Source organism: Elaeis guineensis, chromosome 12 (genome assembly GCF_000442705.2).
Source record: "Elaeis guineensis isolate ETL-2024a chromosome 12, EG11, whole genome shotgun sequence".
Classification (NCBI taxonomy): Eukaryota; Viridiplantae; Streptophyta; class Magnoliopsida; order Arecales; family Arecaceae; genus Elaeis; species Elaeis guineensis.
This window is the reverse complement of record NC_026004.2, coordinates 94004826-94070876: the sequence shown is the minus strand read 5'-3', so window position 1 is coordinate 94070876 and position 66051 is coordinate 94004826. Positions and strand designations below refer to the sequence as shown.

At 37.1% G+C, this 66051-nt stretch overlaps 1 protein-coding gene across 2 annotated transcripts; it reads right to left on the bottom strand.

Annotated features, from left to right (window-relative positions):
- Window positions 1–7575: 7575 nt before the first annotated feature.
- Window positions 7576–36418, bottom strand: LOC105032544 (uncharacterized). Of its 2 annotated transcripts, none has more exons than XM_019846326.3 (5): window positions 35808–36411; window positions 33666–33743; window positions 8934–9015; window positions 8166–8293; window positions 7576–8027 (listed from the first exon to the last, which is right to left on the bottom strand). In XM_019846326.3, the coding sequence occupies exons 1-5, from the start codon at window positions 36156–36158 to the stop codon at window positions 7818–7820; spliced, it is 849 nt and encodes a 282-aa protein (XP_019701885.1). In that variant the 5' UTR covers window positions 36159–36411; the 3' UTR covers window positions 7576–7817. The 2 variants fall into 2 exon arrangements, with proteins under 2 accessions (XP_019701885.1, XP_019701886.1); XM_019846327.3 differs by having other exon boundaries at window positions 7846–8049; window positions 35808–36418.
- Between the last annotated feature and the right edge of the window lie 29633 nt (window positions 36419–66051).

The window sequence follows — 66051 nt, the reverse complement described above, 5'->3', positions numbered from 1 at the left end:
AACAATAACCCTAGAAGAAGACCCTCTTCTTCTTCACATTTTTCTCTCTAGACACCCAAACTTGCATCTTTTATATCTCCACGACCCAAAGGTATTTCTCTCTGATTTTTGGATGGCACAAAGGTCTCTCAAATATCTGACTTTATCTAAAATTTTATAAAGAAACTCATCTTATATAGAGAGATATGATAGAGTCCTTGTCTAAGTCAAACACCTAATCAAGGCTTATCCAAACATGGCAAGTTAAGGGACGCCCAACTCTTGAGCACCTCCTTCATATTTTCATACATAGATTACTAGAAAAGGGTGCACAATGTATATCCTAAAATCTATAAAAATTCCAAAAAAAATTTGGATAAATTCGGTGCAAAATTGAAAGAGTTTTGGATTTCTAAAACTCTATCTCATAGAATTCGAAATCCAAACTTATTCCTTTAGATTTGATCCAAACCACCTTCCATGTAAGAAAGAAGAGAGGAGACCTTTTGTGAACGTGGGAGAGATCTGGGAGAGGGCTTTTGTCACACAAAATAAGTGGAGATTGGCGTTGAATAAGAGAGAGGGCGTGGAGAAGGCTTATGTGGCGCAAGGTGGAATCCTAGTCTTACTAGGATTCTGTCTTATAACTTGTTTTAACTTGGTTTCCCAAACCAAATCAAATCAAAATTAGATCAACTCAATTAAAATAGGTCTTAACCCAATTAAGAACCTAATTTAATCAGATTAAATTAGATTTAAATCTGATTTAATTTTCTAATCAAATTAGAAATTAGATTGACCCAAGTCTTAGTTGAACTAGGACTAGTTTTTTCTTGGACTTGGCTTATCCAATAAACCAATTGGACTTGATCCAATCAAGCTCAAATTAAATCTAATTAAATCATATTTAATTAGACTTAATCTCAGTCCATTGGCTTAATCAAATTAAGCCAATCAGCAATCGAATTGCTAATAGATCCTCCTGCAACACTTGCACTGGGTTAAATGTCAATCGTATTGATCATTTAACCCTAAAATGATTCTTAATCGTTGATCAACCATCTGATCAGATCATGAACTCTAATGTGTGTGACCTCATAGGTCCGAACCTAAGCCGGTAGCATAGGAATAAATTCCTATACCAATCAAAGTGACCATCTAGCAATGGTACCCGACGATCGGATAGGTCGAATGTGTAGAACAACATCCTTAGAACCCATGCGGATATAGTTTTCATATAATTCATCCCCTTGACCAAAATGATCATAGGACACCCCAGAGTTCAACTGTCAACTCTGATCAGGTTGTCCATATTGTATTTCAAAATATCAAATCCATCTAATGGATTACCCTGGCCAAGGTTTTGCTAAATTGAAATACAGTGACTCATTCTTCTCCAACTCTTGGAGTGGTCAATCCCATCTCGATCACACTCTGACTTTGAAAGTACTTGACTATGCCCAGAAGCCTTCCGTCCCTGAATTAAAAATTCAGTTAGTCCGATACCAAAGCACAGTGAGTTGCTTGCAAGTCACTGAGGCGATCTCAGGTCCAAGGGACACTTATACCTATATCCCATCAGAGACATTCTCGACAGCAGAATGCTCTGGAGTTGGTCACGTTCAATGATGATGTACCCTTACGTCTCACCTGTATGTCATACCAGTGTCTCCACACTCCTTGATTAAGAGGACAACCAACCCATATGGCCTACAGCGACCTATGCTCGATAGAAGCTGTCGTCCTTATTAACAGCCTATCATTTGGTCATGAACAGTTTTAAGGACTAATCGATAAATCTTCTCTTTATCGAACTTAAATAGTCCTAAGGACTTCATCATAACAACGGAGTTCATTAGAAGATGAAAGCTTATGATGAAGATGCCAAATATATTTTATTTATTAACAAATCAATTATAATACTTGGTTGCTTAACCGTCAACAGCTTGACGATTGGCTTTTTGGGACACATTTCCCAACACTACTAGAAGAAGAACCCCTGGAAGACATCTAGAATCACACGAAGACCACTTACAGAGGTGAAATCCCTAAAAATCGGAAAAAATCACGAACAAAGTCCCGGGGGACTGATGCTCAGAACAAGAGGAAGAAAGATCGAACGGCAAAAGGAAGAGCAAAAAGGGGAAGGAGTTTCGAGACTAACCTAGGCGACTCGGAGAAGTACAAAAGCGCGGAAATGGGGATGGCTCGTGGAATGCCTAAAGCGGGGAAGAGCGCCGAGAAAAATTGAAGTTCTCAGGAAGAAGAAGGGTGCCAGAACGAGACCGTCGAATAGAGCGGGACTCTTGGAGGAGGAGTGCGGGTTTAAATAGGCCCTGAGATCCGGCATGGTGACGATTGCGAATCCCCTCTGGCCGGTCTCTTTTCGCCGCGTGTCCCACTCACCACAACGGGCGGTTAAAAAGTGGCAGACGGTTGATAGCGCCTTTATTGCGTCCCACCTTGGGCACCGTCCTGCTGCAGGTTCCAAAGGAGCCTTTTCGGATCACCTCGATTTGAAAAGACTCCGGCGCACGTACATTAAATGCCAAAATATCTGGGGATGATCACGCACGGGCATCGAGGGAGCAACTTCTACTGTGACAATATTTTTGTACTTCCTTCATTCGAGAATCGAACTCGAAAGTAGGGGGACTGGTGTTGGGTATAAAATACCCCCCAACCGAAGCTCGTGATGGGAGTGACCCTCCGGGGATCCAACTGACTTTCGACCTCCACCACACTCACAAGTTTTGCCGACGGATAGGACCCCGCCAGCGTCGATCAAATTCTTCATGGTGTCCGGACTCCTACGGGAGCCGAACCTCGCCCACGACTTCACCTGCAGACTCCACCTGGGCTCCTACGGGAGCCGGACTCCGCCCACGGTTCCAGCTGCAGGTAAACTTCGTCCAGACTCCTACGGGAGCCGGACTTTGTCCCTGACTCTAAGTGCAGGTAAGCTTCGTCCGGACTCCAACAGGAGGAGCCGAACCTCGCCCATGACTCCAGCTGCGGGCTCCACCCGGGCTCCTACGGGAGCCGGACTCCGCCCACGACTTCACCTGCAGACTCCGCCCGGGCTCCTACGGGAGCCGGACTCCGCCCACGATTCCAGCTGCAGGTAAACTTCGTCCAGACTCCTATGGGAGCCGGACTTTGTCCCTGACTCTAAGTGCAGGTAAGCTTAGTCCGGACTCCTACGGGAGCCGGACTTTGTCCCTAACTCTAAGTGCAGGTAAGCTTCGTCTGGACTCCTACGGAAGCCGAACCTAGCCCACGACTTCTCTAGCAGACTCCGCCCGGGCTCCTACGGGAGCCAGACTCCGCCCACGGTTCCAGCTGCAGGTAAACTTCGTCCGGACTCCTAAGGGAGCCAGACTTTGTCCCTGACTCTAAGTGCAGGTAAGCTTCGTTCGGACTCCTACGGGAGCCGAACCTTGCCCACGACTCCAGCTGCAGGCTCCACCTGGGCTCCTACGAGAGCCGGACTCTGCCCACGACTTCACCTGCAGACTCTGCCTGGGCTCCCACGGGAGCCGGACTCTGCCCACGGTTCTAGCTGCAGGTAAACTTCGTCCAGACTCCTACGAGAGCTGGACTTTGTCCCTGACTCTAAGTGCAGGTAAGCTTCGTCCGGACTCCTACGGGAGCCGGACTTTGTCCCTAACTCTAAGTGCAGGTAAGCTTCGTCTGGACTCCTACGGGAGCCGAACCTAGCCCACGACTTCACCAGCAGACTCCGCCCGGGCTCCTACGGGAGCCGGACTCCGCCCACGGTTCCAGCTGCAGGTAAACTTCGTCCGGACTCCTACGGGAGCCAGACTTTGTCCCTGACTCTAAGTGCAGGTAAGCTTCGTTCGGACTCCTACGGGAGCCGAACCTCGCCCACGACTCCAGCTGCGGGCTCCGCCCGGGCTCCTACGGGAGCCGGACTCCGCCCATGACTTCACCTGCAGACTCTGCCTGGGCTCCCACGGGAGCCAGACTCCGCCCACGGTTCCAGCTGCAGGTAAACTTCGTCCAGACTCCTACGGGAGCCGGACTTTGTCCCTGACTCTAAGTGCAGGTAAGCTTTGTCCGGACTCCTACGGGAGCCGGACTTTGTCCCTAACTCTAAGTGTAGGTAAGCTTCGTCTGGACTCCTACGGGAGCCGAACCTCGTCCACGACTTCACCTGCAGACTCCACCTGGGCTCCTACGGGAGCCAAACTCTGCCCATGGTTCCAGCTATAGGTAAACTTCGTCCAGACTCCTACGGGAGCCGGACTTTGTCCCTGACTCTAAGTGCAGGTAAGCTTCGTCCGGACTCCTACGGGAGCCGAACCTCACCCACGACTCCGGCTGCGGGCTCCACCCGGGCTCCTACGGGAGCCGGACTCCGCCCACGACTTCACCTGCAGACTCCGCCCGGGCTCCTACGGGAGCCGGACTCCGCCCACGGTTCCAGCTGCAGGTAAACTTCGTCCGGACTCCTACGGGAGCCGGACTTTGTCCCTGACTCTAAGTGCAGGTAAGCTTCGTCCGGACTCCTACGGGAGCCGTACTTTGTCCTAACTCTAAGTGCAGGTAAGCTTCGTCCGGACTCCTACGGGAGCCGAACCTCGCCCACGACTTCACCTGCAGACTCCGCCCGGGCTCCTATGGGAGTCGGACTCCGCCCACGATTCCAGCTGCAGGTAAACTTTGTCCGGACTCCTACAGGAGCCAGACTTTGTTACTGACTCTAAGTGCAGGTAAGCTTCGTCCGGACTCCTACGGGAGCCAAACCTCGCCCACGACTCTGGCTGCGGGCTCCGCTCGGGCTCCTACGGGAGCCAGACTCCGCCCATGACTTCACCTGCAGACTCCACCCGGGCTCCTACGGGAGCCGGACTCCGCCCACGGTTTCAGCTGCAGGTAAACTTCGTCCGGACTCCTACGGGAGCCGGACTTTGTCCCTGACTCTAAGTGCAGGTAAGCTTCGTCCGGACTCCTACGGGAGCCGGACTTTGTCCCTAACTCTAAGTGCAGGTAAGCTTCGTCCGGACTCATACGGGAGCCGAACCTCGCCCACGACTTCACCTGCAGACTCCACCCACGGTTCCAGCTGCAGGTAAACTTCGTCTGGACTCCTATGGGAGCCAGACTTTGTCCCTGACTCTAAGTGCAGGTAAGCTTCGTCCGGACTCCAACGGGAGCCGAACCTCGCCCACGACTCCGGCTGCGGGCTCCGCCCGGGCTCCTATGGGAACCGAACTCCGCCCACGACTTCACCTGCAGACTCCGCCCGGGCTCCCACGGGAGCCGGACTCCGCCCACGGTTCCAGCTGCAGGTAAACTTCATCCGGACTCCTACGGGAGCCAAACTTTGTCTCTGACTCTAAGTGCAGGTAAGCTTCGTCTGGACTCCTACGAGAGCCGGACCTCGCCTACGACTTCAGCTACAGGTAAACTTCATCCGGACTCCTACGGGAGCCGGACTTTGTCCCTGACTCTAAGTGCAGGTAAGCTTCATCCGGACTCCTACAGGAGCCGAACCTCACCCGCGACGTCACCTGCAGACTCCGCCCGGGCTCCTACGGGAGCCAGACTCCGACCACGGTTCCAGCTGCAGGTAAACTTCGTCCAGACTCCTACGGGAGCCAGACTTTGTCCCTGACTTTAAGTGCCGGTAAGCTTCGTCCGGACTCCTATGGGAGCCGGACTTCGTCCTTGATTCCAATTGCGGGTGGACTCCATCCGAGTTCCTGTGGGAGCCGGACTTCGCCTCCAACTTCAACTGAAAGAAGACTCCGTTCGGGCTCCTGTGAGAGCCGGACTCCCAGCTCCTCCCAGACAGGTAGCTAGCCACCTCTCTCCGTTAGACACCCCAGTCGAACTCCGACCGATAGGCCATTACCCCCTGGCAGGCCGCAGCAACGGCCACGACTCTGCTCCACTTCCTGCGATGGATCCCGTGCGGCCCCATCACTCTCTGGCAGGCCGTAATGATGGCCACGATCCTGCTCCACTTCCTGTGATGGATACCGCACGATTCTTCCATTCTCTGGCAAGTCGCGACAACGGACGCCGCTCCGCTCCCCGTGGCGGACTCCACGTGGCACGCCCCGGTGATAGCCACGGGTCCACTCCACTACTCTCCGCAACAAACTTTCCCTGACTCTGGGCGGCCCACTGTCAGACGGTTACAGACATCGCTATCAGTTTGTTGCCCCCTCCGCCTATAAAAGAGGGGACCCCAGATATGTTATTCTCTAAGCTCTCATTTTTATCTAGAAACTCTGCTAAAATTTTTGTTCGAGCGCTCCATTCTTGTTGAGGCAGAGAACTGACTTGAGCGTTGGAGGGTCTTGCCGGAGCAACCCCACCTCCGGTTTAGACTTCTTTTGCAGGTCCCGACGGCGACCGCGACTCCAGCTTCTCCGGTGCAAGCAGATTTTTGCACCAACAGAAAGAGAACTACAGGATTTTATTTTTTTACACAAGAAATGTAGTATTCATAAAATTTTCTATTAAGCAATTCATTCTTATACTCTCTATTCGTGAAGCTAAGTATGTAGCAGCATTATCCCTTTTTTCTCATGTTACTTGGCTAAAGAGGCCACTCAAGGAGATTCATGCTCCACAATATGAAGCTACCAAAATTTATACTGATAGCAAGTTTGCTATTGATTTGGCTAAGAATCTAGTATACCATGAAAGGAGCAAGCATATTAGTATTTGCTTCCATTCAATTCGAGAACATATGAAGGAAAAGGAGACTGAAGTTTTATACTTCAAGTCTCATAATCAAGAGGTCGGCATCTTACCAAACTTCTCAATGTAGATCACTTCTACAAACTCAAGACCTTTCTTGAAGTGATCAATAGAAGAAATTCAATTAAGTTAGCTAGGGTTGTTGGATGGTTAAACTTAATTCTATTATGTTACATTTTGAGAAAACCTAATTTTGTTATGTTATATTTTGGGACTCCTATTTGGTAAATATAAATTTGGAATTTGGTGTAGTAGGAGTATCTTGGGAGTCCCACTAAATATAATAAATGCATGGATTTTTTTTTAAGTGGCGCGAGTAAGTCAAGAAGTCATGCCATTGATTATTTGACCCTTAGGTGCTATATATTATCATATTTTGTGAAGGGAATAGTCTAAAAGCAATCGTTAAGTCAATATTTAAAGCCATGATCTACAAATTCTATTTATTGGAGGCATATTTTAGATAAAGTTGTTGAGTGTCTCTTAGAGTTCCAAGCAGCCATTTCGTTTAGGTTTTCACATAGTGACATTTAGAGTCTTATATTGTATCTCTTGGGTCATAGGGATGTATTTACATAAAGGGTATTTAAAGGATCATATCGTTAGTATAAACCTTTATACTCGGTCATTTTAGGTGTGGCCAAAAATTGAATAAAAAATATTAGTGAGTGTGATCTCCTTTAACCTCTCCTACATTCCACCTCAAATATTAAAAAAGACTGACTGAGTATTCTATTTTGCTTCCATTACCACCAATACTAATTCTTATCCAGAACTTGTAGGCCATATGTTTCAGTTTGTTCTTTTGTTCATATTTATGATTTGCGAGGCACATGCACAAATTTTGCTGCATGAAACTGCAATCATAAAAGCATTATTTTTATCATTTTAAATATGTATCGGAAGAGCTATATATACCACCAAAAGAGTTACATCTGAAGCACACAAAGCTGGTTGAAATATGCCAATCTTATGTTGCAGCTTTGCCTTTTTGTGAAGCCATGCTCGGTTCCTTACTAATGCACATAACTTCCTATTTCAAGAGGAATTATTGGTTGGAACCGGTCCGCAAGCTCAGCGGTGGATCAGGCATCTTCATTTCATTTGGAGACGTGAAGCTTTGACAGAAGATAAAGGCAACTTGAAGAAAGGAGGATAGAAGCAGCAAAGCAGAAAAGGTCGTTGGGGGTAGATATTGTCACTTTCTTGCTCTTATCAAACAACCCAACCAATAGGGCCATCACTATGACATGCCCCACCTTTGTCTTCAACTCATTGACAGATTGTATTTCTAGCCACTTCGGTCGTTCCTGCCAATACAAAATCACTGAACTGGTTCACATGTATGCCAAAAAAACATACATGTTTAGACTAACATGTTTGTCAAATAAAGTTAAATGATTGATCATACAAATGTTTCGACTAAAATTTGACAATAAGAGACAAACCTGAAGTTTGAACAAGCCAAGGAGGTTTGATCCGTAGGATGTTGTTTTTGCAACGTCGAAATTGCTGATGAACAGCTCATAGAGACCCATTCCAAAGACAAGCATTACTGTTCCTATAAGATAGGTATCTGGAAGTGAAACAAAAGCATTGAGCTATTGGTCAGTTCTATGGTCTATATAAAAACACCATTCTACATTTGGAAACTCATATCAGCTAATGTGTCATCAGTTGTTTTCCTAGACAAACAAAGCCGTTTGCCATGCTTTACGAGGTCTAGTATAGGATTCTCGATAAATGAGGTCCAAACCATGGATTTCTTTTCACAATGTATGACCGTATATAATATATTATATTTTAATTTTATCCAACCGTGGTCATGAATACATGCAACAACATAGTCAAATAATGTGATCTGGTGAGATTATGAACCCTTCAGGCTGCATCAAATTTCCAGCCACACACAGGCAACTCAAAGAGCCAGGAAAATCTGTTGTGCAAGACTTGCACATTTAAGTTTTGTTCTTCATAGTTTTAGAACATTGGCACCCATCGCAAATATACATCATAGAAAAATCACAACTCATAGGACAATAAAATCACACTATCTTCATTCAAGCAGCTTGATAAGTTATAAACACTGCCATATGAGATATCCATAGATATCTACGGCAGCGAAGCTAGTCCACTTCAATTTGTTTATGATATGTGAATGGAGAAAATTCTCATCTGGCTTAGAATTCATTTGCCTTTGAATGAAATCAGCTTACCAATAGCTTCAACTAGCATGAAAATAGCTCTCCCACCACTTATGAAATAGTCTGCAAAGGAATTTATCACGTATACACAACCCTGCACAAATCAGTGGTTGTAATATAATGCTCATTAACTTACATCCTTCGCTTTGATTGCAATGACTACTATTTTATGCAAGAATATAGAAAGAAGGAAATACATAAAAGTGAGTCAATTGAGCAAAAATATCATGGCTTGTGCATACAACTTAAGGGACCTGATAATTTTAGCTGCAGCGCTTTAGAACAAGCACCAATATTAAGCTTTGCGCAATGATCCCATCTTTGAGATATTAACTTAAAAGAAACTTATCTAATTATCTAAATCAGAAAGACATATGCATCTCTAAATGATTGCTTTCATGTCTTTAGTGCAAATACATGAGTATCAATAACAATACCAAATGCCCCACTGTAGTTATTGTATACATACATATTGCATCAAGGCTATGGGGCGAGCTGATGCAGTGATGAGAGCACATCGGTTGGGATGTCGGGGTGTCACAAGGTGACCTGCAAAAGAAGTCCACCATGCCGGAGAGAGATGCTTCAGTGGGGGATCCTCTGATGTCTAAGTCAGCCAGAGCTTGAACATAGTAGAAGAGAGAGAGAGTAATGTTAAGTATGCTTTTGGCTTTTTGTGAGCATACCTTTTGGAGGTCCCCTTATTTCTTTTTTTATAAAGAGGTGCCGGAGTTTGCTCTGCCGAGATCTACAGGCTATTAGGATAGAGAGTCCACCCACTAACTAGGTTGTTAGTCGTGGGTATCTGATGTAGCCACATTTCAAAAGTTTGTTGGAAGATTTCAACTAATTGCTCACATAGCATAATAGGTCATTTGACCAAGTTCAGGCAGTGGCTAGGGAGTTGTTCCAAAAAGATCTACATCTAAGCAAATTTGACGAACCTTGTCTATAGTGGTTGATGAGATACCGACCCAGAGATCAGTGGGAGATCGGATTGGCGTTGGTTGCAGGATTTCATTCCCATTGTCAGTGATATATTGACCTAGGGGTCGGCGGTGCTCCAAGCTAGGGATCAAATGGAAGCCAATAAGATGGTCCCATTCTAATACTTCATGATGGATTTGATGGAGCTCGTTGTCGTCGCCCACATTGGCACTTTCTGTCAGTCTAGGATTTTTAAGGATGAGACCTAAGGACATCAGTTGAGATGGTATGACCCCATAAAACTTGCCCCATACTTTCGAGTTTGAAATGATCCCTTTGGGTGAAGGGAGTGGTCCTTAAAGCTTGTCTGAGTTGGCGAATCTATAGTATTGGGTCTCTAGAAGAATTGTTGCATCACTTCATGGGATCCAGTCTAGATTTGACGAGTTGCTTTGCATATTGTGCTTTAATCATTTTGAAGAGATTTGGCACTTCATGAATCCTAGAGCATTTATGAGGGATTGATGGCTTGAAGCAGGTTATTATTTTAGTTTTGAGGGGCTAAGAATCATCGGTCACTGCTTGATTTCTCAGAGATGATTAAATGCCCTGTGTTGTTTCCAAGGGAGTTAATCATTGGGAGCCACCCTTGAGCCTATTGTAATTCACCATATGGCAGGTTGTGAGCAATTTCAAGGCATCCTTTGAGGGCTGCCCACGGGATCAAAGGGGCATGAACACCATCGCTCTAGAGATGAATGCATGGCATGCCCCAACTACTTGAGGGTCACATCTGCACTATTCTGAGTTTGTGTAAGTGGAAAATTTATTTGATGGAATTCTACCTTCTTTTCTTCTTTTCGATGGCCATGGAACCATCAACATGGTGAGAGAAGCAGGTGTAAAGAAGAAGATGGCTACATTCCACAGGGAGCCTTCATCCAAAAGGGCGAGAAGTATTGAACTAAGAAGTTTTCCTACTGCTATCTTGGGGTTGTCTCATGTTCCTTCACCAAGTCAAAATCCAACCTCTTCTAGGGCCTAGGGTGAGTCCTTTGTCTAGCAACAGTGGCAGGACTTTTGACTCTTCTTTATGGATTTCTGGTGTGGTCCAGGACCACTGTAGCAAGAAATTCAAGGCCTTGGTGGATTATGAGGAGGTGATTGCTGATCTCGCCGCTATCGCTTTTATCCAAAGCTTTGAGGATTGCAAAGCTTGTGGGAAGTAGATGGTCCTAAAGTTGGACCTGCAGTGTCTCCTTCCCAGCAACAGTGATGAGGAAGTAATGGCTATTTTTTTGGATGAGGATTAGATCCTCATCCATTTTGTATTTGCTTTTCTAATGCCTGGGCACCTCTCTGTAAAAACATATTAAGGTAATGAAAAGTAAATTATATTTACTTTACCTAAGTGTTCGTGTGCTTGATGTTTGGTTTGCTAGAGTCTGTCTTCAAGGTTTTTGTCCAGTAATTGGTTGACATTTGACCTTGTGGCTTGTCGTCGGATCATTTTTGAGAGATTCAATTATAGAGATCCTAACTTAGGCCAGGATATCTCTCTATAGTCGATGTGGATCCCTGAAGTTTATCCTAACTTGGTTGAGTGGGACCTGCTATATCCTCAGATCAATTTCGAGGATCTCATTTGTTGAACTGCTTAACTGATGTTTGAAGGTCTCAGCCTAAGCCAACATATATCTATTTGTATTTTTTTAAAGTTTCATCAGGCATCGAACTTCCTAGATTCCCAATATAAACCTTTAATGCTGACTTGCCGATGTAGATTCATTGATGTCTCTTTTAGCATCAGGCAGATTCACTCGAGTCGAAGACTTTGATTGTTTCTTCAAAATAATTCTAAAGATCTCATTCATAGAGGTCCTAACTTGGGTCAGAATATCTCCCTATTATCATTGGATTGTTGTTGACTAATATTTGAAGATCTTAGCTTTTGCTAAGATATCTTTGAGGTTCATTTGTGGAGATCCTAACTTGGGTTAGGACATCCCCTTATCATCGATGCATTGCTAACTGGTATTTTGGAGGTCTTAGCATAAGCCAAGATATCTTCGAGGATCGATTTACTGATCCAATTGTCAAAGTTCAATCTGAGGTCTAAATATCCCCTGATTTGCTGTCGTCATATTTGCTGAGACTAAGATATCTCTAAAAACTTGTGCATCGAAGGGTTGCATTCCCTAAACATTTAATGTTTGTCACTTTCCTAGACATTTATTGTTGGTCACTTTCCAATAGTGATGGCCTATTGAAAAGGATAGCTGAAGCTTTGATTCTCAAGAGGTGTGGTCTTCTAGGCCTTTCACATGACGACACCCATCGCATATTCAAAAAGGGTGGTTGGAGGTGCTCGGGCTTAGTTCCCCTATAAATGGGACTCCACCATGAGGCTAGAACCACTCTGGTTGTCTCCCTTATCACTGCCTTGCTGGCATTTGTGAGATTGTTGCCGCATGCTTCTGACCAAAGAAGTCTTTCTATATCTCCATCCAGGCATAGTATGCTTCAAAGAAACATGCTATTGGGTGATCTCACTTGGCATGGGAGGTATTGAAAAACTTCGTCACTCAACCACCTATGCTGCAGTGATGGGCGTCAAGGATTGCTTCTACATTAGGCCCCATGAAAGGGTCTTGGACCTTTCTAGAGGACGGTTTTGGCCCCCCAATGAGCATGGCCTTCTGACTCTCCCTGGAGATGCATCGTGAAGGCAAACAGGCTTCCGAAGATGATAGGGACCATATCATCATGTCCTATATCTTTTATTGAAAACTGCACCATTTAGCTGTTTGGCTCATGTTCTAAACTTGTGTCCTTTTCTTTCTCCTTTCACTATAATAGACTTCATCTGATTGATGTCACTTTTGCAACAAGCTTGCACAAGACTTGAATAAAATATCTTTTGGTCTTGCTAGTCCAATGTCAGCTTTAAAATGCTGCTACTTTTTGTTCCAAGAGATCTTCTATGTGACATTTTTTGGAGTGGAGCGAGGTGGTCGAGTGGGGTTCTTGGAGGGTTATCTCCTCTTGTTGTCATCTTCGATCAATTTCGATGATTGATCTTAGTTAAACCCTCTCATAAGCCATTTTAACAAGGAACTTATATGGAATTTGAAGAGGCATAAATTTATTGACAAGGACAAAATGATTACACTTCTTACTGATAGTACATCCCAAGATTTTTGGAGTTCCACGTTCGAGGGATCTGAGTGCCATTGAGGGTCTCTAGCCTATATGCTCTAGGTTGGATGATTTAGTTATCCAATATGGTCTTTCTTAATTCGGAGCTAACTTGCCTTATTTCGTGGGCCTGGACACTTTAGCTCGTCTCACAACAAGATCCCTAAGTCGAAAGGTTTTTGCTTTAACTCAGGCTTTATAGTAATAAGCTACCCATTGTTGGTATGATGCCATCCTAATCCGAGCTTTTTCTCTCTTATTTCTTCAAGCAAATCTAATCTTGTTTGAAGTCAGTTGGAATTCTCTTGCTCATTGTAGAGCTTGAGTCTAGTCGACGGTATCACTATCTTGATAGATATGACAACTTTAGCCTTAAAGGCGAGGTTAAAAGGAGTTTCTCTAGTTGCCATCAAGGCATAGCTCAGTAGGTCCACAGGATGCTGTAGAGTTTATCCATCCAAAGTCCTTTTGCCTGACCAAGTCTGATTCTTAATCCTTGCAAAATGGTGTGATTCTTCATCTCGACTTTTTTATTAGATTGTGGATATCTTATCTAGGTAAGCCTATGGTCGATGTAAAAATCTATGTAGGAGTCTTTAAATTTTTAATTGTCGAATTGGCATCCATTGTCAGTGATGATGACTCGAGGAAGTCTGAATTGGCAAATGATCAACTTCTATACAAAGTCGTAAAATTTTACCTAATCTATGCCAAGGGCTCGACTTCGACCCACTTGGTGAAGTAGTTGATTGCCACGTTGAAAAATTTCCTCTATCTGATCGCTTGTGAGAAGGATCCAAAGATGTTGATTCCTCGCATGGCGAATGGGCAAGAGATGATGATCGATATGAGCTCAATCGTAGGCCTTCTCTAGATGTTGGCATACTTTTGGCACTACTCACATTGTTTCACAAGCTCGATGGCTTCCTTTTATAGGATCGACCAGTAGTACCTCCAGTAGATGAGCTTGCAAGGAAGTGACCTACCCCACAAGTGATTGCTATAGATGCCCTCATGGACTTTTTGAAGGGCATAGTCTGCTTTAAAGGGTCATAGGCATTGGAGTAGAGGTAGGAAGAAAGATTTTTTATAGAGTCTTCCATCGAGGATCACATACCATGATACTTTTCATTTGATCACGCGAGCCTAGATGGGATCAGAAGATAGTTCTCTCTTATCCAAATAATTGATGATTGGATCTATCCAGCTCAGCTCATGTTCAATCTGAAGCACCACGGGCTCCTTAATACTCTAAATCTATGTATGTTTGATGAAGACTTACTTATTATGGTCAGTCAGCCCTAAGGTGGCAAGATAGGAGAGGGCATCAACTCGAGTATTTTTTGATCTTAGAATCTATTGAATCTCAAAAGTTCAGAAGGCTACTAATGTCTTCTTAAGTTTTTAGAAATATTTTGCCATTGTTGAACCTCAGGCTTCATATTTACCTCAGACTTGTCCAACAATGAGCTATGAATCGGTGAAGACTTTGATGTCCTTCACCCCTAGCTCTTTTATTAGATGAAATCCAACTATTAGAGCTTCATACTCAGCCTCATTATTGGGGGCTTTGAAGTCAAACCGAAGAATGTACTCTATTACAACTCCATCCAAATTAGCAAGAATCAGCCCCACTCTACATCCCTGCATGTTCGAGGCTATATCAACGTGTAGGATCTATTATGAACATATTTTGATTTCCTCAGATCTTATTAAGGATAATTTTTCCATGTTCTCAGATTATCAAGGATAGTTCCTCATCTAGAATGGTGCATTCTATGAAAAAATCAGCCAGAACTTGGATCTTTATTGTCGGTCAGGGTTGGAAGGTGATGACAAATTCTCCAAGCTCTATCCCCCATTTCATTATGCATTTAAAGGTGTCAGTCCTTCGAAAGATTACCTTCAAAGACTGATTAGTCAGGATGACCACCGAATGGACTTAAAAGTAGGATTGGAGATGCCATGTAGAAGTGATAAGTGCATAGATCATCTTCTCAATCTTGGAGTATCTAGTCTTCATCTCCCAAAGAATCTTTCTTTTGTATTATACTGGCTTTTGGATTCCTACATCCTCTCAAACTAGAACCAAACCAATAGCACTAGATGAAATATTTAGTTATAATGATAGCTACTCACCTCCCTCTAGCTTGGAGAGGAGTGGAGGGGATCCAAGAGATCCTTAAAAGTAGTTTGGCACTTGTCCATCCACTTAAAAGTCATTATCTTCTTGACCATCTTGAAGAAGGGAAGGCACTTCTTAATGGATCTGAAGATGAATTGACTGAGAGTTGCAATCAAAATGGCTAAGCTTTGGATCTCCCACTTGGTGGTCGGATGCTTCAAATTGAGAAGAGCTTGGATTTTCTTCGAGTTGGCCTCTATGCTTTGTCGAGTTACGAGAGAGCCAAGAAATCTCCCCAATATGACCCCAAAGATGCACTTGTTCAAGTTTAGTATCATTTGATGTCATTGTAACTCACTGAAAGCTTCCTAAAGGTCGGCAATATGTCAATCTGCTTCCATACTCTTGATGAGTATATCATCAATGTAGAACTCTATATTGTAGCCTATCAGATGTTGACTACCTTGTTGATGAGGCACTGATACGTTGCATCTATATTTTTCAAACTAAAAGATATCATTTTATAGCAATACAAATCTTTATCGATTATGAATGAGGTCTTCTCCTTATCTTCAAATGCCATGTGAATGTGGTTGTAGCCTAAGAAAGTATCCATGAAACTTAAGAGTTGATAACCTGAGATGGTATCAATGAGTTGGTCAATCCTTTGAAGTGAGAAGCTATCTTTTGGACAAACTTTATTGAGATCAGCATAGTCGATGTAGATCCTCTACTTATCATTGACCTTTTTGATCATGACGACATTGGAGATCTATTTCAGATATTATACTTTTTGAATAAGTCTCACCATCAACAGCTTGTTGACCTCCTCGTCGATGGCCCACATTGCTTTGGGGCGAAGCTTCTTTTCTTTTGTGGCATCGATCTATGACCTAGACTCACATATCCGATGCCGACTAGGAGAAGACATCCATGTTGGCCTGAAGGAAGGTCATCAACCGATCCTATTATTGGTTGTTAGCTGGAAATCGATCCAAATTGTTCTAATCTAAACATCCCCAAAGGGGATGGTGATGAGCTCATCAGCTGGTTCTCTTTGAGACTCGTTGGTCTTTTTTTTATCTTCTTCAATCATCAAAGCCTCCATTGGTCTCTTGCCTTTGATCGTAGTGAGGAAGCATTGACGAGCAAGTATTTGATCTCCTTGATTTCATTAACTCCTTATTGAGTTGAAAATTTGACCATCAAGTGGTATGTGAAGACAATTGCTCAGAATGCATTGAGTTCAGATCATCCTAAAATTACATTACAAGTAGAAGGCACTTAGATGATAAGAAAGATCAACTACTTAGTTCACTTTCGAGGTTTCATTCTAATGGTTACGGATAGGATGATTTCTCCTTTCACTGCTTCAGAATCTTCTAAGAATCTATCTAAGGGAGTGTTCACTCATCTTAATCGATCAATCGATAGTTTCATTTGTTGGAAGGCATTATGAAATAAGTTGTTTGCAGAGTTTTCATTATCAATAAGAACAATCTTTTTATATCATAATTTGCCATTATCATTGAAATAATGATGGCATCATCATGAGAAGTTTGAATTTCTCAAACATCATCATCAAAAAAAGAAATCAAGTTGCCAATTCTCTCTCTTTGGACTTCCGACTTAATTGCCTACCATCTCGGTACCTTCGAGACTTAAGATCACGTTGATGATACCAACCATTGGTCAGTTATTATTGTCCTCATTGGACTATGTTGAGGTGTCTCCTCAGGTGCTCGATCATGGTGGTCCCCGATGTATCTATTGAGATAGTCTTGATGGATGCGATTTTTTATCTCAGCCTTCAGTTGAAGGCATTCCTCGGTATCGTGATCATGATCATGATGAAAGTGATAGTACTTTCACTTGTTCCATCAAGTTGATGAGATCTTCAATGATTGAGGTCAGTGGAGGTACTCCTTACCCTCGATCTCCATGAAGATTTGAGCTCGAGGGACAGTCAAAGAGGTGTAATTGTTATAGCACTGAGGTGGACTCCTCGGGTATGGAGCTTTCACCAGTTGGAAGGATTCAACCTGAGCTTGGCTTGGGTGCATACTCTCCTACGCATGCTTTTTCTTGTTGGAGGTCTAACCTTCCTCTTATCGATGCATGATTCGGTCCTCTTCAGAAGGTGAGCATAGTTCCTTGGATATGTTTTGTTGAGGGAGGAGATGAGGAACTTGTTGTGGGGGTTTTGCTTCAAAGCCAACATGGTGAGGACTTCATCCAGATTGCACACTTCCAACATGGCTGCATTAAATCATGCCATATAGTCACATAAAGAATCATCCTCTTCTTGGTGGAGGGAGAAAGATTGTCTGAAGTCCTCAGACTTGATTATTTTTGAAATGAGCAACGAACTGAGTCCAAGTTGCTCGAAGGACGTAATGGGCTCTGATTGAAGTATGGAGTACCAAGTTCATGCTGCCTTCTTCAGAGTTACAAAGAAGGTGAGGTAGAGAAGGAAGTCTAAAGTATCTTAGAGCATCATGAGGACTTTGAAATCCTCCAAGTGATCCAATAGATCCATGTAGCCATCGTAGGACCCCATCATCGGTATCCTGAATTGAGCCAAGATCGATTCCTGAAGAATAGAGCGGGTGAAGGGTGGTTGGGAACTAAAGCTAAGACTTCATCATTCCCTCTGCCATCCAACTAGACCTCTACCAACCTATGCTCAATATGATGAATCTTCTACTCATAGTTCTCCTCCCTATGAGATCATTTGGGCTGAGGGGAATAGCTTGGCATCAAGCCTCTGTTAGAAAAAATAGGGGATGATCAATATTGCCTGCCATGGGTGGATCCACAGTGGGATAGTGGTCGTCAATCAGGGAAAGCTGATCAGTGCATTCCTCGAGGGGGATTCTTCGAGACTGAGGAATGGTCCCGATGGTTGTGTCGAGATGGCACCACCTAAAGAGTGAGGTGAGGTGGTTGCCATTGCTCGATGGTTTACTATAGGTGCTAGATAGCATTCATCAACACCTAGACTTGGCGGATCAAATCACCAAATTCTTGGGGGTCTACTATCATAAGCAGTTGCTTTAGCTTTATAGGCTCATGAGTGGTGGACAGCTGGGTGGGCCTACCTCGATCTCTATGAGTAGATTGCCAGTGAGAAGCGGTAGAGCTTTTATGGTGAGGGCATTCTCTCTCCAGTTGAGTTGTTGGGCCCTTCCTCTAATAGCAAATTGTTGTATTAAGGCTCTAAGATGAGTTGATGCGGTGGTGAGAGTACGTCGGTCGAGATGTTCGGGCACCATCAAGTGACCTGCAAAAGAAGTCTGCCACATCGGAGGAGGGGCACTCCGACAGGAGACCCTCCGATGCCTAAGTCTGCCAAAGCTTGAGCACAATTGGAGAGAGAGAGTGACGCTAAGTATGCTTTTGTTCTTTCACGAGCATATCTTTCAGAGGTGCCCTTATTATCTTTATATAGAGAGGTGCTGGAGTTTGTTATGCCTAGATCCCTAGGCTGTTAGGATAGGATGTCCACCCACTAACTAGGTTGTCAGTCATGGGTGTCTTACATAGCCACATTTTGAGAGTTTTTTGAAAGATTCCAATTGATTGCCTATGTGGCATAATAGGTCATTTGATTGAGTTTAGTTTATGGCCAAAGAGTCATTCTAAATCATTTGGATAGATCGAGGAACCTGATCTTTTATGATCGGCAAGATATTGACCCAGAGGTCGGTTGGAGTCCTAATCGATGTTGGTTGAAGGATTTTGTTCCCATCATCAATGATATGTAGATCTGGGGATTGGTGGCACTCTGAGCTAGGGATCAGATAGAAGCTGATGAGATGGCCTCATTCTAGTAGGTCATGATGGATTTGATGGACCTCATCATCGTCGCCCACATCGGTGCTTTTATCAGTCTAGGATTTTCAAGGATAAGTCTCAAGGACATTGGTTGAGGTAGTATGACCCTATAGCAATATATATGCTATGCTTATGCTGATGGGCATGATACTATTCTCAAAAAGAGGGCTCCTCTCCCATGTAGAAAGGAGTAATGAGGGGGCATAATACATGGAAAGAGGACATAGAAGAGGCTAGATAGAGTTCATATGATTGCAAATCTTAGGTTTAAGTAGCCTTTCTTTTGCCTTTGGTAATTCAACTTGGATTATGAAATGACCAAAAAGGGAATAAGTAACTGATCTTCCTGCAAATCTTTGAGGTAGAGGGAGATAGAATTCCAAAGATTCCTTCAAACTTTCCACACTTACTGGCACACTTACTATGTTCACTTGGTCAACTTGGGCACATTTGTCATGGATTGATTTATGGAATTTGATAGAATCCTAAAGATTGATCTATGAGATTTGTTTGGCTAGACTTATAATTATGAAGACTTATTGAATTGATTTTATAAACATAGGGAATTTGTATACATTATGTATATATATACCTTTTCACTATGCTAAATAAAATTAGGCCATTCTAATCATTTTTTCTTCATGATGTCAGAGCTTAGAGATTCCTATATCTGCACATCTCTCTATATATTTTCCTTGCTTTTGTTATCATATCTTCAAAACATATTTACTTTCTATCCTACTATATGGTCTCACTTATGTCAAACAATGAAAACTCTACCTCTTGTCTATACTATCTAAACCCAACTGATAATCTAGCTGCAGCTTTACTGTCTTATTTTTTATGGGTGATAATTATTTCATCTGGAAAAGAGCCATAAGAAATGCCCTCCTTGCCCAAAAAAATATACTTTTTTAATGATCATTGTCAAAACCTAGAAAAAAATGTAATTTCATGGTTGTTTCAGAAATTTTCAATTCTTTATCAAAAAATATCCATAATAATATTGTCTATTTAATATAGTTAAAAAAATGTAGAATGATCTTGAAGATTGATTCTCTCAAGGAAATGATATCTAGATTATCAACTTCGTCATGACATTATCTTGCATGAACAAAGGCAACAATCTGTCATGACAACTTTATCAGTCGTAAAGGTTATTAGGATGAGCTGAAAACTTACACAGCTATCCTGACATATAAAGTTGGAGCATCAAAGGAGCTTGTCACTATAATTGAGCATGAAAAAGTTCATTAATTTTTGATGGTCTTAAATGATAACTTTGTCACCATTCATACACAAATATTAGCAATGGATTCTTTTTCAAATATCAACAATGCCTATTCATTAGTTTGTCAAGAAAAAAAGCAACAAGCAATGGCCTCCTTTAACATGCCTCATGTTAAAGCAATGGCTCTCACTGCTAAAGGAGGCCAATCCAATGATGAAAAAATATGAGTAAAGATAAAAAGCAGCTTTCTTGTACTCATTATGGACTATCTGATCACATTAAAAAAACTGACTGCAATCTTGTTGTCTATCCTCCAAATTGAATAGCACGAAACTATAATTCAAATAAAGTTGGATAGCACAGTAAGCACCAATGAAATAGGCCCACAACCTAAGTGTTTTATCTTTGTGCTGCTATTGCCACTAATGTATTTCTTGTATTTACTGAGGATGCCATAGTCTCTCTTATGTCTGGATTAACTACTAGCCAATATAAACAACTTATAAGTCTCCTCAATCAAGGCAAAAAATCACCTAAGCGATATTGCAATCACTCTTCTTGAATCTGATTATTGGGTTATGGATAGTAAGGTTTTGGAGCATATGACACTTAATCTCGGTAATATGATAAATGTTATTAAGTGCCTTGACACCAAACCTATTAAACTATCTAGTAATACTTATAACCCAATCTCTCATACTGGCATGGTCTGTTTACCACCTAATATACCTCTATATGATGTTGTGTGCATCCCAAATTTTTGCTTCAACTTATTATCAATGATCAAACTAACCAATGCCTTGAATTGTGCCTATTGTGTAAATCAGGACCTTATCTCAATTAAGATGGAAGACATGCATGATGGTGCATATTACTTTGTTCAACCACCTGCATGAAAAGCATCATCGATAGTATATGGTCCTTCTTCTTCATTTGGGCATTTACGTCTTGATCACCCTTCATCAATCTGTTTATGTTCTCTTTCTGATAGTCTTTCTAATATTCCATTTGATTGCAATTTCTATTGTAAGACTTGTCATTTGACATGAAAAATTTGAAATTCATTTCCATCAAGCAATAATAGAGGTGAATATTGCTTTACTTTAATTCATTATGATATTTAGGGTGGATATCCCATACCCTCACATATTGATGCATATTATTTCTTTACTATTATTGATGTCTATTCTAAATGTACCTATGTTTATTTGATGAAACACAAATCCAAAATTTCTACCTTTTTCGAGATGTTTTGTGCTATAGTACAAACTCAATTTAATTATTCTATTAAGGTCATTGGAAATGATAATGGTTAGGAGTTCACATCCATGCATGTTATTTTTATGCAAATGGTATCATTCATCAATTAACATATATAGACATATCCCAACAAATTGGGAGTAGCTAAATGCAAACCCTATCACCTTCTTGAAGTGGCTCATGCTTTGCTTTCTAGGTCATTTACTATTATCTTTCTAGGATGCGTACATTCTTACTGTGACATATTTGATTAATTGACTCCCTACACCTATTCTTTTTAGGAAGATATTTTACGAAGTGTTGTTGAAAAGCACACCAGACTATCACCAATTATGTCTTTTTGTTTGTGATGCACATAATCGTACCAACAATTGACATAAATTTGCACCATGGGCTATTAAATGAATTTTTGTATGATATCCTTTTGGTCAAAATGGGCACCAGATTTATGATCTTGAAATTATCAATTTTTTATTCCTTATGATTCTAAATTTTATTAAACAATAATTCTCTTTAAACACAAACCTAATATGCATTCAGGTCCTATAGTTCGCCTATCCACCCCTAATTATGAAGATGTCTATGTTGTAACCACACACCCTACTTCAACTAGTGGTCACAACTAATCTATTAAACAAACCTAGACTCCAAATAGTATCTAGCTTCATTCCAATGGAACTCAAACTCATCCTTCATACCTTTGGGATTTTGTCTGCACCGTCTCTCATGATCATCATACATCTCTTAATAATCTACAATAGATCTAGGTATAGCTGATCCCATCTCCTCTTATATATCTTATTCTCATTTTTTTCTCTCATGTTTTACTTTCCTCTCGACCATCTCCTTTAATGATAAGCCTACTAGTTATTCATAGATAATTAAAGGACTCATATTGGAGAAAAGCATAACATCTAAACTAGAAGCACCAGAAAAGAATAATACATAGTCTTTGATGTCTCTTCCTCCAAGCAAAGTTTCCATGGGGTGAAAATAGACTTATAGAATCAAATAGACATTCAACAGCACTATTGAGTGATATAAAGCTCATATCATCGATAAAATATTCACATCGATTCTCAAAGTATTTATAGTTATGCTACCATCTTACTGTTGCATCGATACATGGTAGACCTTATACCAACTTGATGTCAATAATGTATTTCTTTATAGATATTTATATGAAGATGTGTATATGCTTTTACTATCAGATTTATCACAACAAAGAGAGTATCATGTTTGTAAATTATACAAGTCTATCCATAGTCTGAAATAAGCCTCATAAAACTGCTTTGAGAAGTTTACCCTCTATCATTAAAGTAGCAGACTACAAGCAATCCAATATAAATTACTCATTTTTTATACTCAATACCGATTCAAGTTCCAAAGTAGTCCTCATGTATGTTGATGATATTATCATGACTGATAGTAATTTTTAACAAATTATTACACTCAAGCAGTTCTTATATACTCACTTTTACTAAAGGATCATGTGGGGTATTGGATCGGTTTGGATCAAAGGCAACGGAATTCAAAAATTTTTGATCCAATCCGGCATACGAAATACAGATCTAAATCAGATAAATAAAATATTTATATTAGCATATAAATATAAAATAATATTTAAATGATAGGATGATCACATCACCTGGCATAAGTAGAAGAATATGGCAATCTAATGATTAAAGTATTCGAGATTCGCTATTAAGCTGCACATGTATCCGACCTCTACAGATATTCACTTAGATCTAGTCTGAGATGCTCTCTTCTTATTCAATCCATCTACTCTTAGAGGGATCAGCAAATTCCTCGATCAAATCCAAATCTGATCTCTGACAAGGCTCCAATCAAAGCTAGATAGCAACCTTGTCATTCCTTGTGCAGATTTGATGGCCTTCGACACTTTGTACCCATCAAACAGCATGTCCAACACCCTTTTATGTAGAAGTACTTTAGATATCAAAAATAGAAGAGGGAGAAGGCATGGAAAGGTGGAGAGGAGGCATGAAAAAAGTTTTATCAGCTATAACCTCTTTGGTAGATCAAAAAGAATCCCTTTTTATAAGAATCTGATCAGATTATGTGCCTTAAAATAAAAGGACTCTTCTAGGTCTGCCCCACTCTGATTTCTTCCTTATTTTATCGTGCAAAATCAATGAAAAATTCAGATTGGTATGGAGATAGGATAAGATTGTTGTCATCTCATTCCAATCCTCCTCCTATTCGAATTCAAATAGTTTAAATTTAAAATTGAATTCAAATTTGAATTTGAATTCAAAAGAGACCAAATCTCTTATCCTCATCTCCTAATGGATAAGGCTTATCCCTCTTGCTCTCTCTTATCTAAATTTGGATGACTCACATGGATCAAATCCATGTGGGCATGAGCCCTCATCATGATCGAACAATATTGGGTGGCGCCAACATTTGACATCCCATAAACCCAATCTAATTAGGTCAAAATTGAACCTTGGTGAATCAAAATTTAGAACCCAATTTGAGCTTGCTTTAATTAGATTACATCCTATCTAATAGAATATTCAAATCAAGTAGAAGAAAATGGGTTTAACTATATGCTAGTATGGCTTCCTTAAATCCAAAGTTAAGACTCAGTTTATCCTAACCCAATTAGACTACACTTAGCCCAATGTACAATCGAAGACCAAAATCCTTATTTATATGACCTCATAGATCTAATTCTATCTGATAGTGAGAGATGTTGTGATCTCTATCAACAACATCATCGAAACTCTTTTCGATAGATTAAAACTCTTTTTAATTTAGCCAATTAGAATTATCGATCATCAAAATAATTTTAATTAATCTCACAATCCACTAATGACACCTAGTAGCATATAGTGACAATCCAATAAAATTGAAAGATGAATCTCTAGATGCAGTTACAATATAATTTGATTTTTTTATCGAAAATCCCAATAGAACTAAGGTCAAGATAACTCGTCAAACATCATATCTATCATATGATAGAATCACTTGATTCAAATTCAATGTAAAATCCAATAAAAATTCTTTTCTATCTTTCACACTGCCATAGCCATGGACTTTTGGACTCAATCTCATAATTTACATAGGACTGCTCCTCCTCTATTGTGGTCGATAGATCTCATGTTGATACAAGCTAATTTCTATAATGAATATACTATAGCCAACATACACCTTAAGACTCTATATGACTAGAAAATCGAATTATGGTATAGTCAAACTACAGCACCCTCAAGATGAACTGTCAATGCACCTTAAGTTAGAGAGCTAGACACATAACTGTAGCTATGAACATGTCACTGATGAGAAGATAGATATTCTTATGACTGTTCATAAATAGTCATGCTCCGTACCCTTAGCTTAACAAGCACCTGTGTTTTCACTTCGATATCTCCACACCATAGATTCAAGACTCATGTATCCAAAGAAAGCGATCGTATACCAATCTTCTAGATATATCATCATCTCCATGATGATCCTATAACTGAAAGTAATTTATGAGTTAACTAAGATTAGCATATGTCTCAAATTCTCAACTCTTAAAAATATATGTTATTTTATCTATTAACCTAATAAACGATTCATAGATATTATTAAACATAATGTAAATAGAAATAATCTAATTTTATTAATATCAAAATCAAATTATAAACTATGTCCTAAAAGTATTTTATAAGTGTCAACCAATCTGACTTCTAGGGCATATATCTAACAAACTCCCACTTGACCTAAAGTCAATTGGCTACAAATCCTAGTCCCATCTTCTCAAAGTGTGCTTCAATCTTTTGCTAGCTTAATAGCTTCGATAATAGATCAACCATATTATCAGCAGTGTTGACTCTCTTCACCTTAATGTATCCTTTCTTAAGGTAATTATGGATGAGGTGGAACTGCCGCTCAATATATTTAGATTTCTGATGAGACCTCAGCTCCTTAGCTAGAGCTATAGTGCCATTATCATTATTGTAGAGAGGGATGGTATCTGATGGCATCACTTTAAGTTCTGCAACAAATTTTTTGAACCTGAATGCCTCCTTTGCAGCCTTCGATGCATCAATCGATGTGTTCTGCTTTCATGATGGAGTCTGCAATCACAATCTATTTGGAACTCTTTTAGCTGATAGCATCATCATTGCACAAGAAAATGCTTTTCGATGTCGACTTTTGATCATCGATATTAGATATGAAGTCTGAATCAGCATACCTTTGCACTTTTAGTTCTCCATTCTCAAAGATCAAAAATATATTCTTGGTCCTTCTTAAGTACTTAAGGATATACTTCGTAGAAGTCTAGTATTCTTTTTCTGGATTCGACTGATATCTACTTGTGACACTCATAGCATAAGCGATATCAGGTCGTGTATAAAACATGACATACATGAGGCTCCCTATAGCTGAAGCATAAAGGATCTTGCTCATACGTTCAATCTTTTCTGGTGTATTGGGGCACATCTTTTTAGAGAGATATATGCCATATCTTCAGTATACATCTTCTATGAAAGTCCCAGCATCCTCTTAGATCTATCTATGTAGACCTTTATCCCCAAAATGAAGGATGCCTCTCTTAAGTCTTTCATAGAAAACTCTTTAGATAATCAAACCTTGACCGAGGTCAACATAAAAATATCATTCCCAATCAGAAAAATATCATTCACGTATAACACAAAAAAAATGACAACACTCCCACTAATCTTTTTAAATATACACGACTCCTCTTCATTCTTAATGAAACCAAACTATTTGATTATATCATTGAATCAAACATTTCAGCTTTGAGATACTTACTTTAGTTTATAAATGGATCTTTATAGTTTATAAACCTTATGATCACCATCACTGTAAGTAAAACTAAACGATTGTTCCATATAGATATCTTTCTCAAAATATCTATTCAGAAAAGCTATTTTCACATCCATTTGCTATATTTTGTAATCGAAATATACTGCAACAGTAAGCAATATATGGATAGATTTAAGTATGGCTACAGATGAGAATATTTTTTGATAATCAATGCCTTCGTGTTGATTATACTCTTTTGTCACGAGCCTAGTCTTAAATATCTCTATCTTTTTATCTGTACCTATATTTCTCTTGAAGATCCATTTATATCTGTTAGGATTTGATGCATTAAGATTCAATCCATATTGAGCCACAGCGAGGTTCGTGATAAAAAATAGAGTCCAACGAGATTAAGATCACTCAAAATAGAGCTTGGACGGAGGAGATACGAGCTTTTGAAGTTGACACGAAAATTGAGATGGCGGAGGATGACTGGCGATCCAGGCGGGCGGGCGGCCCAGCCCACGTGCGGGCGCGCGCGATGCACGACCTGGGCCCAGGCACCCGACGCAGGCACGGCCCAGGCCCACTCGTGTGGGCCGGCCCAGGCCCAAGCATCGCTTGGTCTGATTTTCCCTGGTCCACCATGGATCTGGCAGTCCACAGTCGGGTCTGTGGATCACAGACCCATTTTCCTGTCATTTCGCACGGTCCACGGCACTATTCCATAGACCGATCATGATTGGATGGCCCAAGGATGTCTCGATCATGATCCGACGGTTAGGGAAGGATTTTGGGCCTGTTTAGGAGATCTAAACCTAATCTAATTAGGTTTAAGCCCTCTAAAAGGGTCTGTATAGTGCTCAAAGGGGTTGTGTGTCATTTTGGCTTAGTTTTCTCACAAAAAATGAGGCGCTATGTCTCGTCGCACGAAAACCAGAGGTCGTAAAGCCGAGAAGAGAGAGAGAGGTGTGAGGTCGCTGAGAGAGGAGCAGGGCTCTTGGATAGCAGACGCCAGGCATTTCAGGGGTTCAGGGGGGTCTTCCAAGAGAGAGAGCTTTTGTGAGGGAGAACTTTCTGTGAGGAAGAATTGGGTGTATAAGGGTTGAGGGAGAGATCTCGTCTTGTAAAATTTTTTTTTCATAGTGAAGTTTGCATGTCCCATGGAGGCGAGCCCTTTTGTGACTGATCCACGTATTTTGATTATTTTTATTTTATTTCTTCTTTCTTTCTGCTGCATCACATGGTACTGAAAAGGTCCTGAAAGGTGGTGTCCTGGCCAGACATCCACCCAGACATCGCATGGTACTGAAAGGGTCTAGACTTAGTTTAAGTGTATTGACTCAGTTTCTAACTTCATTGTCTCTAACCACTTCTCGGAGTCGATGTCCGATATCATCTCATTATAGGTCTTGAGGTCGTCTTTATGTATCTTATTTTTTATGAAGAATATTTTCTCTATATCCTCTGAGATAATATCTAAGTATCTCTCAGGAGGATGAAAAATCCTACTAGACTTATGAGATGGAGAAAGAAGTGAGTGGATCGGCTTGACGAATAGGTTCCTTAGGTTCCAAGGCTCACTACTCTTCGAAGATTTTTTGAGCCTAATCCATCTTTCCATACCTCCATCTTGAATAAACTATTTTTCAAAAAAGACAGCATGTCGACTCATAATCATATTGTAGTCTTCCGAAAGATAGAAATAATATCCGAATGATTCTTTGGGATATCCAATAAAATAAGCTCTAAGCAACCTAGTTTCTAACTTATCTGTCTGTGGTCGTTTGATATAGACCGAACAACTCCAAATCTTGAGATGACTCAGACTCGACTTCTTATCGTATTATATCTCATATGGTGTGATAGAAATAATTTTAGATGAAACTCTATTCAGTATATATATGGCAGTTAAAATACAATATCCCTAAAGAAAATCAAGAAGGTCTATGAAACTCATTATGGGATGGACCATATCTAATAAGATTTGATTTCTCCATTTTGAAATTTCATTGAGTTGAGGCATTCTAAATGGAGTCCACTGTGAAATAATTTCATGTTCCTTGAGATAATTCAAAAATTCTTCACTAAGATAATTACCTTCTCGATTTGATCGAAAAGCCTTAACGAGCTTTTTGTTTTATTTTGTCTACTTTATGTCTAAATTCTTTGAACTTTTCAAAAGTCTCAAACTTATGATGCATAAGGTACACATACCATACTATGAAAAATCATCAATAAAGATAATAAAGTAAACAAACTTTCTCGGACTGACAAATCGAATAGGCCGCAAATATCAGAATGCACCAAAGCAAGTAACTCTATAATCCTTTTCCTATATCCCACAAAGGATAGCTTGATTATTTTATCTTGAAAGCATGATTCACAGACTGGATATGACTTGAAAGTCAACGGACTTAATAATCCAATTTTCTCCAATCTATTAATCTTATCTTCTGCAATGTGACCTAGTCTTAAATACCATAAGTACTTTTCATTTACATTATCTCTAAGATATTTGGAACCTATAGCATTCAAATTTTGTTCGACATAATGAACAAAAACATCAATATATAATTGAAAAAGATCATTGATAAGGAAACTATTTTCAACTTTATTATTTTTTAAATAAATAGTGTAATGGTCCTTAAAGAAACTAATTACATAGTTTTTCTGTGTTAAATAAGATACAGAAATCAAATTTCTGCTCGCAGCAGGTACAAAGTAATAGTTTTTAAAAATCAAAATATTCTTTGATGGTAATCGCAGAGAATATATTTTCACGACCATAGTAGTAACTTTTGCTCTGTTTCTAACATGTAGGATCATTTCTTGATCTCTTAGCCTCCTATCCTCAAGATCCTACAAAAAAATGCATAAATGAGTACTAGATCTAGAGTCAAGCATCCAACTGGATGCAAAAGAAACTATCAGATTTATTTCTATGATGAGCATATCTCCAGAAGGTCCATCTTTCTTCTTTATGGGATGTAAACACATGGTACCTCTATACATTATAAGAGAATCCATCGATTGGATAAGAGAGAGAGATTAATCTCTGCTTCCTCTTATGATCAGACGATCTGGTGATAAACCCATTTCAAGTACTTGGTTACTCAGATAATAAACTAGATCTATGCATATATCATATATATCAATAAGATCTAGTCTACCACATGCTAAATTTTAATCTAAAATAATTTTAGATCTAACTAAACATGCAATATTTAGATCTAATATAAATATTTTTGGATTTGACCATAACTTCATATCACATCTGAATAAGATCCAATCCAATTTAGATCTATGATTCAAATAACCTAACTCTGATATCAGTTAAAGGATCCTATGGCACACTCGATCGATTCGGATCAGAGGCAGCAAAATTTAAAATTTTTTGATCCGATGTTGCATGCTAGATATAGATCTAAATCAGATAAATAAAATATTTATATCAGCATATAAATATAAACCATCATGCAAATGATAGGATGATCACATCACCTTACATAGATAGAAAAACACCGTAGTCTGATGATCAGAGTATCCGAGGTTCGCTATTGAGCCACGCACATGCGCAGTCTCTATAGGTATCCACTTGGGCCTAGTCTGAGATGCTCTCTCCTTCTTCAATTCATCTACTCCTAGATGGATTAGCAAGCTCCTCGATCAAATTCGAATCTGATCTTCGATAGGGCTTCGATCGAAGCTAGATCACAGTCTTCTCATTCCTTGTGCAGATTTGATGGCCTTAGACACTTCGAACCCATGAAACGGCATGTCCAGCATCCTTAGATGTAGAAGTGCTTTAGATATCAGAGATAAAAGAGAGAGGAGGTATGGAAAAGAGGAAAGGAGGTATGAAAAAAGTTCTATCAACTGTAACCCCTTTGGTTGATAAAAAAGAATCCATTTTTATAGGAATCTGATCAGATCAGGTATCTTAAAACAATAGAAAGACTCTCCTAAGTCCATCCAACTCTGATATTTCCCTTGTTTTGTCACACAAAACTAACAAAAAATTTAGATTGGTGTAGAGATAGGATAAGATTCCTGTCATCTCATTCCAATCCACCTCCAATTCAAATTCAAACGGTTTAAATTCAAAGTTGAATTTAAATCTGAATTTGAATTCAAAGAAGATCAAATCTTTTATCCTCTTCTACTAATGGATGAGGCTTATCCCTCTGCCTCTCCCTTATCTAAATTTGGGTGACTCATATGGATCAAATCCATGTGGGTGTGAGCCCTCATCATGACCAAACAACATTGGGTGGTGCCAACATTTGACACCCTATAAAACCTAATATGATTAGGTCAAAATTAAATCTTGGTGAACCAACATTTATAACCCAATTTGAGCTTACTTTAATTAGGTTAAATCCTATCTAATAGAAAATTCAAATTAAGTAGGAGAAAATGGGTTTAACCATGTGCTAGCATAGCTTCCTTAAATTCAAAGCTAGGACTCAATTGATCCTAACCTAATAAGACTACACTTAGTTTAATTATGTAATTCAAAATCAAAATCCTTATTTGTGTGACCCCATAGATTTAATTTTATCTGGTAGTGACATATATTGTGATCTCTATCAATAATATCATCAAAATACTTTTTGATGGATCAAAACTCTTTTCAATTCAGTCAATTAAAATTATCGATCATCAAAATAATTTTAATTGATCTCACAATCTATCAGTGACATCAAGCAGTATGTAGTGAGAATCCAGCAAAATAAAAAAATAAATCTCTGCGTATAGTTATCATATAATTCGATTTTTCTATCGTGAGTTTCAATAGATCTGAAATCAAAATAAACTCGTCAAACCTCATATCTATCATATGATAGAATCACTTGATTCAAGTTCGATATAAAATTCAATAGAAACTATTTTCTATCTTTTACATTGCCATGACCATTAGCTTTTGGACTCGATCTCATGATTTACATAGGACTGTTCCTCTTCTACCAAGGTTGATAGATCTCATCTTGATATAATTCAATTCCTATAATAAATATACTACAGCCAACATACATATCAAGACTCCATATGACTAGGTGACCAAGTGATGGTGTAGTCAAACTACAATACCCTCAAGATATACTATCGATGCATCTCAGATCAGAAAACTAGACATGCAACTGTAGCTATAAACATATCACTGACGAGAAGGTAGATATTCTTATGACTATTTGTAAATGATCATGCTCAGTACCTTTGTTCTTAACAAGTATCTATATTTCACTCCGATGTCTCCACTCCGTAGATTCAAGACTCATGTACCCGAAGAAAGTGATTGTACACCAATCTTCTAGATCGATCACTATCTCTATGATGATTCTATGATTGAAAGTAATTTATGAGTTAACTAAGATTAATGCATATCTCAAATTCTCAACTCTTGAGAATATATGTTATCTTACTCATTAACTCAATGGATAATTCACAGATACTATTAAACATAATATGAATGAAAATAATTCAATTTTATTAATATCAAAGTCAAAGTATAAATTATGTCCTAAAAGTATTTTATGAGTGTCAGCCAATCTGACTTTTAGGATATACGTCTAATATTTACATCAAGGATCTCGACTCTATCAAATATTTTCTTGGTATTGAAGAGGCATGCTCTTCCAAAGACGTTTTTCACAATCAACACAAGTATACAATGGACATTCTTTCTGAAACCTAGAGTTGTTAGGTGCCAAAGCATGCAATTTTCTCATGAAATTAGTGGTGAAAGTGATGTGGATATTATCCATATGGATCCCTTGTTATATCCGAATCAATTTGAATATAGATAAAAATTAAGGATTTTAATATCCATATCCATATCCATATCCATCAAAGAAAAAATAAATATGGATATGAAAATGGATATTTGAATATCCAAATCTACATATAATCCTATATACTTTTATATAGTATTTATTAATTTTTTTAAAAAAATATATAATTATATAAACATGTTATTAACTTGATTTATTATCTATTTAATAATATCTTTGATTTTATGGTTATAATGTTTAATTATCTTGGTTATACCTGTAATTATATCTATATTCTTGGTATCCAAATTATCTCCATATCCATTTAAAATAAATAAGGATATAGATTTTTGCATTCAAATAACATCTGTATCTATATTTGTATTCATCAAATAAAATAAATATTGATATGGATATACTAGTATCTGATTTATATCTAATCCGATTTCAACCCTGCATAGAATAGAAGTTGAGATGTACTGACGATTAAATGGTTGGTTGGTCACTTAATTTATTTGACAATTACAAGATCAGAAATTATTTATTCAATTCACATTCTCAATCAATTTATATAAAATCCAAAGAAGTCAAGCTATGATGCTACTATTTATGTATTATACTATTTAAAATTATCTCCTAGGAAAGGATTACTTCTCCCATTCCTTAGTGATCTCACTTTATGTACTTGTGCAATTCAGATTGGGCTATTTGTCTTATGACTCGATGATCTACTATAGGCTACTTCAGCCTCTTAGGATCTTTTTGTACCATAGAAGACAAAGAAACAATCCACAATCTCCTATTTTTCTACTGAGGCTGAATATAAATTTGTCGCAGCTACCATATGCGAAGTGTTATGGCTTAAGTTTCTATTATCAAGCTAGATGTTGTATATACCCAATCTATGAAGCTCTACTATGATAATCAAGCGGCATTCACATTATTACTAATTTAATATTTCATGAACACACTAAATATATCAAAATTGATTGTCACATAATTCATCAATGTATTTAAATGTGTGATATCTCCATTGCATATGTTTTTAGTGATCATCAAATAGTTGATATGATCACCAAGGCACTAGGATGTGATCAGTTGCTTCTTCTTAGTGGCAAATTGGGTGTAACAAATCTCCACACTCCAACTTAAGGGCAAGTGACAGAATTCCAAAGATTCCTTCAAACTTTCCACTGATGGAATCCCAAAGATTTCTTCAAACTTTTCAGATTTACTTACATACTTACCATATTTTCTTGGTCAATTTGGGCAGCTCTATCATGGATTGATTTATGGGATTTGATAGAATCCTAAAGATCTCTTCAAATTTTCCACACTTATCAGTACACTTACCATGGACTTGGGCAACTTTCTCATGGATTGATTTACTAGATTTGAGAGAATCTAGATTGATTGATGGAATTTGTCAAGTGTGACTTATGATTTTTTCACTTATGCTAAATTGATTTTGTACATATGCTAACTTTGTACACATGATGCATATATATATATACTTATTCACTATGCTCAATAAAATCAAGCCATTCTAATTATCTTTTCTTCACAGGATAACAGAGAAGTAATATCCCTCATTAAAAACCCGGTAATACCTTGAGGAAGCAGAGGATGGATCCCATCAAAGAACCAGCTATGCCAAGAAATGTCATGAACCGGCACCGATAAATCACCTTCATGAAAGGCCCAAATTAATGTCATGTGTCCATATGTAAATATATGTGCATGTGTGTACACATGCATGATAAATGCATACACACATATATATGGAGATTTTTTTTTTGATATCAAAGAAAACTATTATACTGTAGCCCAATAGCCAACCAAATTTATTAAGAAGAAGAAGAGTACAAAAAAAAAAAAAAGAAGAGGAACCCCACCAAACCTGCACACACACACACACATATATATATATATATCGCGCGCGCACGCGCGTGCGCATGTGCATGTATAAAGAAACAAATGGGTCATCTTAACCAATTCCACATAGTGGCATTGCCAAGAAGAGTGATATCATAATTTCGAATGATGTGTTAACATATGATCTGAGGTGATTGATCACTAAAATGGGGTTGACCAATCTAATGTGTCAATTTATCAAGCTAATTATGTCCTCGTCAATTTGGGGCCTAAACAATCTATGTAAAGTATGGGTAAGCGCGGTGTATTTTTCTATCTCCATGAAATGCCCTTTCTGACTAAGTATCTCCAAGGCTCCCAGTTATGGCAAACTGTGTGGCAAGATGTATAACTTGTGAATTGCTAATGAGATATAGTTTCAACATTCAACATATCAACTGCGGTAGATGTTTCTCCACCATGGAATCTATATCAAATAGACTACTAGATTGTCCCCATTTAGAGGAGACGTGGGGTGGGTTTGCAAGACTGATGTTACCTTTTATTGGCATACATTGGATGATCTACTAGCAGCCTTTGATACGGATAAAGCAGTTGATTGGATTGTGGGCCGAGCTATATCCATGAATCATGATTTCTCTTTGGATTAGTGACTATCATTGAACTTCGAGAGGATGGTTGTACAAGTCCTTCTATTCCAAGAAAAACTTAGTTTTCTCTTCCATACCCAAAAGAGAAAGGCTTGGCTGTTGGATCAAGCGACTTGGAATCGAAACTAGCTTTCATCAAGGTTTGATGGGGTTAAGGGATGTTTGGAGAGGGCCACCCTCAGGGTGCAGCTCTTTGCCTATCGGTCCTTCCATCGCACGTACATAAACAAAAAAGAAAAGAAAAAAGTGTTTTCTATAGCTTATAACTTCTAAGTGTAAACTAGTAATAATTTTGTTTTTCCAATATTAAAAATTTAATCTTGTTGCATATGTGTCCTTTAAATACTCAAATTATGTGAATATCCTTACAATTTTCTTATCTATATATACGGCCTTGTTGATCATTCTTTTTATATCTATACCCTTATAAATATCTACAAAAACAAAAAAGTGCATACTCTCACAAATTCACTACTTGCGTGTATGTCTTTATAAATTATTTATTTTGTGTGTACATGCTTATAAATTATTTCTTTTTGTACATATGCCCTTAACTCAATAAACATAGGTATGCAAAAAAGAAATAATTTATAGAGATATATACACATAAAGGAAACTTTTTAGACTATGTATATATACAAAAAATAATTTAAGGATATATATATATATATATATATATATATATATATATATATATATATATAGCAAATTTGCAAGCGTATAAATGTAATTTCAGATATTTATAGTGTTAAGAATAATTAACAAGGATGTACAAGTAAAGAGTCAATTTGTGAGAGTAAACAAGCAATTTGCAGATATTTATAAAGGTGCATATGGAGGGGAAAAAAAAAAAAATCAAATGTATCGTGCATACTATTCTAAAATAAATCTTCTAGAAATTTAGAATAGGAACAACAAAAGGAAAAAACTACAATATATGGAAGGCTTGGTGATTAATTAAGGGAGAGATTTTAGGAAATTATGAAAAAAGAATTGGAAACATGATTGATCAGATTTAACTACAAAGTAATAACTAATAAAAATCCTTGACGCCGTTACTGATGATAAACCAGGGCAATCATCGTCACCATTATTCTAAAGCAATTGAACCAAGACCACTAATTACTTTATCGATTGATTGCAGCAAGCGAGAGACTTTGTTGTTATATTAATATTGTTATTACATCAGATGATATGCAAGGGGGAGGGAGTCCGGCAGGCACCCACCTTCTCGATTTCCTCCTCCAAACCATTTGCATCCACAGCAGCAGCAGAGCGGTCGGCCGACGAGTCGGCTTGGGGGTCCGGCGTCGCAGCTGACGCAGGAGGAGGAGGATCTCCATGATCACAATCACGATGACTGGTGGTCGAGGAAGAGAGAGTAGAGGCTGCCTCCTTAGGATGGCCAGCGATAGAGTTCGGCATGGATGCCGCCACTGGGAACGGCTGCGTCCTCAGGAGGGCCGTCCCCAGCAGCTTCCCGGGCGTCTTGCTCCTCCTGATCGGGTTGCTCCCGGACGGCGTCCATCCCCCGAGCTCCGAGTTGGACTGAGGAAGGATTAGGCGGAGAGACTTCATGGACCTTTTTTAACTTTCAGGAAGAACTTAGCTGATCTGGGGAGAGATGGATATATCACGGACCGGAGCCGGCGTCTGCACTGCAAATCTGCCTGCAACTGGCTGGCCAGAGAGAGAGAGAGAGAGAGAAATGGATGATGATGATGGTGGGGAGTTCAGGGTGCAGTGTAAGTGGAAGACGTTGAGTCGAGGAGAAGGAGAGTTGGGCATCGGACTCTCGAATCGAACAAGCGATAGAAAAGTAATCAGGCCTGGCAACTAGTCGGACTTGGATGAGGTCGCCTTCCTAATCTGATCAACTACCATGGAATACCCACCTCATAAAATAAAATAAAATAAAATAAAACAAAACTGCCCACCCTTCACTTGTTTCAGGTGGCCTCTCCCACCATCCTTGAATGCTAAATCGACCTCCGCAGCTCCCCAATTCTCTACCATCCCTCCATAGGTAAAACAAAATTGATTTTTGTGTCTCCTTAATTTTTGAAAAGTCTTTGCTTTTTTTTTTTTTTGATCATTTTGGTTGATTCTATATCAATCTGCAGATCAATTGCATTTAGCAAGAGAAAATCGAATTTTATTTTGCACAATTTTGGTGCTTAACTTCTCTGATTTTTTTTAATGTTATGCACAACCCAATCATTACTTGAAAAGAATGTTCTTCCTAATTGTTATGTGACAAGAATTCCTCCCCACTTTATGATAAGAAGTGTTTAGTTATGCAAACTTAATGTAAAGATGCTCGCCGTTCCTATACATTACAACTTAAATAATCCAACCACGCACATGCTTTCTATCCTCTTGGACATAGTTAAATAAAGTTGCGCACACTTATTGACTACTATACCATTCACACAATTGCTAATTTATGAATATTGTTAGTGCAACTGCATAGATACTTTCCCACCAATCGCACATAAATAATAAAACCTTGTGCGCACACTCTTCATTTATTTTATGCAATTAAGCTAGCGTCTCCACAAATTAAAAATATTTTATTTTTTTATTATATTCATGTTTGGTGAATGACTAACACATCCTCCAACTATTTTGTTCTTATGTATAATTTTTTATACAAATCCAAAATTAAATATTTCTATAAATTTGTTCTTACAATTTTTATGTGAATATTATTTATGATGCAGATACATATTAGGTCAAAAATTGTAAATTCAAGTAATAGCTCAATAAAAAAATTATCTATCAGTTCCTAATCTGACTCAAAATTATTTTTAAGTCCCTCAAGTTTTCAGTTAAAATAAAACATCTCTGAACTGCTAACGACTTATTTTTGGATCCCTACCGTCTACTATTGCAACCTGCTGCCGTTTAAGCCCATTTAAATAACTGAAATAATCTTAATGGTTTTGGAGAAAAAGATTAACCTTGCAGAGAATCTATCATTAGAAAGATTAACTCCTTCTCATGCTTCGGCAACATCAACGATGACCTCGACAGTACCGACATCTGGCCACCCAGGCACATGTGGCTGCCACCCTCCCTTTTTCCTCCATCTCCACTAGCAGCGGATGACGAAAATTTTTTGGTATGCCCTCCCTTTTTTCTGTTCTCCTTTCTCTTTTTTTTCTTTTTCCTCTGATCTCTCCCTCTGGTGGTCTAGACCGACGATGATGATAACTGTTTCAGTTTTTCTCCCTCATCCTAAGCTTCACTTTGCTCGATTTATCCTTATTTTGTAGTATATGTAATCATTATGGTAAAATATATAACCAAAATTTTGAATTGTGTACTGATTTATTATCATTATGTTTATTTAGTTATTTGATATATTTATTTTGTGATAGAAAATGGCTGTATGTACTCGAAATACTGCTAGAAGAAGGAGATCCAAGGAGAAAAAAGAGAAGAGTAGCGACGTAATATATTAGATTGAATTACCTATATATTTAATAGGGAAGTTATATGGGTTGCTGATTTAGTTATGTAAGTATTTATTTGGTTACACATATATTGGTTATAGTTATCTATATTTATACTTTGATTACAGAATTCACTTGTTAAGTTTGGTTGCATAAAGTCCTAATTATATATATATATTCTAATATTTACTTTTAAATTAACTTTGGTTACATAATTGATGTTATCTCTTTGCAGATTTAATAAGTTTTTATGTTTAAGATTTTTGTTTTATGTAGGTTATAAATAAGTTGGAGTTAAAGGATGACATCAGTGAGGATAAGGAAGAGAAAGAAGTTGAGAGAGGTGAAGGCAACGATAAGGGAGAGGAGAGAAGTGATAAGGGCCCTCTAATTAATTATCGCTGTTATATTACATCATATCACCTCTTCATGTTGAAAGTTAAAAAAAAAAATGAGCCAACACCACTTCAGCCGTATGGGCATAACTCTATTTCATACGTTACTTGATGTACTCTCTATCAAACAAAAGAGAGTAGTTATTGATGATTTACTTGCATTGTATGATATAGATTTTGGTTGTTTTAAAATAGATAGTCACTTGTTGAGATGGAGTGCGAGGAATACTGACTTGGTTTTGAATCCCCCGATATATGGTGTCCATATCAGTTTCAAAATGGATGCTTAGAAAAGATTGATATAATTAAGAAATACTTTGACCAGAGAATACATGGCAATGAGGCATTTAAGCAAAAAAGATTGGAGGACCTTATACTATTCTTGGTAGAGAGAGAAGGGATGGAAGATTTTGAAGATTTTATCCGCCTCATGTGTTTATACATCATGAAGATATTTTTATTTTTAATAAATAACATGAAAGTTGCTAGATGGATCTTTAGGTAGATATTCTAATTTTTATAATTTTGATTTATTTATAAACTGATATATTAGAAATACTTACAGTCTTGTTTATTTTATAGATATGTGGAGGATTCCTCTTCACTTTCTAACTTTGCATGGAGTCATACTGTATATGATTTCATGCATAGCATTATCAAAGAGAAAGCCTTATTGGTACAAAAATAAAATACTGGCGAGAAGGTAAATGTTGAATACTTAAGGGGTTTTGTAACCTCTCTTAGTGTAAGTGCCCATCACCTTTATGATGCTTTTTATAATTTTACATATATTTTACTGCAATGTAGTTTTTATTTTTTATATGATACAGGTATGGTTATGTGAGGTTACGGATTTGGTTGATCGCACCCACTATGAATTTTTTTTCCATATCTTGAACTATAATATAAAGAGATTTTCAATTCAAGAGAAGCTGCAATCTAGGATTGCTAAAGTGTCTCCCAAGAATATAAGTATTTTCAAGTTTGAAAATATCTTTCTTTTTAGAATAAAAGATTTGTGCTTTCATTTGATAGGATTGCTGGAATCCATATATTTTTAATCTTAAATTTATGTGCAATGGATTATTTACTCTAATATTTAATTTTGCAGATACAACTCTTTGTAGAGGAAGAGGAAGAGAAGTGGCTCTTCCTCCAATCAAGTGAAAGACAGTGCTCAGACATCCATGCTATTGTCAAGATGAGAATTGGACTGTCCAAGAAGATAAAATCTGACAAGAAGATGAGAAAAAAAAAATAAAAGAGAAGAGAGTGGATAGGAGTGGATTAAGGGAAATGAAAGAGATCATCTCACACTACAAGAAAAAGCATCGAAAGTTGAGATAGATAATTTATAAATTAAAAAAAAAATAAAACTCTAAAGCACAGAATTGTTGAGCTTGAAGGAAGCTTTGTGCCTCCAAAGAATGAGGAAGAAGTTGAGGTTGGAGATGATGGAGCTCCATCCAAATTTTTTAGTGATTATTTTGATCTTTCTCTAGCAGGTGCTAAAATTATGGAGAAAGAGGAATATGAACAGAAAGAAGAGGGTAATACTAGAAAGAGGAGGGGTATAAGCAGGTTAATAAAAAAATAAAGTTCAATAGTTAGGATAGTGAAGAGTAGGGACAATAGAGAGAAATCTGTAAAGATAAAAAGTCCTTATGCAATCCTACATACCCGCCGATCAAGAAAAAATAAAATAGTTGAAGAAGCCCATAAGCCAGACACTCCCCCTCACCATTACATCTATCATTGATGTAGATAGAGTTACTACTCAATTCCGTCTGGTATGCAAATAACTAGACTCTTATTTTTTAAGATAAAAATAATACTATGATACTCATAAGCTTAATTTTACTTTTGATAATATTCAGGTGTACCATAAGAAATAACTGGATTATCCAGGGTCAAAATATATTATAGAAGAAGAGAGGGAGATAATAGCAAGATTCCTCCCACTGATAGTGGACCGATAATATATTTTTAGTTATACTAAAAATGTCATCAGTTATATATTTTTGCCTTTAGTTACACTTCTTCAATATTGATTACACAGTGCTAAACTATGGTTACATGAGTTTTCTATGTGGTTATAGGATGGTAGTTTGGTCCAATGAAAGTAGCCTTATTTCACGAATGTAAGTTCGTAAGCTACTATTTGATCAGATGTTGGAAGATGATATAAATTGATATATAAAAAATTATTTTGGATAAAAATAATTAACTAACATTTTTAAATTCATTGAATTATTATGCAGGTTATCGATGCATTCATGGCACTCTTTCGGGACTGTTAGAAATCTGAACCAAATAAGCATCTTTCTTGTATATTCATCAGGCTGTGGCTGTTGATGAATTTTTGGTTAGAATTTTTTTACTTTGAAATCATCATGTATGTTATTATTGATCTTCTATTTTTGATATTTCCTATAGCAACATGCACAACAGAGGCTCTAAGAATTTTCGAATAATGTTCTCAGAGATTTTGAATTTGAAATTAATGCGGCAAAATTGATCTTTATACCCTTGTGTACAAAGTGCCACTAGCACCTACTAGTGATGGATATGGAGGAGAAATACTTCAAGCATTACTCCTCTCTCTTGTTGGAGTTTTTATGGTTTCATGCACGCATGATTTTTCAAAACAAGTATGCAGCAAAATTTAAAAATTTTTCAAATTAAATCCAATGTAACCTAAGCATGCATAAGATTAAATCTTTAAACCATAATAGGATCATCATATGTGAGATAAGATTCAGATACAGAAATCAAATAGAAAAAAATAAATATAAAATATACCTAGACATGGATCAATCTTCAATACGAACAGATAATCATTGATGTCTTTTCAAGGTTTCTTTTAGCCACACAAGTGTCTGGCCTCTATGGATATTCACATGAGACTCTGATCTAATTAGAAACTTTTTGATCTCACTGGGGTGCTATCTCCTTTGCAGAAATTGTATCTTTATGGCTGAATTTTTTTTTTCTCTCAAGATACTCTTAGAGAAGAAGAAGATGTAGGTGGATCTTGATCTCTATGCTAGAGATCATGAGAAAAATTATTTCTTCTCTTTTCTTCCTAAAATCTATGTACCAAATCTCTACAATAAAGATGTAAAAATTTTATCCAACTTTTAGACAAAAAGAAAAGGAGACATCCATATCCAAACATGGACAAAAAGGAGAGAAGGTGATGTCCAAACAACCAACAATTGGTTGTTGCAAGAAAGAAAGGATGTAGAGTAGCAAAATACCTCATGCCCATGGCCCTTTTCACCATGACTTCTCCCCTTAAATTTCTTCATGCACGTCCTCTAATTTGGGTGTCAAAAACTTGATGCAAATCTGGTATCCAATGTCCCATATGCTGGGTTTAAATAAGCCAATAGGGAGTCATACTTTGGATAGGATTCAAGAGTCCATAATGCCTAAGACTCTAGAATTTTTATCACCACCCACAATCAAGTTTACATGGTAAAGAAGGGAGATATTTCTTCTTTCTTACATGCTAAAAAGATGAGGAATTTGGCATCAAAAATTTGGTAGGGTGTGGACTTATTTAGGCACACAAAACTAGTTCAACATGGAGTCCTTTTGGTGCATGGAATCAAGGTATTTCATGATCATGGAACTCTTGTTTAAAGTAGCTATTTTAAGTCAAATAAAATATCAATTAATCTTAATTATATTAGGATCAGATTAGACCCAAATAGATAGAAATTCAAATCTAATTTGGAGCTCAATCTATTTAGATTTTATATCACCTAATTGGAGGAAGAATCCTTAGTCCTTTTGGATTCTTTCTTGGTACTTGAGTCAAACTCAATTTTAATCCTAATCCAATTAGGATTTGGTGTGCCCATGAAAATAAGAATTCTTAATCCAAATAAAAATTTATACATCTTAGTCTAATTAAGAATTAGATCAAACTCAAATCTTAATTCAACTGGGACTAATCCTTCGATCCTTTTGGGTTATCTCATAATCCTATTAGGGTTGATCAAATCAATCCCATATCAAGTCAAATTAAATCTAATTTAATTAGACTTGATACAAGCTTCATTGCTTAATCAAATTAAGTCAATTAGCAATCTTATTGTTAATTAATCCTTCTATAACTCACTAACTCTTTAGTGAGTTATATAATGTAATATTTGCATTGGATCAATTATCAATCAAATTAATAATCAAATTCTGTTACAATTCATAATCATAATTCAACCATCTGATCCATCAAAAATCTCTTTTATGTGTGATCCCGTAGGTTCTATTCTATCTAGTAGTGAGATATATTATGATCTCTATCACAATATCATTGAAACTCTTTTCAATGGGTTAGAACAATTCCAACTCTGCCCACCAAGGATCATTGATCATCAAGATGATCCTCATAAGTCTCACAATCCATTAATGACACCTAGCAGTATGTAGTGGCTACCCAATAGAATAAAAGATGAACCTCTAGGTGCAGTTAGCACATGATACAGTCTCTTTATCTTAAGTCCCTATCAGATGGCAAGTCATGAATAAATCATCAAACCTTAACATTGGTCATATGATAGATTCAATCAGCTCGAGTCCATATGTGACTCTATGAAATTTTTTTTTCATCAATCACAATACTATGGTTATAGACTTAAGGACTCAACCTCTTAAATCTCATAGGACTACTTCCTTCTACTAGGATCGATAGATCCCATCTTGATGCATATCCTACTCCTATAATGGATCAACTGTAGCCAATGTCTACTACAAGGGCTCATTGAGATCCATGTTGATATGCTAGTCAAATTCCAGCAGCCTCACTGCGAACAGTAGTGCCATCTCTGGTCAAAAGATCAGTCATACAACTGCAGTATCAAGAAAGTCACTAATAAGTGAGCAGATATCTATGTGACTTCTAGTGTTGGTCATGCTCAGTACTAGTTTCTCTCTAACAACCACCTCCACTCTCGCTCTAGTGTCACTACATTGCAGACTTGAGACTCATCTATCCGAAGGAAGCGATCCATGCACTGGTCTATCCGGATCAATCACCATCTCCATGATGATCCTATGATTAGGAGCAATTTAGGAATTAACCACTGATGACACATGTCTCAAATTCGTAACTCTTTGAGAATATATGTCATCATCTTGTTAATCCCTTAGATGATTCATAGGCACATAAATATGAATGGTAATATAAATATCCAATAAATATAAAACTATATCCTAGAGATATAATATGTGCCAGCTAAGATTGACTTGTAGGACGTATATCCAACAATCTCTCACTTGCACTAAAGCCAATCTGCTATATACCAAGCCTATCTTCACAAGATAGGTTTTAGTCTTAGGCTGACTAAGTGACTTACCAGTAGGTCAACCATATCACATGTGGAGTTTAGTCTCTGCACCTTTATATATATTTCTACTCGAGATAGTCGCATATTCTGCTGCTCTATGTGCTTGGATATCTGATGAGACTTAGGCTTTTTAGCAAGGACTATGGTGCATTATCTTTGCAGTATAGTGTCACAGTATTTGATAGTATGACAACTAGTTCTACAACTAACATTAGAACTAGAATGCATCCTACACATCTATAGTATACTCAGCTTTCATCAATAGATTATTTGGAATTCTTCCAAGATATCGATATAAGAACACATCCCATGATATAGACATTCTACCATCAACCTCAGACATGAAATTTGAATTGGTATATCCTCCCACTCCTAGCTTTAATTCTTCTCCAAATTAAGAACATGTTCTTAGTTCTTCTTAAGAGCTTAAGGATATGTTCACAGCAATCCAGTACTCATAGCTTGGATATAACTGATATCTACTCGTGACAATCAAAGTAATAATTATATTAGTTCAAGTACGTTACTTGGCATATATCTATGTCCAAGAGGATAGAAGATCACTCTTCGAGATTTCTATGCTGAACTCTTTCAGCATCAACTCTCTATACTTTATCTGTGAAAACACAAGCATCCAATTGCATCTATCTCCATAGATCTTTAGGATGCTTGCTTTATATCTTCATGGAGAAATCTATGTACAACCATATTTTAACCGATGTCAGTATTGGACACTCCCACTGATCTTTTTGAAATTCATAATTCTTCATATCTGATTAAATAATTTGATCATATCATCGAAATGACTGTTCCAACTTTAAGATTATTACAGACTTTGTGATCTCTTATCATAAGAAATGAAATTCATAGGTTTTTCATATAGAAATCTTCAAAAGATCTCTACTCAAGAAAGTTATTTCACATTCTTTTTTTGGAGTCGATGTCTCACATCGTCTCGTTGTAGGTTTTAGGTCATCTCTATGTTCTCTATCTCCCATGAGAAATAACTTTCTCTACATCCTCTATTAAGCATACCCAAGTACCTTTCGAAAGGATTGAAGATCCTACTATGTATACGAGATAGAGGAGGAATATACATCTACTAGCTCATAGTGAATATGTTCTTAAGATCCTGTGGCTCATTGCTCTTTAGAGACACTCTCTCAGAGCTTAACTTTTTTCTCACTGCTTCATCCTGATTAAATAATTTTCTAAGAATGTAGCATGTCGGGTCACAATCATATTATGATCCTTTCAAAAAGTAATATCCCAAACTCTTTTAGGATGAACTTTATAGATGTATCCTCTAACATATCCACCTACTGTCCTAGATATAGGCTAGATATCCTTGAATCTTAGAATAATCAAGATTCAGTTCTCACCATGCCATATCTCATTTGGTGTAGTAGGAACAGGCTTAAAGAGAACCCAATTCCATAGAAATAAAGCATGTTCTTAAAGAAACAAAAATAAATCAGTGAAGTTCATTATGGATCAGACCATATCTCATATAGTCCCATGACTCTTCTTATCTCATTGAGCTGAGATGTACTAAGATCAGTCCAATATAAAACTATACCATTTCATGAGATAATTGAAAATTTTTTTTCATTGGTATTGCATCTTCGATTCCATCGAAGTATCTTTAAAAATTTTTTGATTTGTTTCTCTTCTTTATATCTAAATTATTTGAACCTTTCAAAAAATTTTTGATTTATATCTCATCAATATACCCATACCATGACTAATCATCGATAAAGATAACAAAGTAGAGACAACTTCTTGATTAGCACATCATATGGGCTACACACATCAAATGTGTACAAGGATAAGTATCTTAGTGGTCTTTTTCTCTTATCCCACAAGAGTAGCTTGGTCATATTTTTTCAAAAAGATGATACACAGACTAGATATGACTCAATAGTCAATGAGCCCAAAGATCCAAAATTCTCCAGTTTGTTAATCATTTCTTCTCCAATATGACTTAACCTAAGGTTCCACATATACTTTAAATTTTATCTCAATTCTGGATCTCTCAGATCCAATGGCATTCATTGTTTGCTCAATTAAGTTTACATATGCATCACCATACAAATAATAAAGACTATCTCTAAGAACTAAATCCAAATGATGATCGCAAAGGATAGATACTCATGATTACAGCAACAACTGTTGCTCTATAGCTAATTTCAAGGGTTACTTCCTCAACCCTCTATCTTTCCATCGACTCTACACTAGAGTCTAAAGCTCAACTAGAAAAAAAAAAATTATAAGGATAATATTGGGCAATTTGACATACCTACTCTAGGTATGTCTTTGTTTCTTTAGGCTTTCCAAGTGTTTATCTCTGAACTCTTTCAAGGTTCCTTTGTTAGCAATACTTTGACCAATTTAGATAAGATGCCATGATGATCTTTTATATGGTAGTTTATCATAAACTATCCATATAAACTAATCAGAGATTGTAGGATCAAATTCATAAGTAATTTCTTATGCATGATCATATTGAGCTTTTCAAGCTCCTTAATATCTTTAATCATTATCAAATAACGATTATAGACTGACTGCCCATCATGCATCAGATACATTGTGTGACTCTAATTATCTCATAACACTTGTAGATGAATCAATATGTCATTGGCAGTGAACACGTGCTCATGCATAGCACCTATCTTTATTGTCATTATCCATCCACTCATCAAGTGTAGCTTGTTAACTATGGATTGGACAGATTGTTAATATTAGAATAATCTGATAGAGAATATTGCTTAATTTTTTAAAATTAAAAATAATTTTTAAATTTATGAGTCAGTCTATGTACTCGATTTTAATTAATCGATTGATATCTAAGATTTAAGCTAGAGGGTTGGAAGCTGACACAATGAAAAATAAAGAGCAAAGATTCTAATTGAATGTTTATACTTATTTCATAATTTGTTCTAGAAACTTTTAGATGCAAAAAGAGACTTGATATAATCAGATCTCCTACTATTTTATCAGATCTTCCATACTCTCTGGATGGAGAAACAAAAATTCTAATGCGATAATTGGGTTTCTAGTGGGTGCTATAGTCTCATCGATGCCGTGCACCTCACCTATCAATTATTGGTAATACAAATAAACACTGATGTATGGATAACTCTTTGTTCAGATGCTTCTCTAAGCATGTTGTTGCCACTTGATCTCTAAGTCATGTAAGCTCACCTAACAGTTATTGTCCATACTTCTTAATTAAACCAGACCTACCATTCACAAGTAGGTGTAAAGCCGTCATTGGATCCCTCACCTAATAGTTATTGGGTCCAACCCCATCTCAACCCCATAGCAACTCTTTGCTAATAGAGTGGTTGCATGTTTTTGATGTAACTGAACCACTATGACCAGCCGAGAACAATCAATATCGGTAGCATGCCCGCACATTTACAATAATGGAAGATCTTGGATTTAATATTTATGGAGAGATTTGAGTTTAGATCTCATCTAATTAGTCATCATATGACTGATGTAATTGGTATGGACTAAATCAAACCACCAAGCAACCATATTTGAGACTCAATCTTTCAAATTGGCCAGGTAAGTAGAGATTGATAGGGATCCCTCCATTACTTTTCTTAGATATCAATAAATTGATCAAGTCAGTGAATGGAATCAATTAAATAACCATCTTTCAATTACTTGTCTTAGACACCAATTGGACAATTGATCTGAACAGGTCAGCTTAGGTGAATCAGACTCGAGCCACAAAGTCAAATTAGGTCTTTAGGTTAATTGATTCTACATATAGGTGTTAATCGATTCGATCAAAAATAATTATATGATCTTAGGCTCTATTGACCTCATCCTAATCAACACTTGATTCGATTTGATCAACTGCTAAATCGATTTAGACCCAGCATGATCAAATCAAAAATCTTTTAATGTAATCAAATTAGAAGATCTAACTTGATCTATCCATGACCAATCTCTCATGTACAAACATTAATTTTTAGATCTTAATTCTTTGCATAAAGAGTAAATTTTGATCTCGAAATAATTTCAGATCATACATACAAATATGTATCATATACATAAAATAAGTTCAGATCATAGAAACAAATTTCAGTTCTAAACATACTGTCATATATCATATATATGAATCAAAATAGATCTTGAAACTCTTTTCAGATCTAAATAATAAAACATATATCACCTATATGATGAAAAAAATTAAATCTAAAAATTAAATCTAATTAAAAATTTTAACATTATTCTAGGACAACCATTCAGCATAACAAGTTATACCAGGATAACCTTTTATCAGAACGATATCAAAATCTTTTAGATCTAAAATTTTTCTCTGTAGATTTTAAATTTAAATCTTAATCTCATATATATGATATGGCTCTGATACCACTGTTAAAGTTTTTATAATTTTATGCATATATGATTTTTCATAATAAGTATGCAGTGAAATTTAAAAATTTTTTAGATTAAATTTAATTTAATCTAAGCATGGATAAGATTAAATCTTCAAACCATAATAGGATCATCATATGTAAGATAATATTCAGATACAGAAATCAAATAGAAAAAAATAAATATAAAATATATCTGGATATGGATCAATCTTCAACGCAAATAGATGATCATAGATATCTTTCCAAGATCTTTTTTAGCCACACAAGCATCCAACCTCTATGGATATCCACATGAGACTCTGATCTGATCAGAAGTCTTTTGATCTCACTGAGGTACTAGCTCTCTTGTAGAGATCGTATCTTGATGGTTGAAATTTTTTTTCTCTCAAGACACTCTTAGAGAAGAAGATGTAGAAGGATCTTGATCTCTACGCTAGAGATCATGAGAAGAATCTTTTCTTCTCTTTTCTTTCTAAAATCTATACACCAAATCTCTATAATAGAGATATAAAAATTTTATCTAATTTTTGGATAAAAAGAGAAGAAGACATCCATGTCCAAATATAGACAAAAGGGAGACAAGATGATATCCAAACAACCAACAATTGGTTGTTGCAAGAAAGAAAGGATGTGGAGTAGCAAAATACCTCACACCCATGGCCCTTTTCACCATGACTTCTCCCCTTAAAATTCTCCACACATGTCCTCTAATTTGGGCATCAAAAACTTGATTTAAATCTGGTATCCAACATCCCATATGCTGGGTTTAAATAGGTCAATAGAGTGTCATACTTTGGATAGGATTCAAGAGTCCATAATGCCTAGGACTCTAGAACTTTTATCACTGCCCACAACCTAAGTTTACATGATAAAGAAGGGAGATATTTCTTCTTTCTTACACACTAAAAAGAGGAGGAATTTGGCATCAAAAATCTGGTAGGGCATGGACTTATTTAGGTGCACAAAATTAGTTCAACATGGAGTCCTTTTGGCACATAAAATCAAGGTATTTCATGATCATGGGACTCTTATTTAAGGTGGCTGTTTTAAGTCAAATAAAACATCAATTAATCCTAATTATATTAAAACCAAATTAGATCTAAATAGATAGAAATCTAAATCTAATTTGAAGTTCAATCTATTTAGATTTTATGTCACCTAATTGATGAAGGAATTCTTAATCCTTTTGGACTCTTTCTTGGTACTTGAGTTAAACTCGATTTTAATCATAATCCAATTAAGATTTGATACACCTATGAAAATGAGGATTTTTAATTTAAATAAGAATTCATATATCTTAGTCTAATTAAAAATTAGGTCAAATCCAAATCTTAATTCAACTGGGACTAATCCTCCGATCCTTTTGGATTATCTCAAAATTCTATTGAGATTGATCAAATCAATTCCATATCAAGTCAAATTAAATTTAATTTAATTAGACTTGATGCAAATCCCATTGCTCAATCAAATTGAGTTAATTAATAATCTTATTACTAATTAATCTTCCTATAACTCAGTAATTCTTTAGCGAATTATATAATGCAACATTTGTATTGGATCAATTATCAATCAAATTGATAATCAAATCCTGTTATGATTCATAATCATAATTCAACCATCTGATCAATCAAAAATCTCTTTTGTGTGTGATTTCATAGATTTTATCCTATGTGGTAGTGAGATATATCGTGATCTCTATCACAATATCATTGAAACTCTTTTCAATAGATTGAAACAATTTCAACTTTATCCATCAAGGATCATTGATTAGATGATCCTTATGAGTCTCACAATCCACTAGTGACATCTAGCAGTATGTAGTGACAATCCAACAGAATAAAAGATGAACCTCTAGATGCAGTTAGCATATGATACAGTCCCTCTATCGGAGTCTCAACCAGATGGCAAGTCATGGATAAATCGTCAAACCTCAACATCAATCATATGATAGATTCAATCAGCTCGAATCCATATGTGACTCTATAGAAACTCTTTTTCATCAATCATAATGCTATGGTTATAAACTTAAGGACTTAGTCTCTTAAATCTTATAGGACTACTTCCTTCTACTAGGATCGATAGATCCCATCTTGATGCACACCCTACTCCTACAGTGGACCAACTGTCACCAACATCTACTACAAGGGCTCATTGAGACTCAGGTTGCTGTGTCAGTCAAACTCCAGCAATCTTACTACGAGCAGTAGTGCCATCTCAGGTTAAAAGATCAGTCATACAACTGCAGCATTGAGAAAGTCACTAACGAGCGAGCAGACATCCATGTGACTTCTCGTGTTGGTTACACTTAGTGTTAGTTGTTCTCTAATAACCACCTGCACTCTCGCTCTAGTGTCACTATATTACAGATAAAAAATTCATCTATCTGAAGAAAGCGATCCATGCACTGATCTATCCAGATTAATCACCATCCCCATGATGATCCTATGATCAGGAGCAATTTAAAAATTAACTATTAATGATACATATCTTAAATTCTTAACTCTTTGAGAATATGTATCATCATCTTGTTAATCATTTGGATGATTCATAGATACATAAACATGAATGATAATATAAATATCTAATAAGTATAAAATATATCCTAGAGATATAATATGTGCCAGCCAAGATTAGCTTCTAAGGCGTACATCCAATATCTCTTTCCATCCACCTATTATCCTGATATACTTAATTTGATATGCTATACATATTGCCATTGTATAAATCACTGATAAATTACTGATTAATTATAAAAAAAAATTAGATTTCTCAATATTTAGCTAAGTATCATAATCTGCCCCAAGCTTCAGAATGGTCGCTCTGATAAATTGATGATTGTCCTCAACAGGATCCTATGTGGATATCAGTTTAATATTAAACAAGCTCATATGTAATTGTTATAAATTTTAATTTTATGTTCGGTCACTATTTTAATTTTAGGAGCGTTAATTGCAGAATTTTTGTAATACGCTATATGAAACTATTGGAATGTGGGATATAATTGGACATAGAACTGAGTGATATTATAAGGCTATAAGCTGAATATAGTGCACTCCTTATTCACAAAGGTTCAAAAAGAGATAGTATCTGTGAGGAAACAATAGATGGAGGGCATGCAGCCAAAAGTGATACTGAAATACAGTTTTTAAGTGACAGTAAGTATGCTTATCTGATTCATGTGTTTAGTTATCCATTTTTTTGGTCTGATTATATCTTTTTATTGTTCAGTTATATGATTGTGTTTATGTATATATTGTATATTTTTAGTGGAGGAAAAGCCTGTCAATGATGAAGAATGGCTCGAGAAGTCTGCTACAGAAGAAGTGGGGAAAGACCGTGAAGCTGCTAATTAGCATGGAGAGGGTGAGGAGACTTAACTAACATGATAGGGCTAGTACAATGGAGGATCAATTATAATTTTTACTTGTAGATGGGCAATCTTAATATAACTTTTACTTGTAGATGAACAATTGAGATATAATTATGTAACTAATATTTATTTTTAATTATAGATTACTTTTAAAAAAAATTATTGAAAGCTGTTCAGGTTACAAAGATTTATATTAAGATAGTTTTTATGGTTATGTAAATTTGATAATTGGTTATGCAGGTCTATGTACAGGTTACATGGATTTGTACTAAAGTTACACAAGTTTACATTCAGGTTACACAGGTTATACAGATCCCTCTTTAGGTTACATAGGTTTATGATCAGGTTATGTACCAGGCCAACTATTCAACTGCTCTTCGTGCCAATCGGTTGTCTGGTTATGTGCTGGGCCAACTGTTGAGCTACAGCTTATGTACCAGTCGGTTGTCTGGTTATCCAATTTTAATTTTTGATTACACAAATTTATGTTAAGACAGTTTTTATGGTTAGTTAAGTTGGTTACTTATGTCCATGTTCAGGTTACCCAAGTAATATTCAGGTTACATAGTATCCTGTTTAGGTTATACAAGCCTATATTTTAGTTATCCAATTTTTATTCCTGGTTATCTATTTTTGATGTTTAGTTATCCCTTTTTTTTCTTGTTATACAGATTGCACAGGTTTATGCTCAGGTTATGTGCTGGACCAACATGCCAGAGTTGGTGGTCTGGTTATCCAGTTTTCATTCTGATTATCTAGTTTTGATGTCTAGTTATCCAGTTTTATTTTCTGGTTAGACGAATCCACTTCACATGTCCATGTTCAGTTTTCATATTTTCTTTCTGGTTGCATAGTAGCTGACTACTATTCAAACTATTTATATGTACAATCTACCTAGTTCACCTGCAGGTTACACAAGTTTGTATTATAGATATATAAGTTTGTATTCAAATTATATGCCGGGCCATATTTAGGTTACATAGGTTTATGCTCAGGTTATGTGCTGGGCCAACGTGCCAGTTCATCTTCATGCCAGAGTTGGTGGATTGGTTATCTAATTTTCATTCTGATTATCCAGTTTTGATGTTTGGTTATCTAATTTTAATGTCTGGTTATCTAGTTTTATTTTCTGATTATACAAACTCACTTCGCATGTCCATATTCAGTTTTCATATTTTCTTCTCTGATTGCGTAGTAGCTGACTACTATTCAAGCTATTTACATGTACAATCTATCTAATTCACCTGCAGGTTGCACAAATTTGTGTTATAGATATACAAGTTTATATTCAGATTATATGTTGGGCCATGTTTAGGTTACACAGGTTTATGCTCAGATTATGTGTCAGACTAACGTGCCAATTGCTCTTCGTACTATAGTTGGTGGTCTGGTTATCTAGCTTTTACTCTGGTTATCCAGTTTTGATATTTGATTATCTAGTTTTGATGTCTGATTATCCAATCTTATTTTCTGATTATACGAACCCACTTCGCATGTCCATATTCAGTTTTCAGATTTTCTTCTTTGGTTGCATAGTAGCTGATACGATTGCGATGTTGTCGTTAGGACACTGTGATTATCAATTAAATTTTGATCTCAATAAAAATTAAAAATATATAGAAAGTAGTGAGTCGGGTCGAATCCACAGAGAAGGTAGGATTTTGATTTGAAATCTTTGATTTTACAAAAAAAAATAAAATTTTGGAGCAAGCAATTTAAGTCAAAAAATAAAAATTAAAAGTACAAAAAATAAATCGGATACTAAGATCTACTAACTAGATCCTAGCATCTACTTGTAATAAAAATAAATAATAAAAATTTAAAAAGTATAAAATAAATCGGATACTAAGATCTACTAACTAGATCCTAGCATCTACATGCAAAAAAATAAAAGACAGAAATTTAAAGTACAAAAAAAATAAATTTTGCATTAATTAAAATTAAAATTTAAGTATAAAAAATTTAAAAAAAATAATAAAATAAAAATAAAACTTTAACAAGAATCTGAAGTTAATCAGTCCAGCCTCGTCAGAAAGATGGTTGATGACCTTTTCATCTTCCGTCGTACTCCGTAGAGTGAACCGACTTTTTTTCTTCTTTTTCTTGGATCTCTAAAGCTATATAATATTTTTTTCTATTTTTTTTATATTTTTTACTCAATTTTTTTGCTTCCAAAGCTTATTTTCAGACCTCCTATTTATAGATAAATTTTTCATAATTTTTTGATAGAAAAAAGAGTCCTAAAACTCTTAGAAATCATATTAATCCCCTTAGGAATATTCCTGACCGTCGGATGGAGCTTGAACCACCCATATCTGTCCAAAATCCATAGTTTTAATCCTTATCAAAGTCAGATCGAACCACAGCCATCCGATCATGTCTGGGATTAGTTCTGGACCATCGGATTGTGCTGATAATCTCTTATTCTCAGTCGGGAGCATCCTCAACCGTCGAATCTCATGATGGATTCATTTTCAACCTCTGATCATGCAAAAAATCTTCTTATAAACCGACAATGAATAGCAGCCAGTGGATCGATCTTCAGATTAAATCTCAGCCGTTGGATGGCGCAAAATAGCTTTTGATGCCCGTAGACTGTACCTGTGGACCGCATAGCATTTTTGGTGGACCGCGCCCTGGCTCTGTGGACCGAGCGGTCGGTCCACCATACACCGAAGGCTATTTTCTTTATTTTTTAGGGTATTTTAGCTCTGTTTTCACTCCGATTTTTACCTGAAAAATTTAAAAAATATATGCATTAAATTTTTCAAAATTTTTTTTTCATTTTGGTACTTAAATTGCTCAATTAAATTAACATCTATTTTTTTATAAATATATCTAATTTTATATTTTATTTAAATTACTTATTTTTTAAAAAAATTAAATAAATTCATAAAATTAGAATTTTTAAGAAGATATTACGTCATAAATTATCAAAAATATCTTCAATAAATGTAAAAATATACCACTTATCACACTCCTCAATTTGAACTTTGCTCGTCCTCGAGTAAAGAAAGAATTTAGAATCAAGTACCGTTTAACTTAAAGTTTCGAATTTCACCAAATAATTTTCAAAAGACCATTGATATTCAGTAGAGTATAAATGAGGTATGTCATTGGGATATTAATACTAGTTAATATGAGAGTTAAACTAAGAATACTAAATTTTTTTTAAACTTTTTCAGATTATCGCTACCTTTATCTCTAAATCATTCACCTTCACATGGACAAGTATATTGTTACTTTCGTTATTCATTTATTGATTATTATTTTTTTTTAAATATTGTACTGCTATTGAGTGTTTTAACCCCTTAAGCTTTTTGTTTGACCCATGTAGTGAGTTTTCAGTCAATGACTCTCAAATCAGATGACTTTAGGGTACTAGATATAAAATATCCCTCGAACCTACTTATTTGAATCAAACAGGCTACGAGTTAAAATTAGCTTTACAACAAAGCTTCTTTGCCCTTCATATCTTTTGATGCGAAACTCAATACTTGCTTAAGCAAAGAGGTCCAGTTACTCAGCATGAAGTACTTGAAAACTTTTTTTTGAATATATGAAGAAATGTATAGTTCCTTTACACAAGCCCATAAGAAGTTATCTCTTCTTTAATGCTGGTTGAAAAATTTAGAAATGCTAAAAAAAAACTTTTTAAGTTCTAAGCTTAACTCTTTATTGAGTTTTCTTAATACTTGATTCTTCAATATCTCACAAACTCTCTGGTCTGTGCATCAATTTTCTTTTAAAATGTTTAGTTTAACTCGATTCTTAAGTATAATCAGATGCTTAAATACTAAATACTAACTTACTTGAGGACTTAAAAAAAAATTTATTCTCTCCCCCAACTTAATCAACATTGTCCTCAATGGAGTAGGAAAAATGAACGGTGCGTGTACAGAGAAAGAAAAGGAGAGATATCACCTGATCCATAAGTCTTTTCAAAATTGATTCTCCCTCCAACTTAGCCAAGATTATTTTCAGATCCCTACAAAAGATACAAAGTAAGACTCGATTATCCTAAACAAAATACAAAAGAAAGTAAAGGCAAAAGCAAAAATTAAAAACTTGAAAACTGGATTGCCTCCTAGGAAGTGTTAAGTTTACCGTTGTTCCTCCTAGATTGATTTTGATGACTACAAAACAGTTTGAAGGGATACAAATATTTTTTATTTGAAAAAGACCTTATGCTCTACAGGGGCAAAATCATAATTTTATCAAAACTCTGATTTGATAGCATCATCGTGTAGAACAAATGATATGTAATCTATTGGTGAAAGTTTCATGATTTTTGGACTTATATTTTTGGAGTTATGAAGGTTTGAAGTTCATGAGTCGACTCATGAGTCAACTCATGAAACTATGAGCTGATTGGCATGCAAAGATTAGCCATGGCACGCTGATTTTCTGGCTTGGCACGACCTGTGAGTCGACTCATGAGTCGACCCACAAGGCATGAGTCGACTCATGAGTCGACTTCTGCTGTTTTGGGCCAAGAAAATCCAGAAACCAAATCTCTGGACTTTGCAATAGAGGTCGACTCATGAGTCGACCCCTGAGGCATGAGTCGACTCATGAGTCGACTCATATGACGGGATTTGCCTGTAACGGCTAGTTTTTGGCCAGATTTGGTTGCTTTTTAATGCTGCTTTTTGTGCTCTAACGGCTCTTTTTCTGCCTAGTTTGTTTTTCCTTGTCTCTTAAGGCTATAAAAGGTTTCAAAAGGTAGAAAACAAAAAGGAGAGAGATCCAAATATCCAAGAGGCATTCAAGTGATTTGAAAAGAGAAAATCAAGAGCATTCAAGAGGGCATTCAAGTACATTCAAGAGAAGGTTTTTCAAGCCAACTACTCAACATCATACAAGAGCTCATTTAAAAGCCTTCAAGAAGCCATCAATCAAGCTCACCAACTCCTCAAGCATTTACTTCATCTCTCATCCACTTTGAGGAAATCCAAGAGGGGCTTCTTCATTTGAGTAAAGCGTATTTATTGTTATATTCGCTCACTTAAGGAGCTATTCTTGTACTTATTTGTGCTCTAAACTGATTTTATCTTGTGAGTAATTGCTTTTATTTTGGAGGGTTTCCAAAACAAGGAAAGGTTGATCCGAACCTGAAATCGGAGTGTATTGGGTTGGCTTGTACCCGGGAAACAAGTGGACTAGCTTGGGATAGTTAGTGTCCTCTTAATATATAATTTTTACAAGTAATTAGTTAAGCCTAAAATTTTTAAAACCCAATTCACCCCCCCTCTTGGGTTGCATAGCTGGGCAACAAGTGGTATCAGAGCCCGGTGCTCTAGCCCTTCTTTGATCTAACAATCAAAGAGCCAAAGATCTATGGCAACCCACGTCGGCACTTCTCTAGCCGAGGGGCAATCTACCAACCGACCTCCACTTTTCAATGGGTCTAATTACACCTATTGGAAAGCTCGGATGAAGATTTTCATACAAGCACTAGACTATGATATGTGGAGTATCATAATGAACGGTCCACACACACCCACCAAGATAATAGATGGTGAGGAGTCAACCAAACCCGAAAGAGAATGGGATGAGGTTGATAAGAAATTGACACAGTTAAATGCTAAAGCTATGAATGTTCTTTATTGTTCACTTGATGCAAATGAATTTAATCGCATTTCTACTTGTGCATCTGCTAAAGAAATATGGGATAGGTTAGAAGTAACCCATGAGGAAACAAATCAAGTAAAGGAGTCTAAAATAAACATGCTTGTACATAAATATGAGTTATTTAAAATGGAGCATGATGAGTCCATAACTGCTATGTTTACTCGCTTTACTAACATAATTAATGGTTTGAAGAGTCTTGGCAAATCTTATACTAACAGTGAGCTTGTAAGGAAGATTCTCAGGTCATTGCCAAGAACCTGGGAAGCCAAGGTGACTGCTATCCAAGAAGCAAAGGACTTGAACACTCTACCTCTAGAAGAGCTTCTTGGATCCTTGATGACTCACGAGCTTAGCATGAAGCAACATCAAGAGGATGAAGTCAAAAAGAAGAGAACCATTGCCCTCAAATCCACAGCCTCTCCTGATGAAGAAACTGACGACACAGAAGATGAAGAACAGGATGAAAAAATGGCACTCATCACCCGAAGATTCAAGAAGTTCATAAGAAAGAGGAAACAGGGGATGAGAAAGAGACCTTTCACAAAAGGGGAACAAATCAAAGAGAAAGAAAAAGATCAACCCCTTATATGCTATGAGTGCAAGAAGCCGGGGCATTTCAAATCCGAATGTCCACAATTGAAGAAAGGTCCCAAAAAGTTCAAAAAGAAGGCAATGATGGCCACATGGAGTGCGAGCGATGACTCAAGCTCCGATGAGGAGACCTCAACAGAACAAGCCAACCTGTGCCTTATGGCACACGATAATGAGGTAATTTCTGAAACCCCTAGTGAATTTACTTTTGAAGAATTGCATGAAGCCTTCAATGATTTAATTGATGAATTGAAGAAACTAGGAATGAAAAACAAAGAACTAAAATTGAAAAATCAGTCTTTAGTAAAACAAGCAGAAAATCTTTCAATTGAAAAATCTACTTTGCTTCAAGAGAACCAAAGCCTAAAGAATGATATTAATAAGCTGAAACCTATAGTAGATAAATTCACCTTAAGTTCAAACAAACTAAATATGATTCTTGAAAATCAAAAGGCCGTATATGATAAGGCCGGACTTGGCTATAACCCCTTAAAGAAATAAAAATTTCTGAAAAATATTTATGTAAATTATTCAAGTAACAAGCCTACCAATACTACTTATTTTAAATGTGGTAGAATAGGACATAAATCTTACACTTGTGCAAACATAACTGTAAAGAAAATATGGGTTCCAAAAGGAACCATCTTGACTAACCAAAAAGGACCCAAGAAAGCTTGGGTACCTAAAACAAAAACTTGATATTTGTTTGCAGGTGTGTCTAGCATCCCATGGAGAAAACAGGAAATGGTATCTGGACAGTGGATGCTCGAGACACATGACTGGTGATGAATCACAATTCATCACGCTTGATGCTAAGGATGGAGGGATGGTCACCTTTGGAGATAATGGCAAAGGAAAGATCATCGGGATAGGTAACATTGGTATCACTCCCTCCAAATATATTGAAAATATTTTGTTAGTTAAAGATTTAAAGCATAACTTACTTAGCATTAGTCAATTTTGTGATAAAGGGTATAAAGTAGTTTTTGAATCATCTGTTTGTATTGTGACTAGTCCTATTAATGATGGCATCAAATTTATAGGACATAGACATGGCAATGTTTATATGGTAGATCTAAATGATTTAGCCAAATTAGACATGCAATGCCTAGTATCCTTAAATGCTAAAGTTAATGAGACTAGTTGGCTTTGGCATCGTAGACTTGCTCACATTAGCATGCATTCTCTTTCAAAATTAATTAAGAAAGAATTAGTTCATGGCTTGCCTAAACTGAATTTTGAAAAAGATAGGATTTGTGATGCATGTCAACTAGGTAAGCAAACTAGAGTTTCATTTAAATCCAAAAACATTGTTTCAACTTCTAGACCATTAGAGCTTTTGCATATGGATTTATTTGGACCAACTAGAACCACAAGTCTAGGAGGAAAACGATATGGTTTTGTAATAATAGATGATTATTCACGTTTTACTTGGGTTTTGTTTTTGGCACACAAAGATGAAACTTTTCATATTTTCACTAAATTTCATCGAAAAGTCACTAATGAAAAAGGATTTTCAATTCAAAATATTAGAAGTGACCATGGAACTGAATTTGAAAATCAAGACTTTGAAAAATTTTGTGATGAGAATGGAATCGGCCATAACTTCTCTGCTCCTAGAACACCCCAACAAAATGGGGTAGTTGAAAGGAAAAATAGAACCTTAGAAGAAATGGCCCGTACCATGCTTTGTGAAAGCAACCTTCCAAGATATTTTTGGACGGAAGCTATTAACACAGCATGTTACATTTTAAATCGTGCTTTAATTAGACAATTTTTTAAGAAAACCCCCTATGAACTTTGGAAAGGAAGAAAACCAAATATTGTATATTTTCATGTTTTTGGTTGCCGATGTTTTGTATTAAATAATGGTAAGAAAAGACTTGGTAAATTTGATGCAAAATCAGATGAAGCAATCTTTCTGGGTTACTCCTCCACTAGTAAAGCTTTTAGAGTTTTTAATAAAAGAACCCTAATAGTTGAGGAGTCCATTCATGTTGTCTTTGATGAATCTAACGATCTTCCTTCGAGGAAGAATGAGGGTGTTGATGATGCAGATCCATTAATAGAAGGTATGAAGGAGATCACTCTGAAAGATTCAGCTACTCCAGAGGACAAGGGACAAGAAGACAAACAAGATGAGATAGGTGAGGAAATTCAAGAACAACCTCAAGGTACAAATGACCTACCCAAGGAATGGAGGTATGTTCACAACCACCCTAAGGAGTTAATTATTGGTGATCCTATGCATGGTGTAAAAACTCGCTCTTCACTTAGAGATGTGTTCAATCATTGTGCTTTTGTATCTCATTTTGAACCTAAAACTATTGAAAAAGCTGAAAAAGATCATAATTGGATTAATGCAATGCAAGAGGAACTTAATCAATTTGAAAGAAATAATGTTTGGACTTTGGTTTCAAGACCTAAAAACTGTTCAATAATTGGCACAAAATGGGTCTTTAGAAACAAATTAGATGAGCATGGTAATGTAATTAGAAATAAAGCAAGATTGGTTGCTAAAGGATATAATCAGGAAGAAGGGATTGATTTTGATGAAACCTTTGCACCAGTAGCTAGATTAGAAGCCATTAGACTTCTACTTGCATATGCTTGCTTTATGAAATTCAAATTGTTTCAAATGGATGTTAAAAGTGCATTTTTAAATGGATTTATTGCTGAAGAAGATTATGTAGAACAACCCCCTGGATTTGAAAATCATGCCCTTCCTAATCATGTTTTTAAATTAAATAAGGCTTTATATAGATTAAAACAAGCACCTAGAGCATGGTATGATAGACTAAGCAAATTTTTACTAAATAATGGTTTTTCAAGAGGTAATGTAGATACAACCCTCTTTATCAAAAGAAATCAAAATGATTTGTTAGTTATACAAATTTATGTTGATGACATAATTTTTGGGTCTACTAATGAATCCCTTTGTCAAGACTTTGCTAAGCTTATGCAGGGGGAGTTCGAGATGAGCATGATGGGAGAACTCACCTTCTTCCTCGGACTCCAGATCAAACAATCAAAAGAGGGAATCTCCATCACCCAAAGCAAGTACACCAAGGAACTACTCAAAAGATTTGGAATGGAGAACTCCAAACCCATTGGCACACCAATGAGTCCCTCATGTAAGCTTGACAAGGACGATGAAGGTAAATGTGTAGACTTAAAATACTATAGAGGTATGATTGGATCATTATTATATTTAACTGCAAGTAGGCCTGATATCATGTTTAGTGTTTGTTTATGTGCTAGATATCAATCTAATCCTAAAGAATCTCATTTGAATGCTGTTAAAAGAATCCTTAGATACTTAAATGGTACTCAAACTTTAGGGTTATGGTACTCTAAGGACTCACAAATAGATTTATTAGGATATTCTGATGCTGACTTTGCTGGATGTAAACTAGATAGAAAAAACACAAGTGAAACTTGTCAATTTCTTGGAGTTAACCTAATCTCATGGTTTAGCAAGAAACAAAATTCGGTAGCACTGTCTACGGCTGAGGCCGAATACATTGCAGCCGGAAGTTGTTGTGCTCAAATCTTGTGGATTAAGCAACAACTCGAAGACTTTAGAATTAAACTTAATGAAACACCAATAAGATGTGACAACACAAGTGCCATAAATCTATCTAAAAATCCTATTCAACACTCAAGATCCAAACATATTGAAATAAGACATCACTTCATAAGAGAACATGTTCAAAACAAAAATATAATTCTTGAATATGTTTGCACCGAAAATCAATTAGCTGATATCTTTACAAAGGCCCTTACTGAGGATAGATTCTGTGAAATTAGGAGAAATCTAAGAATTCTTGATCCATTTGCCTGAATTAATTTTCAAATTCCAATGATTTATGGTCAAAATTTCCTAAGAGCTCAATTTCCAACACCTTTCTTGGTCCCAAAAGCTCAAGTTTTTCATTCTAAAAACTCATCTTAGAGCTAAACTCCTTCTCCCCAAATTTCAAATTTTTTTGGAATTTATACATATTTTTCCTGATTTTCTGAACTTCATGAGTCGACCCCCATGAGTCGACTCAATGGCAAACTTGTAATTCCCAGCAACTTCCAACGGGCTGAAGGGTTTATATTTTGAATTACTGTTCGTGAGCCGACCCTCACGCTCATCTTCCTCCTTCTGAAATCCATTCTCCCTTCTCCCATTTGCTCCATTTCTAAGGCTTGAGCTAGTGGAACTCCTCCCGCCTCCTCTCCACCGCAAATCGCCACTCGGGGAAAGGTTCTTTTGTGACCTCTTCCCTTGTTCTTCACGGTTGGAGCGTGCCCTAGCACTCCACCGTCCCTCTCAAATCCACTCATTCTCTCCTCCAAAACCTCAAATCACTCACTTGTGATCCTTCCTCCACTCTCTCACTTGCTCCTCAAGTCTCCTCGCCTGGTATTGAAGAGGTTATGGCACCAAAAATGAAACTTCCCCAAAGGAGAAAGTCTGTCCGGGAACTTGAAGAAAGTGTCAGAAGAAAAAGGCAAGCGGCACAGTCCTCCTCTGCTCCCGTTCCAGCTTCAGTTCAAGGTCCTTCACAGTCTTCTCAAACCCCCAGTAAGAACCCTCTCTCAGATAGAAAAGTAGAAACCGGGAAAAACATTGACTTCCGGTTCTTTGAAAGTGAGGGATTTTCTTTAGCAAGTAAGATCAAAAATCAGGGATGGCGCTTTTACTGTTCACTCAAAGAAGTCACCTTTGTTGACCTTGTTAGGGAGTTTTATCAGAATCTTATTTATGGAAATGGGTCAGTAACTTCAACTGTGAAAGGGATTGATATCTGTCTGGATCCTGTCATTTTAGGGGAGATTTTACACTTACCTAGTGAAGGTTATGCATACATGGAACTCCCCGTGAAAGAAGAAGGTATAAGTGTTATACTTGGAGGAACCTACCAAGGGAATTTGAATAAACTAGAGGCCAAGATTTTACCTATAGAAATGAGAATCTTACATCAAATGGTCACAAAACTTTTCTTCCCTAGGAGTGGTAGGCACGATCTTCTGTCAGGCAGGGATATATGCATTATGTTTCACATTATCACACAGATCCCCCTAAACCTCCCGGCACTTATGATTGAGGCCATGAGAGAAACTCTGAACAGATCTAAGGCACATTTGCCTTATGGTATGGCCCTGACTAGAATTTTTAGGAGGTTTGGAGTTAGTTGTGAGGGGGAGGCTCCCACCAAACTGTCTCATGTTGATACCTTCAACCTACACACCTTGCATCGAATGGGGTTCACAAAAAGTGGTGGTGGTTGGATTAGGGGAGCTGAGGAAAGAACAGAAGAAAGAGCAGAAGAGAGAGCAGAAGAAAGAGCTGAGGATACAGCAGGAGTCAGAGCTGAAGAAGAAGAAGGTCCATCATCTCCTGTTCATGACTTCAGGGCAGCTTCACCAGATATACAGTTCTTTCCGGATCCAGAGGCTGGCCCTTCTGAGTTTACCAGGATACCCACACCTGTGCATCAGCCAGAGAGCAGAGCACCTCCGCCAGAGTTCACACTGTCCGATTATCAGATTGAGCGGATTGCAAAGCGTATGGTCTCTTTGATGTCGAGTCAGATGAGCAGTACTTCATTTGTACCAGGGGCTACTTCTACTGATCAGACTTTGACTCCCCACATCTCCACAGTATATCAGATGATGGCAGATCAGTCCATGAGGATTCAGCAGCTTGAGGACACTGTTCTGAGATTGACTGGCAGAGTTCTCGAGTTACAGGGGCAGGTCTTCGATTTGGCACATCCTCAGCCTCAGGAGTCTACGTTTGAGATCACTGATCTCACTGCAGAGGCCGACAGACTCAGAGGAGCTCTTGAGGGCGGTTATGAGTTACTGAGGAAGGAGATCAGAGGATCAAGTGAGCAAGCTACTACTCAGTTCACTGCACTTCTCCAGGCTGTTTCCAGGGCACTGACTGTACTTGATTCCATCAGACTTACCCTTTCTGTTCAGTCCCTAGCTTCTCAGCGTTCTCAGCCACCCAGTTTCTCCCGCTCGCCTGCTCGTACCAGTACTTCCACTCGTGCCAGAGGCAGACGGGGTCGAGGACGCATCTCAGATCCAGATCCATCTGCTCCTTATCACATTTCTGATGATTCTGATCATTGATCATTTCTAGATCCTAGGTCTTAGTGTTTAGTCCTCTCTAGGATCTGTATTTTTGGGGCCATGTATTGACATGAGCTAGTTGACTTTGTATGATACTTTTTATGTTACAATCTATGTACTGAAACAATCATAGCTTTACCTTTGGAATGATGATTATCTTACTTTGGTTATATATTCTCTTTTGTGAAATATTGTCTTCTCTTTATGGTATTATCATTTTATGATTGCTGTTAATAGTTGCTTCATTAAGGGGGAGCAAACCCTACAAGAGGAGAAATTAAAGAATGCTTCAGAAAAAGGACTTAACCTTGTTTGATGATGTCAAAAAGGGAGAGAAATTAAACACAAAGAAATCCATCAAAAGCAAACACTACAAATTATGAGAAATTAATACATTGACAATTTTAAGTACAAATGCTAAATATACTGCAAATAAGTACCTTTTAAAATTACTCATACTCTGATTTGCTGTAAACCATTGAATATGCTTTGATAGGCTTTCAAATTCCAAACCCACTCTGATATATTGAATACATTGCTCTAATACTTTGACAATTTTTTTTACTACTCCGATACATTACTCAATTTTACTCTGATACATTGAAAAACTGTTTTTATTACTCTGATACTTTGCAAAATTTTTCTCTGATACTTTGTAAAATTATTTTCCCTACACTGATACATTGCAGGATTTTCATTTCTCTTGCTCTGATACATCTTAAACTTAAATGATCTAATACTCTTTCCAAATCAACTATTAAATATGCTTTGGCACACATGACTAGTTTTGAGAATTGAGAAAAATTTTTTTTTTCTTGCTCTGATAATAAAATCAAATTTTCTGCTCTAATACCAAAACAATAATCCAATGAGCATATCTTCCAATCTTTAAGCAAATGGACAAACCATTTATGCATACAACCATTTGTATCACATGCCAAAAGAATCATACTCTTTTCAAGCATATGCACCTAAAATACAATCTGTTGAAATTCATGATTCAGAAAAATGCTTTTGTTCAAATATTTTGTCATCATCAAAAAGGGGGAGATTGTTGCTCCTAGATTGATTTTGATGACTACAAAACAGTTTGAAGGGATACAAATATTTTTTATTTGAAAAAGACCTTATGCTCTACAGGGGCAAAATCGTAATTTCATCAAAACTCTGATTTGATAGCATCATCGTGTAGAACAAATGATATGTAATCTATTGGTGAAAGTTTCATGGTTTTTGGACTTATATTTTTGGAGTTATGAAGGTTTGAAGTTCATGAGTCGACTCATGAGTCAACTCATGAAACTATGAGCTGATTGGCACGCAAAGATTAGCCATGGCACGCTGGTTTTCTGGCTTGGCACGACCTGTGAGTCGACTCATGAGTCGACCCACAAGGCATGAGTCGACTCATGAGTCGACTTCTGCTGTTTTGGGCCAAAAAAATCCAGAAACCAAATCTCTGGACTTTGCAACAGAGGTCGACTCATGAGTCGACCCCTGAGGCATGAGTCGACTCATGAGTCGACTCATATGACGGGATTTGCCTGTAATGGCTAGTTTTTGGCCAGATTTGGTTGCTTTTTAATGCTGCTTTTTGTGCTCTAACGGCTCTTTTTCTGCCTAGTTTGTTTTCCCTTGTCTCTTAAGGCTATAAAAGGTTTCAAAAGGTGGAAAACAAAAAGGAGAGAGATCCAAATATCCAAGAGGCATTCAAGTGATTTGAAAAGAGAAAATCAAGAGCATTCAAGAGGGCATTCAAGTGCATTCAAGAGAAGGTTTTTCAAGCCAACTACTCAACATCATACAAGAGCTCATTTAAAAGCCTTCAAGAAGCCATCAATCAAGCTCACCAACTCCTCAAGCATTTACTTCATCTCTCATCCACTTTGAGGAAATCCAAGAGGGGCTTCTTCATTTGAGTAAAGCGTATTTATTGTTATATTCGCTCACTTAAGGAGCTATTCTTGTACTTATTTGTGCTCTAAACTGATTTTATCTTGTGAGTAATTGTTTTTATTTTGGAGGGTTTCCAAAACAAGGAAAGGTTGATCCGAACCTGAAATCGGAGTGTATTGGGTCGGCTTGTACCCGAAAAATAAGTGGACTAGCTTGGGATAGCTAGTGTCGGAGTTTCCGA

What these genes read in the sequence shown, in the direction of transcription:
- LOC105032544 (XM_019846326.3), bottom strand. Translation starts at nt 36,158, where the DNA reads ATGAAGTCTCTCCGCCTAATCCTTCCTCAGTCCAACTCGGAGCTCGGG. An exon ending in TGGAGGAGGAAATCGAGAAG is followed by an intron (nt 33,744 to 35,807) that starts GTGGGTGCCTGC and finishes CCTTTCATGAAG; the next exon opens with GTGATTTATCGGTGCCGGTT. An exon ending in TTGGCTTGTTCAAACTTCAG is followed by an intron (nt 8,028 to 8,165) that starts GTTTGTCTCTTA and finishes TTGTATTGGCAG; the next exon opens with GAACGACCGAAGTGGCTAGA.